The 72,089-nt window shown below is 46.7% G+C and overlaps 1 protein-coding gene and 1 long non-coding RNA gene across 2 annotated transcripts; one reads left to right on the top strand and one right to left on the bottom strand.

Annotated features, from left to right (window-relative positions):
* Positions 1-22,470: 22,470 nt before the first annotated feature.
* On the bottom strand, positions 22,471-44,557 carry LOC141097032 (uncharacterized). The gene is made up of 3 exons (XR_012233833.1): positions 44,445-44,557; positions 22,765-22,860; positions 22,471-22,687 (listed from the first exon to the last, which is right to left on the bottom strand). It is a non-coding gene; the product is annotated as an uncharacterized lncRNA (long non-coding RNA).
* Positions 30,394-38,935, top strand: LOC141097031 (exosome complex component RRP41-like). The gene is made up of 3 exons (XM_073583998.1): positions 30,394-30,556; positions 31,048-31,254; positions 38,425-38,935. Exons 1-3 carry the CDS (start codon positions 30,470-30,472, stop codon positions 38,797-38,799), a joined length of 669 nt encoding a protein of 222 aa, XP_073440099.1. The 5' UTR covers positions 30,394-30,469; the 3' UTR covers positions 38,800-38,935.
* Positions 44,558-72,089: the final 27,532 nt, after the last annotated feature.

A 72,089-nucleotide genomic window follows, 5' to 3' on the forward strand; every position in this document is an offset into this window, starting at 1 on the left:
GTGATATGCTCCACGGCTTGCCCGGAGTTCGATAATTGGATGCCTCCAAAACCGACGCCGCTGCCGTCTCTGCTGTCTCTCCCTCTCCCTTTCTTGCTGGCAACAAAAGGCATACGCCTGAGACAGCGCGATGTCAAGATCCAACTTGAAGCGGAAATTATCCAGACGCAGGTCCATCTTGACACCAGAAACAGCAGCAAAATCTGATGAATTCAGCAGTACAGGGTCTATAAAACATTCCAATGACACACGCCCACTGGTGACCCATTGGTGTTCAAGGATTTTTCTATTGTGAAATGTCACACCTAAAAACGCATGCGCATAAAAAACGCAAACGCATGCAAAAACGCATGTAAAACGCAAGTAACGCTGCGTTTTTTTGACGCATCAGCGCGCGCATGACGTAAAAAAACCGCACGTTTGTTTTGCGTTTTTCTTTGCGTTTTTTATGCGCCCGATGCACTGCGCAAAAAAATGCTAATGTGAAACTAGCCTAATAAAGAAGTCACATTAAAAAATTTGACCTTATCAGTTATTTTTCAAGCATCCAATCAGACTATTGACCCCGTTTGTTCAGCACTTGGTCTCAAAAGACTCAAAGATTTATACGATGGTGCTCTTTGTACACCTTATAACAAACTCAAGAATATATTTCAATCTACTACTCCTGTTTTCTTACAATATGTCATCCTTAAAGACAAACTCCATGAGTTCCTTGCTATTTCACCAAGAATTTCTGAACCAGCAGTTAATCTTATTTGTAATATAGACCATAATATTTTCTGGAGTTTTGAGTATACTTACAAGTGGTGTAATAATAGCTTTGCAGTGGTCAAGACTCAAAATATTATCAAATGGGAAAACAAATTACATACAATAATTGACCCTCCTGACCTTCAACAGGCATGCTCCCTCTCGTACGCCTCTACCATTTCCTTATCACTACAAGAGACCTACTTCAAACTTTTAACGAGATGGTATTATACCCTTGTAAAGGTACTGTCACACTTAGCGAAGTACCAGTGATCCCGACCAGCGATATGACACGGTCAGGATCGCTGGTACATCGCTAAGTGGTCGCTAGTGAGCTGCCACACAGGCAGATCTCACCAGCGACATCGCTGGGGACGGGGGTCGCTACTTACCTGTCACATTAGGCGATCCTGCGTCCTCCCGCCCGGCTCCACGCTCGTCGCTCGTCTCTCCACAGGAAGCGCCGCAGGAAGCTGACGACGAGAAGCGGTCCTGAACGTTCTCGCGCGATCAGCGATAACCAGCGAAGGAGCGGGTCGTAGGTAAGTATCAGACACAGCGATATCGCTAGCAATATCGCTATAACGTCACAAGTTATAGCGATATTGCTAGCAATATCGCTTAGTGTGACAGTACCTTAAGACTCCATAGAATCAACCCTGACAATTCTCCGCTCTGTTGGAGGGGTTGTGGAAGGCCAGGAAATATTTTGCATATATTTTGGCAATGTCCCAAAATTGTTCCCTTTTGGAGAAAGGTTTCAAATCTTATCGATTTTATCTTAGGAACGCGACTTATTTTGTCTCATCGTCTGGCCCTTCTTTCTCTAGACGCTGACAAAATTGACCCTACTAACAGGCTGTTGATTATGCACATTTTACTAGTTTCCAAACACAATATCGCTTTCCTTTGGAAAAATCCAAAACCTCCACAAATTAACGATATTATAGACAAAATTAGCCGTCATCATTCCTTTGAACTGAAATTTGCACATATTCATGATCAATTTGCCAAACATGCTAGGAAATGGTCTAGATGGCTGGAGCTGTTCTCTTAAGGTCTTCAACCAGAGTGCGCCTGCCTAGGCCCCTTTGGGGTTAGGTCTTTGGCTTGGAACAAATTTAATATATTATATGCTTAAATACTTACCTTTGTAATAGTTCATTGTATAATATGCTTCTGCATTAACAAGTTACATTTTATGTATTCTTTACATTTGGACATTGTTGTCCTTCCTCTTTTCCTTCTTTTCATCTTTCCTTCCCTCCCCTACACCTCTTCCCCATTTGTTAAAACTCCAATAAAACGGTTGGAAAACAAAACGTGAGACGAAATACGTGGTTGGGGTACAAGCTGGGGGGTCAGAAGCCAGAGAGGGAACATAACAGCAGAGACGAATACCAAGAGACGGGGTCAAAGATCAGTCCGGGTCATACACGTGAATTTCAGTCAAAGGCAGGAGGATCACCAAGGTACAAGGGTCAGAGGCTCTAAACTGGAAGCTTGAGCTATCACTAACACTGGTCAGCAGGCTGTGAGAGACTGAAATAGCCCAGCTAGCTCCAGAATGAGGCTGAGGAGATTAACCCCCGCATGACCAGTCCGGAGTCAAGACAGCAGAAGATAAACTCCGGACTGGACCATGACTCTAAACCTTTTTTTTCCTTTCAGGCCGGGGAGCTTAATATGAGTTTTTGCCCGGGGTGGTCACAGGCGTTATTATAGGTCTGATAGGTTTCTTTGCTTTACTTTTGCCCCCGATGGTCACTGGGGTTATTACATGTTTTTGTTTCCCTGCTGATGTGACCATTCCCTTTCCCTATATAAGGTCACATGGTATATCAGCAGATGTTGGTAATAGCAGGTCCTTTTTCGATTCCAACCACGGTGAAGTGAGCAGCTGGCTCTGAGGTGTGAAGCCACTGCTGACACCTGGTGAAGGAGCAGCTGGCTCTGAGGTGTCGAGCCACTGCTGAAACTGGTGCTGAACTCTGCCTGCCCAGTGTCCACAGCAGAGATAGATGGTGAAGGTAGCAGCTGGCTCTGAGGTGCTGAGCCACTGCTGAAAGTTAATCCGGTGATGAACCCTGGTGACTGCAGCCGAGAAATATGGTGAATGTAGCAGCTGGCTCTGAGGTGTCGAGCCACTGCTGAAAGCTGATCTGGTGCTGCACTCTGCTGCCTGGTGACTGCAGCAGAGAAAGATAAGTTTCTTGGTGTTTTCCCCTTTTTCCTTCGTGTGTATTAGTGCAGCGGTGGGATCAGTGTCTGCACTATCCAGTTCTCTAGCAGGGGATAGGTGCAGGGATAGTGAGGGATTCAGGTATCCTGCTCGGCGACAGGTGAAGAGCCTGTATAGGGAACGATAGGAGTATTCAAGGACACTGCCTCAGGGGAGTGCAGGAGGTCTCCACATCCCCATTCCCTATTGCAGGGCCCACCGTTGTAACTGTTTTGCCAGTGTTCCCCTTTTGTCTTGTTTTAGTTACCGACCTGCGGGTCATGTCACACAGGACAGGTACACGTGACAGTTTGTAACCAACCATACATTTTCTATGGTGAGCCATGGGCCAAGTACAGACCTGCGATCAATTGCTTCTGGTCCTGAGGAGAGTGAGGAGCTGCATGGTGTGTTGGAGCAGCAGCCGCAGTTATCAGGGTCTGGGGCCTCCCCTCTGGCTCAACCAGAACCCTAATTTGCAGCTTTGGCAAATTTGCCCACTGTAGTCCCTGCTGGTGAGCGGGACGTGCTCATATACGCGGACGCACCCATGCAGGTGGGAGGATGTTGTGAGTTCATTTTCTGGTCCACCAGTTGTGAGCTCTCCTTCCAGGCTCCCTCTGGTGGTAACAGGAGGTAGTGAGGCTGATTTAATCAGTAGAGATCTGCCACCTGATAATGAGGATGACGATTGGACCTCAGGAATCTCAGACTGGATTTAAGACAGCCGACGCCCTATTCTGGTGCTGGTGATTCCTTCTGGCTTGTCAGGTCTTGGTTTTCAGCTCTGTTCCAGTCATCTAAAGCTAAGTTTTTCTGCTAATGTTCACACTTGATTTTGTTGGTTTAGTCAGTTTTTTGTGTGGTCAGCCAGCCCCGGCTGGGGCTGCTCTAAATTTCCACTCTTATTTATCTGTATTTGTCAATTTGCTTTTTGTCCCTTATTAGATTGGCCTCTTTTTGCTCTGTTTCAGAATATTTTAGAGTGCTGATATAGTGGGAGAAGTCTAGTGACTTCAGGGTTAATTTTGCTATCAGAAGTGTTGGACTTTATTTTTGTAGGGTTTTTTGCAGATTGCAGACAGTGTCTTTCCTTTCCTATCCTTTCTAGTTACTTTGGGCCCCATTGTTTGCTCAGCCTATTTTCCTGCCTGTGTTTGTGCTTTCATCTTGTTTCACCGTCAATACATGTGTGGGGGCTGTCTTTCCTTTGGGGTCTGCTCTGGGGCAGTGTTGTGAGTTCATTTTCCCCTTCATCTTTGATGTCTGATGAACTCCCTCTGCTGGTGAAGAGAGGTAGTGAAATTGATTGGGATGGGAAGAACCTGTTATCTGAACAGGCGGAGTGTGATTGGACATCTGGAATTTCTGAGTGGATATAAGGCAGCCGACGCCCTGCAGGGTTTGCTGGTGATCCTTTCTGCTCTGAACTCTTGCATCCAGCTTAGTTCCTGTCTACTAAAAGCTAAGTTTTTCCCTGCTATTATTCCATGATATTTTGTCTGGCTTCCTTAGTGTTTGTATTTAGCCAGTCCTGGTTGGGACTGGCTGAATTCCATTTTTGTCTCTGATCAGTTGATCTCTTTGCTCTGTTTTCAGAATATACCTGAGTGCTGATATAGTGATTTTGAAGTCTAGCGACTTCAGGGTCTTTTTTCCTATCAGACGGTTGGGACATTTTTGTAGGGTTTTTTGCGGATTGCAGCCAGGATCTTTTCTGTCCTGTCCTATCTAGTTAGTTGGGCCCCATCGTTTGCTCAGCCTGTCTTTCTGTCTGTGTTTGTATTTTCATCTGTTTTTCACCGACAATACATGTTGGGGGCTGTCTATTGCTTTGGGGTCTGCTCTGGGGCAGTTTAGATTTCCCCTTTCCTTCTTTAGGCTTATGTAGTTCTCTGGCTGTGACGAGGGGTCTAGGGCACTGTAGGAAACCCCACGGCTACTGTTAGTTGTGGTGAATAGGATCAGGGGTCTGCAATCCGATAGCTACCAACCTCTCCGGTTTTCTGGACTTAGCTTGTATTTTTGTTTTCTCCTCCGGTGACTCATTCATAACAGGGCAGTTAGTTTTCCCCTTTTCTTGCTTCAGGCTTATTTAGCCCTCCGGCTGTGATGAAGTGTCTAGGACCATCGTAGGTACGCTCCACGGCTGCTGCTAGTTGTGTGGTTAGGATCAGCGATCTGCAATCTGCATAGTTACCATCCTCTCTGGTTTTCTGTGACTTAGCTTGTTTTGTTTTTTTCTCCTCGGTGACCCATTCATAACAGGAGGAGTTGGTGTCCCTGTGGTGCTGCCTGATGTTCCCTGTGGTGAGGGGGCACATCCCTGTAGTGAGCAGTCTGATAATTTGGTCCACGGGGCTCACGCCGAAACTTCTACACTATCGAAGAAGCAGCCCCCTCCTGGTCGTGTGGAGGAAGACGACCAGGGAGAGTATATTTCCTTCTTCCTTCCCTTCACAATTGCGGCTCTGGCAAATATGCCCCCTGTAGTCTCTGCTGGGGAGCAGGACTTGCTCATGTGCACGGACGCAACCAGGCATGTGGGAGGAGTTGGTGTCCCCGTGGTGCTGCCTGATGTTCCCCGAGGTGTGGGGGTGCATCCCTGCGGTGAGCAGACTGATGATTTGGTCCATGGGGCTCACGCCGAAACTTCTATACCATCTAAGAAGCCGCCCCCTCCTGGTCGTGTGGAGGAAGACAACAAGGGAGTGTATATTTCCTCCATATCCCCGTCCCCTTCTCCTCCAGTAGTGGCAGCAGGGGTGCTGCCAGGGAGTAGGGGCAAGTCGCAACCCTCACCACAAGCTGCCCCTCAGAGTCGGAGTCCTCATAGGAGGAGGGGGCAGAGAGGAATGGTTACGGCTGAGCCTTGTGGGGGTGTGAGTGCTATGACACAGGGGGATGCCTCTGTTGTTGGTTCTGTTAGTTCACCATCTAGTGGCAAGAGCGTGAATGACAATAAATGTGCAGGTCCGGACCTGGGTTTGTATGTGTTTGCATGGGTGCCTGCCATTCTCGCACCAGCGAGTTATCAACTGGAGTTACCCTTTGTTATACCCAAGCCTAGCTCATTCCCCAGGTCGGCGCTCTGGAGATTTGTGGTACCTCGGGAGTATACGTCATCATCACCATCTGCCCTCTCTTGCCATGAACCGGAGTGTCAGGTGATTGCTGAAGTGAACTCTGATGGAACAGGACATCCTGACTGTAGGTGGTCTCCAGTGTGGTACGGTGTTGAGGGTCCGGAGGCCCCTCATTGAGGGAGGGGTACTGTCACAGTCCAATTCTTGGATCTGTGTCAGATTCGGGATTCCCTCATCTAAACCTCATTTTTTCCTTTCAGGCCTGGGAGCTTAACCCCTTAGTGACGGGGCCAATTTTTTAAATTCTATCCAATGTCACTTTATGTGGTGATAACTCTGGAACACTTCGACAAATCCCAGTGATTTTGAGACTGTTTTTTCGTGACACATTATAATTTATTATAATGGTAAATTTAGGTTGATATGTTTTTTGTTTATTTATAAAAAATATCAGAAACTTGACAAAAATGTAAAAAAATTGCAATTTTCAAACTTTGAATGAATATCCCTTTAATCCTGATAATCATACCACAGAAAAACATTAATAAATAACATTTCCCACATGTCTGCCTTATATCAGCACCATTTCTAAAACACTAATTTATTTTGATAGCCTTTTCGGAGGTTTAACCCCTTAACGACCGCCGATACGCCTTTTAACGGTGGTAATTAAGGCCACTTAAACCACAGCGCCGTGAATTCACGGCGCTGTGGAGAAAGTAAATAGCACCCCCCAGTGTCGGATTTTTTCCGGGGTCTCGGCTGCCGGAGGTAGCCGAGACCCCAGAGAACATGAATCAGGTCAGTTTTTACCGACCCCACTTTTGCGATCGCCGTTATTAACCCTATAACGGCAATCGCAAAAAAAGCTGCGATTTTGCATTTAATTTCTCTTTCCTCTGATGTGATCGCACATCAGAGGAGAGAGAAATAGGGTCCCCGATCCCACCCTGTATCACCCTGTGGTCCTGGATTCCCTCCCAGTGGTCCTCCATCCCGCCGGCATCCTCCAGTGGGCGCCGCCATCTTGGATCCGGAAGATCCAAGATGATAAACTATCATAGTGATCAAAATAAAAAAATAATAAATAACCCTCCTGTTTATCACCCCCTTAGTTAGGCCAACATAATGAAATAAAGAAAATAATTTTTTTTTCATTTTTTCATTAGGGTTAGGGCTAGGGTCTGGGCTAGGGTTAGGGTTGGAATTAGGGTTAGGGCTAGAATTAGGGTTAGGGTTGGAATTAGGGTTATGGTTGGAATTAGGGTTAGGGCTAGGGTTAGGGTTAGAATTAGGGTTAGGGCGAATTAGGATTAGGGTTAGAATTAGGGATTAGGGTTGGGATTAGGGTTAGGGGTGTGTTGGGATTAGGGTTGGAGCAAGAATTGAAGGGTTTCCACTATTTACCAACATTGGGGTCTAATTTCTCCTGTTACCCTTGGGAAAATAAAAAAATTGGGGGCTAAAATCACTTTTGTGGAAAACAAAGACTTTTTTATTTTCATAGCTCTGCGTTATAAACTTCTGTGAAGCACTTGGGGGTTCAAAGTGCTCACCACACATCTAGATAAGCTCCTTGGGGGGTCTAGTTTCCAAAATGGGGTCACTTGTGGGGGTTTATACTGTTTAGGCACATCAGGGGTTCTGAAAACGCAACATGATGCCCGCAGACCATTCCATCAAAGTCTGCATTCCAAAATGGCACTCCTTCTCTTCCGAGCTCTCCCATGCGCCCAAACAGCGGTTCCCCCCACAAATGGGGTATCAGCGTACTCAGGACAAATTTCACAACAACTTTGGGGGCCCAATTTCTCTTGTTACCCTTTGGAAAATAAAAAAAGAGTGGGCTAAAACATCATTTTTGAGGAAAAAAATGATTTTTTATTTTCACGGCTCTGTGTTTATAAACTTCTGTGAAGCATTTGGGGGTTCAAAGTGCTCACCACATATCTAGATAAGTTCCTTCGGGGGTTTAGTTTCCAAGATGGGGTCACTTGTGGGGGGTTTACACTGTTTAGGCACATCAAGGGCTCTGCAAACGCAACATGACGCCCGCAGACCATTCCATCAAAGTCTGCATTCCAAAATGGCGCTCCTTCCCTTCCGAGCTCTCCCATGCAAGATAAGTTTCTTGGTGTTTTCCCCTTTTTCCTTCGTGTGTATTAGTGCAGCGGTGGGACCAGTGTCCGTACTATCCAGTTCCCTAGTAAGGGATAGGTGCAGGGATAGTGAGGGATTCAGGTATCCTGCTCGGCGACAGGTGAAGAGCCTGTAAAGGGAACGTTAGGAGTGTTCAGGGACACTGCCTCCGGGGAGTGCAGGAGGTCTCCATGTCCCTGTTCCCTATTGCAGGGCCCACCGTTGTAACTGTTTCCCTGGTGTTCCCCTTTTTTCTTGTTGTTTTAGTTACCGACCTGCGGGTCGCGTCACACAGGTCAGGTACACGTGACAATAGGAATACATAATATACATAACATACATTTTCTGCACTAATATCTAACCAAGGGAGCTAACTAAACAGGCTAATATGAGATAGAAATTAGATATAGAAAGCGTGATTACCTACCAGCAATGCTGACAAAAGGGGAGTAGAGGAATGAGATGTTCCCAGGAAGCAGGCTTGAGAGAAAATGGAGGACTGGAGGGAAAAATGGGGGCTGGACTAAAACATAATCCTTTGCAAACTTACAAGGGTGCTGTGCAAGCTTTCCCAGAATACATTGTGAATGGAGGGAAAGATTTAGGAAGCAAACACACAATAACACTGCGGTTATGACTCTGGCCACTAGAAGCCAGAAACAATGAAAACATTAAATCTATGGCTGAAACTGAACATTATGGATATTCTCAGCAAATCACTGTGCATATATATATATATAAACAAGCAGACAGTCAAAGATCATGAATTATGTCGGAGACAGAACAGTATGACAGCAGCCGAACATAAAAACCCAATATAAATTTGGTATTGCCGTAATCGCACCGACTCGAATAATAAAGTCATCTAATCCCAAAAATTGCAGTAAGGCTCGGCGCACATTTACCCTATGCTCCAAGCTGTGTGCTTACACAGGGGTTTCTGTGTAAATTTCTGAAATATGTGATTCAGATGGAACCCCTGGCCGAAGATTCCCTATAATGAGGTAGAAGGGGGCACTGTGGACACTGTCTGGCCTCTATGATCTGGCGGGTCCATCTTTTTAGGCATGCTTGCAAGTGCAGTCGGCCACGGTTTTGTGCACTTCTGAAAAGAAGAACATTGCTGAACTGAGGCCAGACTGAGCTCAGAGTAACTCTGCTGTCTCATTATAGTGAATGGATACCTCAGGAGTTAGATTGAAACCCCAATGTAAGTGCTCGGTGTAGAGTGGAGGATAAATGTGATCCCAAACGTTAGGTAAAATATTCCAAATAAAAGCTTTAACTCAATCCACAAAAAAAGCAAGTCCCCAGTCAGGTCTGTCATCTGTCAATGAAAATATAGGGGACTTCCAAGTAACTGGTAGTACAAAGGCTCTGGAAAAGTGAAATCCTCACCCTCCAAAACAAATTCAGCAAATTCTGTGCTCCCAAATCCAAATGCCCCCCTCACTTCTGAGCCCCAGTGTGCCTAAACCACATATAGCGTCCACATATTTGGCATTTCTGTAGCGATTATAACCCGCCTAATTTACGGGTGCGTATCTTCAGAAGCATGAGCTGGGCATAACACACTGGTCACTAGTGATGAGCGAGTATACTCGTTGCTCGGGTTTTTCCGAGCATGCTCGGGTGTCCTCCGAGTATTTTGGCGTGCTCGGAGATTTAGTTTTCGTCGTCTCATCTGCATGATTTGCAACTGGCCTTGGACTCAGCTGAGCATGTATGGACGATAGGACTTTTTCTGAGCCCCGCTTGGCCAGCGGGTGAGATGGCTCGGATCCCAGCTGGTAGTGGACTAGGTTGCTCAACCCTGCGCTTGGTAAGCGGTTAGGATTTCTGGAGCAATGAACTCTGCTGCTTGTGAACTGGGACTTACCGCCTATCCCAAGAAAAGTTTCTGTGTATTTTTTTTTGGGGGACTTCAGAAGAGGGGGCTTTAGGAGGGGATAATGTCACGCCGTTCTGTCATTGTCTGCTTGTCAGCGTGACAATGCATGTTTTTTTGCTTTAACGCTTTGCTCCTTTCCCCCTAATTGAGCTGGGATACTGCTGGCTTTTACCTGTATGGAGCCTGCTCAGCTGCGTAGCTGCTCATGTGTTGTTAGGTCTTTGCTCTGCTGCTTGACCATCCGCATGTGCGGTCCCTGGTTGCCGCTGTGGAAGCTGTCCGCCGGTTGCGAGGTCATTTGCAGCTGGTGCATGACTTTCCACATGTCTTGGCTGGCAGCCATTACCAGGTGCTCTAGGCTGCAGTTCCTGCACTGACTGTGCTGTAAGGTTTTCTGTGTGTGCTTAGGGCGTGCGCAGCCACAGCTTCCCTGCTTTTATCAGGGTTAGTGAGTGTACTTGAAATGCTGTCCCCAGCCAATTGCTGAGGGGCAGCTCCTTTATAAACGTACCCTGCCCTATGGGCGGGGCCATAACTACTCACAACTCACAAAGCTCCTAGACTTTGCCATGTGTGTCTCATGTCTACGGACCTCGTCTTTCTCAATTATGGTACCAAATTCCCTGCCTTGATTCCTGCTTTGTCCTGTTCCCTCGCCCTGCCCCGGAGGCGGTATATCCGGGCCTGAATCCATGATCCTGTACCTGTCCTGTACCTGACCCTGTCTAAATTTGCCCTGCCCTGGAGGCGGTGTATCCAGGCTTGAAACCTTGATTCTGTACCTGACCATGTCTGAACTGTCTGCTGTGTTATGTTCCTGGAATCCCTCTGTGTTTTGAGCCCCGCACCCAGTGACTCTGAGACTCTTGTAACCGGTGTTCCTGCTGAGCATCTACTATGCTGTGCTCTGACTACCATGCGGTGCTAGCTCCATGCAGGCACAGCAAACCTGCGTTGTTAGCACCATCACGGTTGAGTTCTTTCCTAGGTCCGATGCACGGAGCCTGACGACCGCAGCCTGGAACCTGATGACCGCTGCCTGGAGCCTAGAGCTGGGTGACTGCAGTGGTGCCTGTAGGTTGTGTTGGATGTCCGGAACCAAACGACTTCCGTCTGATGTCTGCCGGTGACTCTGATGTCCTGATGACCTCGTGTACCCTGATATCCTGCCTGTGTCTTGATGACCTCGTGTTGACCTCGTGTATCCTGATGTCCTGATGACCTCGTGTGTCCTGATGTCCTCGTGTATCCTGATTTCCTCGTGTGTCCTGATGACCTCGTGTGTCCTGACATCCTGCCTGTGTCCCGATGTCCCGCTTATTAGTGCCTCGGTGATCCGATGGTGCCTTGGAGTCCACTGGGTGGTACCCTTCTGTGAGGTGTGGAATCGGGAGCCTGGTTTAGCCCTGCTGTACTGTGACGTTACTTTAAGTAAACTTTACTTTATTTATACCTGAAGTTGTGCGGTGTCATCAAGTCCTACGTGTCCGTGATTCACTTCCTGGCGCCGCTGGAGTGGCAGCCTGTTACAGTAGCTCCTTCTTTGCTCTCCTTTTTACTCTATTTTCTCTATTTTTCCTTTCTCTCTTTTATTGCTACTCCAAAGGACATTGCACTATGGAAAACCATAAGAGGACCTGGACCTTCGATGGACTTTTTACCTTGTTTTTACTTGGATCTATTGTGTTGGGAAATCCAGGAACTGAAAAAGACCCTATTGTCTACTCCAGAGAAGCTATACTGCTGCTTAGGGATACAGCAAGGCAGCATGCTGCTAATAGACCAGAGGACATTCTACCAGAAATAAGGAGGACTAAGAGAAGAGGTTGCAGAGCTGGAGCCCTCAGGAAAGCTAGAAGGCGCTATAGACCTGCTCTTCCCTCCGTCATTATGGGCAATGTGAGGTCACTCGGGAATAAGATAGACGAACTGTCGGCACTGACCAGACATCATCGGGAATTAAGGGAGTGCAGTATGTTGCTGTTTACAGAGACCTGGCTCACCGAAGGTACTCCGGACACTGTTGTCTAGTTGGATGGCTTTAAACTCATTCGCGCGGACAGGACAAAGGAGAGCGGTAAGAGGAAAGGCGGAGGGCTGGCGATATTTGTGAATGATAGATGGTGTGACTCTAGGCATATCGTGGTCAAAGAGCAAACATGCTGTAAGGACATTGAGCTATTAGCTGTGGGCATGAGACCTTTTTATTTACCGAGGGAACTATCGCATGTAATCATGATAGCTGCATATGTCCCCCCTTCTGCGAAAGCTGATGCTGCCACTGAGATCCTACAATCCACAGTGAGCATGATGCAGTCCCTTCACCCCCAAGCACTCCTTCTGGTTTCGGGAGACTTGTGTCTCCAGCATCCATACTACCCGGTTGCACACAGTATGTTACCTGCCTCACTAGAGACTACAAAATATTGGACTTGTTCTTTGCCAATGTGAGAGGGGCATATGCCTCGTCAGCCCTACCGCCCCTTGGAAGATCGGATCACAACCTAGTGCACCTCCAACCCATATACAAGCCACTTGTACAGAGAGAACCTGCTGTCACTCGTACAGTGAGGATATGGACTGAGGAGAGTGATGATGTTCTGAGAGACTGCTTTGAAACAACCACTTGGGATGTGCTGCAAGATTCCTATGGTGATGACATGGATGGTCTCACACACTGTATAACGGACTACATTAATTTCTGTGTAGACAACACGGTACCCACAAAAGTAGTGAGGTGCTTCTCTAACAATAAACCATGGATCAGCCCCGGAATAAAGTCTCTTCTCGAAGAGAAGTTGGCCTTCATATCAGGTGACAAGGGCAGGCTGAGAGAGGTGCAGAAAGATCTGAAGAATCTAATCAGGCAGGGAAAGGCTAATTATAAGAGAAAGAACTGAAATTGTCACAGAAAAGGATTCATGAAGTCTGGGAGGGTCTAAAGTCTATATCTGGGCATAGACAGACTGTCTCCAGGATGGTTGTAGATAAAGAGGGGCTTAATGAACTTAATCTATTCTTTAACAGATTTAATCACACACTGGCTGCTCCTGCTCCTGCATACCATTCACACCTCTCTGCTACAATAACCTCACCCCCTGCTGCAACTTGTCAACTGAGCCAGGGTCCCTTCTTCACAAGTACCCATGTTGCAAAAGAACTGGAGAAGATCAAAGTTTTGAAGGCTGCATGTCCTGATGGCATCAGTGCAAGGCTAATCAAAACCTGCAGGCACCAGCTGAGTGAGATCATTACATATCTGTTCAATATGAGCCTGAGAATAGGTATAGTACCACAACTGTGGAAATTATCGTGTGTGGTACCAGTTCCGAAGAAACCTTATCCGAAAGACCTTAATGACTATAGACCTGTAGCATTGACATCACACCTGATGAAGGTACTAGAGAGATTGGTTCTCACACGTCTCCGTCCTCTAGTGAGCTCGGATATGGACCCTCTCCAGTTTGCCTACAGGCCAGGCATTGGTGTGGATGATGCCTTTATCCACCTTCTAGATAGGACTCTCTCTCACCTGGAGAAACCTGGGAACTCTGTGAGAATAATGTTCTTCGATTTCTCTAGTGCTTTTAATACCATACAGCCAGGTCTACTGAGAGACAAGCTGGGCCTTGTTGGCGTGGACCTCCAACTCTCCACCTGGATCCTTAACTACCTCACAAACCGACCTCAGTTTGTAAAGGTTCGGGACAGTGTGTCAGACACGGTGATCTGCAATACAGGGGCACCTCAAGGTACAGTTCTTGCCCCTTTTCTCTTCACACTGTACACTGCGGATTTTAAGTGCAACTCATCTAGCTGCTACTTGCAGAAGTATTCTGATGACTCTGCAATAGTAGGCCTCATCACAGGAGGTGAAAAAAGAAGAAATATGCAGCACTCACCGATAGGTGGACCCGTAGAAGCGAGTAATCGTGAAACGGCCGTTGTCCGGCACCTCCCTCCCCTAGCATTCCTCTAATGTCCTGCATGTCCACACATCCATTGATGGAATTTATGTGAATTAAAGACGCACAGTTTTTCAGCTATATCGGTGAGTGCTGCATATTTCTTCTTTTTTCGCTTCACATTGAAATATTCATGTTTTTTCATGCAAGCACCTCCATTTTTTGATTGAATTATATGCTGCAATACTTCAGATAAATAGCTCCGTCTGGTAATGTGGCGATTTGTGTGCCCTAGTATGCCGTTCATCTGTTTGCTCTTTGCTGGGCTCATCACAGGAGGAGATGAAAGAGAGTACAGAGATACTAACCAAGCTTTTGTGGAGTGGTGTCAGAGGAACCACCTTAGGATTAATTCTGGGAAGACCAAGGAATTGGTGGTGGACTTTTGCAAGGGAAAAAATCCACCAGTAGTGGTGAACATTCAGGGAAATGACATTGAGATAGTCGACACCTATAAGTACCTTGGTGTGATCCTCAATAATAAGCTTGACTGGGCCCATTACTTGGATGCAGTGTACAGGAAGGGCCACAGTAGGCTTTATCTGCTCAGAAGGCTGAGAGCCTTCGGAGTTAGGGGGGCACTCCTTGCATCCTTCTTCAACTCTGTTGTGGCATCAGTGATCTTCTTTGGTGTGGCGTGCCGGGGTAGTGGCATATCAACCAGGGACAGGAATAGGCTGGACAAACTGATTAGAAGGGCCAGCTCTGTCCTGGGATGCCCCCTTGATCCAGTTCAGGAAGTAGCCGACAGGAGGATACTGGCCAAGGTGAGCTACATGGTGCAGAATGATTCCCATCCCACGCATGAGACCGTGACAAAGATGTGCAGTACTGTCAGTGACCGGCTACTCCATCCTAAATGTGAGAGGGAGCGCTATCGAAAGTCCTTCCTTCCTGCTGCAGTTAGGCTGTATAAGCAGCACTGTCCAAAACGGAGAACGACCCAAACAGTGAACTGATAGATCCAAAGTTGTGATAGTCCGGTTATATCTTTTTTTTTCGTATATGTACCTACCTACTGTCAATGTAAAGCCTTTATGCATCTGTATCTGTACTTGTTCCTGCCTTGCTGCTGTATTGCTCTGACTTTCCCCATGGTGGGACGATTAAAGGATTATCTTATCTTGTCCACATGCTCAGCTGCCACAGTATCCCAGTCGCTGCCGTTCCCTAGTTCGGGTAGGCCCGGGTCCCCCTCTGTGGTATAGAGGGTCCATATTGCATCCCCGGGGGATGCCCGCCCCCTCGCCCTCGGCGTGGAGGCACCTGCTGGGCCGCGTCTGCAGCCGCAGTCGTGACAGTGAGGTGTTAAAAAAACCTGCCGTTACGAGATGTTCAATCGCTTCTTGGTAAGCTGAATTTTGCTTGCCGCATGATCCTGATGGGCAGAGTTTTTTCACGGAGGTTAGCTAGCGCCACAAGTGGGGGGCGGGCTCCGCATCATTTTGTTCATTTGTCTGGTGAGCACAAGGCTGATTTGGAAGTTTGGGATCGGTTTTTGGCGGATTACAATGGCTGTTCTTTGCTCATGGAGGAGGTGGTTGGTAATGTGCATTTGGAATTGTTACGGACGCTTCTGGTGGTATCGGTTTGGGGGTCCTTTTAAAGGTCAGTGGTGTGTGACTAGGTGGACTGAGGAATGGTTTGCACTGGGTTTGGTCAGGAATGTAACGTTATTGGAGATTTTTCCCATTCTGATGACTGTGCATCTGTGGAAAGCTGATTTTCAAAACAGGAGGGTCCGCATCATTTGTGACAATATGGGTGTGGTGTGCGCGATCAATAGTTTGATGGCGTCTTCACCTCAGGTAATACGGGTGCTTCGGCAATTGGTGTTGTCTTGCTTGTCAATAAATTTGTACGTTACCGCTTCACATGTGCCAGGTGTTAAGAATTCCATTGCTGATTCCTTGTCTCGTTTGCCGTGGGAGCGTTTCCGGTTGCTCGCCCCGGATGCAGAGGAACAGGATTTGGAGTTCCCGGTGGAACTTTGGAGCATGGTCTCTGGGAGTCAGAACCTTTGATACGTGTGTCTTTGGCTCCCAGCACATGTGAGTTGGGGGACTTGTTGTTTCTTTGTTATAAGATTTGTTGGTAAGATGTTTATATTTTGCTGTAGGTTTCAATCCTCTTTTGGTCTGGATCTTGGGCCAGTCCTATGTCCACTGGGGTGTGCGGCGTGCGGATGTGCGTCGTGAAGGAAGGCAACTTGGCTCTCCTAGGGGTGTAGCAGTTGTTTGCTGGTTGGGTTTCTGCACATTGGTGGAAACGACTTAGGGGTTTGCATTTTTCGTGAATCAGTAATGACATTAAACACGATTTGCTACTGTTATGTTTATCGTTTTGTGGTATGATGGTAGTATGGTCGGATATTGTTCCAAGAAAATGCTGGCGTCATGCTAGATCTGTTGAAAGGATCAATAAGGCGAGAATTAAGGTGAATCGGGCGGTGTCCAGTTTTGTCCTCAGTAATGGAGGTGTGGCTGTGCAGCATTTTGAGTTGGAGGAAGGGGGTGAGGAATTTTAGTTGGGAGATGGGGTGCATTTGAATGCTGTGGGCATCGATCTGTGGGCACTCGGCTTGCAGAGCGGTATTGAGAGGGCCATAGCAGTCAGGTGTGGGGGGTCTCGGGGATTTGAGGTAGTCAAATACCCTCGTTGTGGTGGTTGGGGGAGTCCTTGAAGTTGGTGCTAAATTGGTCTGCGGGTCCGTGGGTATATGGATTCCTCGGTGTTATATTTTGATTATCTGGTCTTGTGATTTTGGGGGGATTTTGGCTATGCTTGGCCGGATCCTCGGGGTTAAGTGGACATTGGTACCCTTCAGGGTTTACCGTATTTGGTGCTCCCGAGCCAGTGGGGTAACAGCTGGGAGTTAGTTATGGTCTGCTTTTGCCAGTTTTTCAGTATGGTTAATCACCAGATTTTTGAGCTTCAGAGACCCATCCCAGGTTATTTACTGTTATTTATTTAATGTTAATATTTGTTTGTTTTATAATAAAGGCTGCTGTGGCCAATATTATCCAATATTTGGTGATAGTGTCTTTATTTGGAAAGGGGGGGGCACTGGGGTTTTAGGAGATGGATCGTGCATGGAGGGTTATGAAGTATGTAAGATGCCCCACCTGAACATTGACAATACCAATGTCATGACTGAGCGCTGCAAGTCTCCCTGTAGCCTGATGTATCGGAGACTTTCTATTTGCAGAGGACCAACAACACAGCTGCTGACTGGCTGTTATCGTTAGTGGCACTGCACCTTTCATTCTCTCCTGCCTGTACTAGAATATATTTCATAGTCCTACAATTACTATGGCCCATTTTCTAAATATAGATGGATACTGTACATTTTTTCCACTGAAATCAGTGAAGCAGCTAATGGAATGTTAAAATGCTTCATTGAAGAGAAACCATGCTCAATGCACTGAAATGCCTCTTAAAATGAATTTTCAAAGACTGGAGTATTGATGAGCTATCCTTGTTATCATATCAGTGTGGGCCCCGATTCTCAACAAACAGTTGACTGAAGGGACCACCTCATTACTTTTGGTAATGACATTGCTTTCTACTGTGGCTCAGTCCTGATGAAGTGATGATCAGACACAGCTCTAAAAACAATACAGAATTGGGCATGTTAAACAATGAACGTGAAGGTCACTCATTGGAGTGACATCTCATCTGTAATCAGCTGATCAGAAGGGGCATCATGGATCAGACCCTAAGGAAAGGTCATGAACGCTGTAGTCCCAGAAAACTGCTTTAATAGTTACCACTGAAAAGTTTTTCCATTTTTATGTCATAAATAGCATTTTTATAGATGTATGAAAAAAGTTCTTCAATCTCTAACTGTTTTGATCATTTTCTACAATGGATCAGTGTAGAAAAAATTTATAATTCTGGAGTCCACAGCATTATGGTATTCTGTATGGGTTTTTAGACTTTGATTCATAAGAATGGTTTTAGACTTTGATAATAGTGTCTACAGCTGAGTCTGACAAGACGCATATATCATGTGCTATTTATTATTTTATGTTAAATGGAATGGGCACTAGGTATTACTGTGTTTGTTATTTTTAAATAAAATAAAATGATGTGTCTTTATTTCTAATAAAGGACTTTATTATGTTTGTTTATATACTGTATATATGATTATAGGATTAGTGATATGGCCAATAGCAGTGGCCCCTTACCAGCCTGAGAATACCAGCCCACAGCTGCCTGCTTTAAAATTATTTAAATAATTAAAAAAAAAAAGGCTTTGGGATCTCTCTGTTCTTGATAACCAGCTGTGATAAAGCTGACAGCTGAGGGTTGCAGCCTGCAGCTGTCAGTTTTGCCTGGCTGGTTATCAAAAATACAGGGGAAGCCATATCATTTTTTAAATTTATTAATAGCGCTGGTGCCGGTTGATAAATATACCCATCAGGCGGCGCCTGATCTTGCTGTTATTATAGGCAGCAGGCATCGACTGATCGGAGCAGTAGTTACATCAGCCAACGTCTGTGACCAGAGGTACTTTGGGTCACATATGTGGGCTCACACTGTCATCTGACAGCGTGGGAACCGCGGCTCTCTGTCCAGCGGTAATGATCTTACCGTCAATCAGAGGCAGTGTTTGCCATGCAGTCATGCAGATGATAGCGTGGCAAACAATGGATGTTTGGGCCACCATTCATGTGAATAGGGTTTGGGTTCTGGTACAGTTCTGGTGGCCAAACTTTTTTTTTTAACTGTTTTCGGCCAAACTCACCGGACCCGAACATCCACGAGTTTGCCTGTCACTACTATTTTTCAGCGCAAGTCAAGTCAATGGGGTTACAATGAAGCTCTAAGGATTTGCCGATTCTGAGCCAGAAATTACATTTATGTATGCTACCAGTGGACACTTGTATTGAGCGAGACTGCGCCCGCTAGACCACTGCGCCCCCTGGAGGACCGTGTCACTAGATGGGGCACCACCTCGCTCTATTCAAGTGTTTGGAACGAGGCTGGGTCCACTAGTCGGATTCTCGCTAGGAGTATGCATAATGCATACATCACCACCAATCCCGGCTCAGAAACTTTGCAGCACTGGGGGGATTCATAAGTCTGCAGTCCCAGAGAGTGACTGCAGACATCATTTTAGACCAAATAACCCCTTTAATTTTCGGTAACACTACCTTTATTTTTTGAGTGAGGGAGTGTAAATTAGTGTAGTCAGTATAAAAGTGCAGGGTCCAAAAAAAGGACGTGTTTTCTATCATATAAACAGGGAACATGTTAAAAAAAATGAATCCCACCTTTGTGTTTTATTATTACGCTGGACTCACATTAGTGTATAGCATCGGATATGATATGCTAATACTCCTCGGCTCCTTCTCTGCTGTGAGTAAGATCCAAGTGTCAGTCCTCTGTGCTCCAGTACTCTTTCATTAGAGAATTGGAACACGGGTGAGGAGGAGACGGAGAAAGTAATTTCTCCATCTCCTCTGTTGCCAGCGCCTGCAGTAATCACACTGCAGTCGGATGACATGAGTGCCGTCCGATGTTTTACCCACACCCTTAGACTTATACCAGTGAGTGATGTCCTATATTAGCTGCAAATCGCAGCATCCAGCAAATTTTTTTCACCTGAAGACTCTGCATTTGAGAATAAATCTAGTCTGCACTGTTCCATAGTATGACATTGCTCCATATGAAACGTGATAGCATTCGACCAAGTTATACAATGGCTGTACGCCAGTCTAAAGGAGCCCTTAGAGTCAGAAAAGCAGGAGGAGGTTTCTCCTACGTTCTTGACAGACATCAAAGACGCTAAAGATGCCAGGTTCTCCTTCAATAGCTGTCAGCTGAATGCTCGTTCAGCTGACAGCTATTCCACTCCATCCCCCAGTGCACATGCAAGCTCATTTTGGCTGAATGTGCATGTATTTTCAAAGGGCAGAGGGAATAATAAGCGGCTGCCATACACATGTGGTGTCAGTTTATCTTCACTATGAACAAAATGACTGGGCATTGTACTTTAACATACCAGGCTTTTCCCGACAACATGTTCTGGAGGAGAGTCACAATAACCCCCTACACACAAGATCAAAATCATAAGGTTTGCTGTGATGTCTACGGACACCTTTTTACCTAACCGATCATTCCAGTCTAAACTCATTAGAGGGAAGAAGGGAATATGAGCTCATCAATGAGAATGTGTTTTCTAGTTTTATCACAAGTCGTAAAAATACAACATAAATGTGAGTGCATATATGTTATTATCACTGAAGCTTATAAATGCTTTATATCATGTAAAAGCAGTTATCCCAGGACATATAGATCATTATTAACATATAGAAGAAATGGTATCATTCGACTGATGTCATCTAGAGTTAATCTATGGCCAACTGCAAATTACATTATGGTGACAGGCAAAGCAGAATAAAGAATGAACACTAAACAGATCACGGATGACTCAGAGCAGATATCGCTCTTTGTTACTATTTCTGTGAGGACAGAGTCAGAGAGAAAGGTAAAGGTCTCTGCAAGAATAAGGCTATGTGCCCATGTTGCTTTTTTTTAGCGTTTTCGCAGCGTTTTTCCGCTGTGGAAACGCTAACAAAACGCATCCCATTAGTTTTACATGCATTCCGCAATTGCTGTGCTAATGCTGCATATTTTTCCGCAGCGGAATCGCATCGCGGTAAAATACGCAGTATGTTCACTATTTGAGTGGAATTGCGGTGATTCCGCAGCCATAGACTTGTATTGGAACGCTTGAAATCCGCAAATATTAAAAATATTTTTTTCAGAACCATGGCTTTTTTTTGGATTAGCTAAACAATAAAATGTTGTCAAAAACTTGGTGTGATTATTTCATTAAAAGATTTTTTAAAATTAATGTTTTTTTTAACCCTTTACTATTCTAGGGTTAATAATGGATAGGTGTCTTATTGATGCCTCTCCATTATTAACCCAGCTTAATGTCACCTTTCATTAGCAAGTTGACATTAATCCCTTATTACCCCATATCCCACCGCTACACTGGAGTGGGAAGAGAGGGGCTAAGTGCCAGAAAAGGCACATCTTATAGATGCGCCTTTTCTGGGGTGGCTTGGGGCAGATTTTTTTTAGCCGGGGGGGGGCCAAAAACAATGGTCCCTCTCTAGGCTATTAATATCTGCCCTCACTCACTGGCTTTCCATCTCTGGCGGAGAAAATTGCGTGTGAGCCCACAAAATTTTTTCCTGCGATTATAGCCTTAAATTTAACCCCTAGAGTTCCAAATTTTTCCGAACACAAGCTACTGAATTTATTAAACTCTGACATTAAAAAATTGTTTCGATATGACATGGTTTACTGTATGTGTACCATGTGTTATATCATGTCAGGTTCTGTAATGATTTTTGCGCTAGGGTTAGGGCTAGTGCTAGGGTTGGGGCTAGGGTTAGGATTAGGTGTGTGTTGTGGTTAGGATTGGAGTTAGAATTGGGGGGTTTCCACTGTTCAGGCACATCAGGGGCTCTGCAAACGTGACCTGCCATCTGATCTCAATTCCAGCCAATTCTGCGTTGAAAAAGTCAAACGGTGCTCCTTCCCTTCCAAGCTCTGACATACGAACAAACCTTGTTTTACTCCCTTATATGGGGTATCAGCGTACTCAGGACAATTGCACAACAACTTTTGGGGTCCAATTTCTCCTGTTACCCATGGGAAATGCCAAAATTGGGGACAAAAATATAATTTCTTAACGGACAAAAAAAAAGTTGCTTTGTGCGTCGTGTCCGGCCGTTATGTGTTGCTTATGTGTTTACCAGTTTCTCCGGTATGTGTCGAAAATATCATCATGATTCGTGGCGGAGATTCTGTTGAAAGAGCCGTGTAGGGGGGGTTATGTGTGTGCACGTGTACATGGATTCATACATATCTACACTGCTTTTGCGTGTGTGCTTCAGAGTGGATATATATATATATGTGTGCAAATGTATATATAGCTATATTTTGATTTTTGAATCCAAATTTTTGGAATAAATTTATTGACTTGTAATCTTAAACATTGTAGATCGAGAAACATCCGGAGGTCTGGGACCACGCCAGTAAAGAATATAAGGGCTCTTATACCAAACGCGATGCCTGGCCGGCCATTGTGACGGAACTTTATCCCCAGTGGCCTCAGCTACCTAAAGCGAGACAAAAACAGATTTGTAAGTATTTATTAATTTGAATTTGTGTACTTTTTGGAAATCCTGATTTTTTTTATTGTTTCATTTCAGTGGAGGACGTAAAGAAGAGGTCGCGATCTGGATCAACAGGCTGATCAAGTCCCTAAGGACACAAAGCGGCAGCTCTCCATCAAAGACGAGGGTGCCGTACGCAGACCAGCTGCAGTTCATTTTGACAAGCAGGAATTTTCGGAGGTAAATTATACATATATTTTTTTTTGATCTCCAGTGTTTCAAATAGTCTTTTATTAACATGGCTTTTTTATTCCTACTACAGAACTGAAGGCAATATAAGGGCCCAAACACCACCGGCCCATGAAGGCAACAGCACGGAGCACGGTCTTGGAGAGGAGGTAAAGGAGATGGAAGTGGCCCTTGTCCGCCCGCTCCTGAACAATCGGGTGCACCCACATTCATTTCAGTGCTCTCCTCCTCTGAGAGTGCTCCTATGGGAAAATATAGTCTTTAGTACAAAATACATCCAAATATTAAACAGATAAAAAATCTAGTGACAGTATGTTACCTGCTCGCTGTGGTGGTGCAGCAGAATCAGTAATGTAAGCAGCAAAATATGCATATTTTCTTGGCTGAGACGCCGCTGGGGCTGCACTTGTGGCATCTTGAATACAACAAGAAAACAAAATGGAGAAGAGGGGTTGGACTAGGAAATGACCTCATAGAAGCCTCTTTTTTTTAACCCAACTTTATTTGTGCTCAAAAACGCTTAAAAAAACGCATGAAAAACGCGTCAAAAAGCGCATCAAATCCGCATGCGTTTTTCCTGGCAAGAGTGTGCGGTTTTGATCAGGAAAAATCTTCTTCTATTCTGCAATGTGGGCACATAGCCTTACTGTTTCTATTATTCATTCTCGTCTGGACTATTGTAACTCTCTACTAATCGATCTCCCTCTCACTAAGCCCTCCCCTCTCCAATCTGTCCTGAATGCTGCAGCTAGGATCATATTCCTCACCAATTGTTATACCGATGCCTCTACCTTGTGCCAGTCCTTACACTGGTTACCCATCCACTCCAGAATCCAGTACAAACTTATTACCCTCACCCATAAAGCACTCCATGGCTCAGCACCACCCTACATCTCCTTCCTTGTCTCAGCATACAACCCTACCCGTGCCCTCCGTTCTGCTAATGACCTGAGGTTAGCATCCTCAATAATCAGAACCTCTCACTCCCGGCTCCAAGACTTTTCACGTGCTGCACCAATTCTTTGGAATGCACTACCCAGGTTAATACGATTAATCTCCAATCCCCACAGTTTTAAGCGTGCCCTAAAAACGCATTTGTTCAGACTGGCCTATCGCCTCAACGCATTAACCTAAATATCCCTGTGTGGCTCATTCAAAATTTTTTTACCATAACTAGGTTCCTCGCATCATGTTCTCACATGCTTTATGCATTTATTTGCCCTCTGTATCTGTACTGTTACATATTTAGACTGTTAACTGGTTCATGCAGCAACACCCGATTCTTACATTATGGCTGGTCCGAACAATAAAAGCAATTGTTACCATCCACCTTTCGTGTCTCCCCTTTTTCCTTAACGATTGTAAGCTTGCGAGCAGGGTCCTCATTCCTCTTGGTATGTTTTGATCTATGGGTTTATTGGTATGCTGTAATGTCTATTGTCTGTAGAAGTCCCTCTATAATGTTATGTGCTGCGGAACATGTTGGTGCTATAGAAATTATTATTATCAGGCTGGCGTTTTGGGCTCTGAAATACATTTTTAACCAGAGACTCCAGACCATGGGATTTTCCCACCCTTTATTTAGTCCCTTTCAGTCAGTTACCCCTATGTGTCAAATCGAGTTTCTGTGCCTTTTTCAACACCCAGTCCAGGCCCAGTTCCCCCATTTCACATTATAGTTTTTTTTTCCTTTTTCCTTTTTTTGTTGTTATAATTCATCATTAGGTTTTGGTGTATGAAAATAATATGCCTATTTTTTGTTCTTGGCATACAAATCTATAATATGATTTTTTAAAAAAGGCCTCATCTCATTTGGTTTATTTGTTGTTCTAATCAGTAAATCACACACACAACACTAAAAAGCATCAGCGGGAAAGTGTACAACTGTGGGCTGAAGATTATAGTCTGTGAAACGTGTAATACACATGGAGTTTCACAGACTATTAATACCACAAGGTTGTATCTTTACACTTTACTAGTTATTCAAATGGGGGACCTCAGAAAGAAAAAAATTCTGCATCATTTCTGTATTTTTTGGCTGGAAAGAGGCAGCTGCAAAAATGCGTGATTTTGGTTCATTTTTGCCTGATTTGAGTGAAGTCAATGGTGAAAACGTAGGGCAAAACCGCAGATAATTGGCATGCAGATTATTTTCTGCACCAAAACTGCAAAAATACTCAAAATGTGAATGACACTTCAGGTTTCTCATTCACTTTGCTGGCATCAGGTTCTGTCACATATTTGGGCAGAAAAAATGCGGCAAAAGCGCATCAAATCTGCAACATGTGCACACAGCCCTATAAGGACGAACGATATCTGCAAAAAATATGGATACACTGGTACGAGAAAAACCATAGTATGAACGAGGCCTAAGGTGTAAGTAGTAATGCCTAATAATAAACATACTGGGTAAATATACAGGACGTATACACATGGACTGCTGCTGTACTATTTGCTGCAGGTTTCTGGAGGATTTGCCTTGTGACATAAGTGCGCTTTACAGGTACTTTTATTATTTATGTTTAATTTCTTCCCTAATATTCTGTAATGTTTTTAGTTCTTAGTTTCTTGGAGAAGGCAGAGAGGACATCAGAATAAATTTAGTTTTCTTTTTGTGTTTTAAAATGTGAATTTTTTCCTCCTTTTCCTGTCATCAGTATTACGTTGTTTTACTTAGTTTTGTATTACGGCGCTATAAGATCATTTTTCTTTCTCATCTGTTTCTTAATTCGATCTTATTTATACTGAATGTGATTTTCAGATCCTTTATGGAGTTCTGCGTGGTGTTTTCTTTAGCATCCCTGTTATTTTTGTTATTTCTAAACTTATGATTGAGGTTTAAAATTTTTCGTGCTTTATTTTAGTATTTTGTTTTGATGAAATTTACACATAATGTGCTGACTTTTGCCTATTTTCTATCTTTTGCACTGTTATTTTCTCTCATCGCCTCCTTTGCTCTTGGACAATCTCTGTATTATTTACTCATTATTCCAATGTTGTCACTTTCATGCCGTCATTTGATGTCGACATTGATCACTTTTTGTCCTTTGAGGCATTTCCCTCCCTCATCTGCACTGCTTCCTGATTTGACCCCTTAGTGACGGGGCCAATTTTTAAAATTCTGTCCATTGTCAGTTTATGTGGTGATAACTCTGGAACGCTTCAACAAATCGCATTGATTTTGAGATTGTTTTTTCGTAGCACATTATAATTTATGATAACAGTAAATTTAGGTTGATATGTTTTGTGTTTATTTATAAAAAATATCAGAAATTTGACAAAAATGTAAAAAAAAATTGCAATTTTCAAACTTTGAATGATTATCCCTTTAATCCAGATAGTCATTCCACATAAAAACATTAAAAAAAAATACGGTAACATTTCACACATGTCTGCCTTACATCCGCACCATTTTTAAAAAGCTAATTTATTTTGTTAGCCTTTTAGGAGGTTTAAAAATGTAGCAGTAATTTTTCATTTTTTCAAGGAAATTTACGAAATGTATTTTTTTGAGGGACCTATCAATGTTTGAAGTGACTTTTGGGGTGCTATATATTGGGAAACCCCAAACATGATACCATTTTAAAAACGGCACCCCCTGACACATTGAAAACTGCTCTCAGGTAGTTTATTAACCCTTGAGGTGATTTTCAGGAATTAATGCAAAGTGGTGTAGCAGGAATGAAAAAGTGTTTGTTTACCACCTAAATGTCGCCAACTTCTGAACTGACCGCTATATCCAGGAGACTCTAAGGCCGCTATTTAGCCATGAACGACTATGGCAAACATCAGGACCACACAATCATGATCTCAGTGTATCAATTAGATTAAAGCGGAAGCCCCCACAACCTATTAACCATATATTTGATGTAGTCACTTTTGACAGCAGCAACTAAAGGTACTGTCACACCTAGCGATGTACCAGCGATCCCGACCAGCGATATGACGCGGTCAGGATCGCTGGTACATCGCTAAGTGGTCGCTAGTGAGCTGCCTCACAAGCAGATCTCACCAGCGACATCGCTGGGGACGGGGGTCGCTACTAACCTGTCAGACGAGGCTATCCTGCATCCTCCCGCCCGGCTCCACGCGTCGCTCGTCTCTCCACAGGAAGCACCGCAGGAAGCTGACGACGAGAAACGGTCCTGGACGTTCTCGCGCGATCAGCTATAACCAGCGGAGGAGCGGTTGTAGGTAAGTATCAGACACAGCGATATCACTAGCAATATCGCTATAACGTCACAAGTTATAGCGATATCGCTTAGTGTGACAGGCCCTTAAGGGGTTAAACAGATATGGAGAGTGCCAACACTGATCATGGCTGATGCAGCAAGTTGTCAGCTATAGTGTACAGCCGACAGCTGCTTGATTGTCACCTGTATGGGGATGCTATCCTCTTATATCTCAGGTCAGGTATTGGCTGTCATTAAGGGGTTAAAACTGCACATTTCTTGATATTTTTCAGGGGAAACCTTTGAAAATTCAGATTCTGTGCTTTTCTGCTATTGTGGAGTTCTTAACTAACACTACAGACTTTCTGCCATGCTTAGTCTGTATATAGCACTCAGACACTGCTCTCACTGACTTTCTTCACAGGAACCATCTTTTGAGAGGTAATTTTACCTCATGGCATCACTAAGACCCTAGACCATATTCCCACTAAGGCTGGAGTCACACACAGCGAATAAAAAATAGGTCCCATTTTAACAGTACGAAATCGCACAAAGAATTCTTGGCCAGATATCCGTCTGTCATCCCATTTTCCGGCGTGGAACCGATTTTATTCGCATCTAAGCATCAAATTGACATCCAATGCCAATGCCTGATGCTCTTTGCTGTTGACCTAGAGAAGTCTTGCGATTTAATCGCAAGTCACACGTGTGGTGCGTTTTCAATGCAATTTTTAATTGCACCCATAGACTTGCATTGTCGAATCTGATCCAAAAATCGGTGACAATCGCAGCATGCTGCGATTGTCTCGGTCCGACGATCGGATGCGATAAAAAAATCGCATGATGGGAGCAGCACCATAGAATAACATTGGGACGAATGCAATGCAATTTTTTATCGCATTGCATTCGTCCGTTTTAATCGCCAGTGTGACTCCGGCCTAACACCATTTAACGCGAGGAGTGCTGTCTGCTGTCTAGCCTGGCTTTGCTGTGCAGTGCGTAATGGCGTCACAAACAGGTTTCCTGTCGTCACACAGCTCATCTATACTCCTCTTGAGTCCTCACTAGATCGCACCTGTGATCAAAATGGTTCCGCGTCTGGCTGCCGTCGCCTTCACATCACTCCTTGATAAAGCTTCACTGCATATTCAGGAACACCTAGTGGTGGGAAGACGAATTGGAAGATAATATTACACCGTGTACTACACTGGACCTTCCATGACGTCATGCCCATGTGACTAGGCTCTTAGGTGGCTGCTGTACCTGGCGCTATAGGACCTTCCATGACGTCATGTCCATGTGAGTATAGTACGCATGCGCTCCTCTTCCTAGCGTGAGGGCTCCTTCCCCCGCTGCTGTGAAGTCTTGTGTGCAGAAACATTCTGTAAATAAAGTTGTGTGAGCGCTGAAGCTGGAAGTCACAGTGTGTGTGTGGATGCACAGAGCTAAGTTTGCTGTTGGCAAATGTGACAGAGATGTTGTAGCAGAGCTGCGTTTGCCATGCCGCAGAGCGGAGTTTGCCATGCCGCAGAGCTGCGTTTGCCGTGCCGCAGAGCTGAGTTTGCCGTACCGCAGGGCTGCGTTTGCCGTGCCGCAGGGCTGAGTTTGCCGTGCCGCAGGGCTGAGTTTGCCGTGCCGCAGGACTGCGTTTGCCGTGCCGCAGAGCTGCGTTTGCCGTGCCGCAGGGCTGCGTTTGCCGTGCCGCAGGGCTGAGTTTGCCGTACCGCAGGGCTGAGTTTGCCGTGCCGCAGGGCTGAGTTTGCCGTGCCGCAGGGCTGTTTGCCGTGCCGCAGAGCTGCGTTTGCCGTGCCGCAGGGCTGCGTTTGCCCTGCCGCAGAGCTGCGTTTGCCGTGCCGCAGGGCTGAGTTTGCCGTGCCGCAGGGCTGAGTTTGCCGTGCCGCAGAGCTGAGTTTGCCGTACCGCAGGGCTGCGTTTGCCGTGCCGCAGGGCTGAGTTTGCCGTGCCGCAGGGCTGAGTTTGCCGTGCCGCACGACTGCGTTTGCCGTGCCGCAGAGCTGCGTTTGCCGTGCCGCAGGGCTGCGTTTGCCGTGCCGCAGGGCTGAGTTTGCCGTACCGCAGGGCTGAGTTTGCCGTGCCGCAGGGCTGAGTTTGCCGTGCCGCAGGGCTGTTTGCCGTGCCGCAGAGCTGCGTTTGCCGTGCCGCAGGGCTGCGTTTGCCCTGCCGCAGAGCTGCGTTTGCCGTGCCGCAGGGCTGAGTTTGCCGTGCCGCAGGGCTGAGTTTGCCTTGCCGCAGGGCTGTTTGCCGTGCGGCAAAGCTGAGTTTGCCGTGCGGCAGAGCTGCGTTTGCCTTGCCGCAGGGCTGCGTTTGCCTTGCCGCAGAGCTGAGTTTGCCATGCAGCGGTCACATGTTGATTAGACTTATGAGGCTGCGGAGGATAATAAAGCCTTTTACAATGGGGAAATTTTTTTAATTTTTTTTAATGATTCCCCCCGGTCCGTCCGAGAGCGCAGACACCAAACATGTCTACTGTTTATTTTAGTTAAGTAGGAAAATAAAATTTCAACAAAAAATTTCTACAGTTTCCGACACCATTTTTTGTGCCCTGAGCTGATGCTTTCATTGATATCATGTTGGGGTAGATACGATGCCTTGATCGCCAGTTATTGCATTTTATTTCAATGTTGCGGCGACCAAAAAAGAAGGAATTCTGGCTTTTTGATTTTTTTTCTCATTACGCCGTTTACCGATTGGGTTAATTAATTTTATATTTTGATCGCTCTTTTACAAAGGAAACAATAACAAATAGGTTTTTTTTATTATTTTTAATTTGGCAAAAGGAAAAATTTAAACTTTTTTATTTTTTTTTTTACTTTTCACTGCACTTAATAGTCCCCTTTAGGGACTGGACCTTGATGATCGTCTGATCCCTTGTTCTATACACAGCAGCGCTATTAGTTTTTTACATAATTCAATAAAAAAATTCATGCCGCCGTTCATAAAATCACTTCTGGGGGAAACTGGAATACATTCGCTCCAAAATGTTGCAACTTGTTAAAAAAAAAAGTCACAACTGAATCAAATAAAAACATCTGAAAAACCCCCAAACCCCGACCACAAAAGAAACAAAAACAGGAGAAGACGTGAAAGAGACGGTAAAAAAGGCAAAAATTAAAGAGACCAAGCAAAGAACGCCGAACAGTAGACAGAGAAACATGTCCGTGTAATGTAGAACTTAACCCCTTCCTGTCAAGGGCAGTTTTCGGTTTTATGCCAGTTTATTTTTTTTTACCGTTGGCCTCAGAAGCCAAATATTCGCGGTCTTATTTCTATATGAGGTCCTGTTGTGTTTATTCTTTTGGTAGGCGTGGACTGTGGTGGGGGTGATGATTTGTGTTTGTCAGCGACATTGTTTTGGGGAACCAAAAAACCTATTAACAAACTTATTAACTCTTTATAGGCAGGAATGTCAGTATTGGGTATTTGGGTATCTTTCTCCATGTTAAAATGTGTTTGTTTTTGTGTCGCCATTTTCTGAAAGACACAAATTTCACATTTTCCTTAAAGACTTTCACTTTTTGCACTATTTTTGGATAGGTACGACTTTTTGATCACTTTTTATTTCAGCTTCTCCCTCTCCCCTCCCACACGTGACTGGTCACATGGTCATGACATCATCAAAGGTCCTTTAGTTCTTCCAGCAGTACACCCTAGAGCCTGACTCCACCCACATGTGATTGGTCACATGAAAACAACATCATCATCACTGCTACTTTAGCTTCCTGCACTGCCTGCAGCAGAGGGAGCAGCATGGCCGGTCTGGAGCTGCTGTCGGATCAGGGCTACCGTGTGGACGGGAGGAAGGACGGGGAGCTGTGAAAGGTCCAGGCCCAGATGGGGGTGTTCGCACAGGCTGACGGCTCTGCGTACCTGGAGCAGGGGAACACCAAGGCGCTGTCGGTGGTGTACGGACCCCACGAGGTGACGCCTACTGCACCAGATCATACACTTTGGACTGATTCATTTTTGCATTTGTGCCTTTTTTCTTTGTTTTCATTTTGGTGTTTTTTTTACCTGTTTTTGATTTGCGCTTTTTCATGTTGATTTTTACTTTTCCAGATTTTTGCATGTGAGAAATCAATTGCAACTTTTTATAACGTTTCCTAATTTTTGTGCAGATTTACTCCGATCCCACCTCCCCTCGCCCCTCACCTCCCTTACCATTGAAGTCACTTTATAAGCGCCTGACATTATTTTACTCAAATTTTTCAACCATAAAACAGGTGAAAAACAAAAAACGCATTGTTTTTATTCTCAAATCCGCGTGCGTCATTAATGCCAAAAGAAAACAAATAATGAATCCTCCCAAGTTCTGTTGAAAATTTATTTCACTTTTTATTTTACCACAATCAAGCTTTATTGACATCGTACAGCACTGACTCTGTCTCAGTCCTTTTTGTTTCTTCTCTTAGATCCGTGGCTCTCGGGCTAAAACCCTCCATGACCCCGCGGTGGTGAACTGTCAATACAGCATGGCCACCTTCAGCACTGGGGAAAGGAAGCGCCGGCCGCATGGAGACCGTACGTCCACCGAGATGACCCTACACCTGAAGCAGACATTTGAGGCCGCCATCCTCACCCAGCTCTACCCGCGCTCTCAGATCGATATATACGTACAGGTGAGAAGGGGCGATGCACGCTGTATCGGAGCAGCATGACCTCCTGTATTGTGCCACCAGGTGTGTATAGTGCGAGCAATCCAAGCGCTGCAGGTTCAAGGCGCTTAAAGTAAACTTGTCAGCAGTTTTGGCCCATAAGAGATACAGCCATCACCTTTCGGGGCTTATACACAGCATTCCACAATGCTGTATATCTGCCTCCAACCCGACCTGGAAGAACTGAAAAATAACTTTTATTATACTCACCTGTGGGGCGGTCCAGTCCTATGGGTGTCACTGGTCTTAGTTCGGCTCCGCGCTCCTGCTTGCTTCTTGTGGATGATGCGACCTTGCATAATCCACACAGGCTACTCGGCATCGAGCTCCTGCGCAGGCATACGTCTTTGTCTTGTTCAGGGCAGAGCAAAGTACTGCAGTGTGCAGGCACTGGACCTCTCTGAACTTTTCCGGTGCCTGCGCACTGCAGTACTTTGGACTGCCCTCAACAGGGCAGAGAAGTACGCCTGCACAGAATCGCGATTCCGAGGAACCTGTGTGGATGATGCAAGGTCGCGTCATCCACAAGAGGCAAGCAGAAGGACGGCATCGCAAGAAGATGGGAGACCAGTGACACCCATTGGACCGGGCTGCCCCACAGGTGAGTATAATAAAACTTATTTTTCCAGGTCGGGTTGGGAGCAGATATACAGCATTATAGAATTCGGTGTATCAGCCCTGAAAGGTGATGACCGTATCTTATATCGGCCAAAACTGCTGACAGGTTCACTTTAAAAGCAATAAAAAAAAAAGTAATTTTAAAATTAGAAGTTATTTTTATTCCCCAATACAAAAATAAAGATTACAACAAAATAAACCTGTACGTTATCGCCATCCAAAAAAGTTTAGTTTATCAAAATATGAAGTTATTTACCCGTATAGTAAACACAGTGGAAGTAAGAAAATAAAGTCGAAATGCTCCAATCTCCAGTAAAAAAAATAAAATAAAAAAGAATAAGAAGTGATTGAAACGTCTCATGTTGGCCAACCTGATAGTGATAAAAACTGCGGGTCGACACTCGACAGATCCATCAACAGGAATAAAAAATACAGAGCATATTTCAGAAAAAGAATATATATTATAGGAACAATTTTTTTTTTTTTTCATATAAAGTTCTGAAATATATATTTTTTTAACCACTAAACTATAAATAAAAGCTCCACAAGTTGGTTCAGACAGGCCACAGTCGCACTGACATGTAGTCACATTTCCAGCTCATTTTTACTGCACAATGAACGATAATAATAAATAATAATCTTCATTTATATAGCGCCAACATATTCTGAGCGCTTTACAGTTTAACAGTTTCAAACACAACAGTCTTAAGGAACAACGTTAGCAATACAATAATTAAAGCATAATCAGACAACCCTGCTGGTGAGAGCTTACAATCTACAATGATGTGGGGGGATACAAAGTACAGGTGTGTATTTACAATGATGGTCCAGCCCTCTTGAGGGAGTGGGGATAGATGGGGATAGTGAATGGGCTACACACACACTTACACATAAAATGACTCTGAACAAATGTGTTTTGAGGGAGTGCCTAAAACTGTGCAAGTTGTAGATGGTCCTAATTTCTTGGGGTAGAGCATTCCAGAGGATTGGCGCAGCACAGGAGAAGTCTTGGAGTCTGGAGTGCGAGGTACAGATTAGTGCAGAGGTCAGTTGAAAGTCGTTTGCAGAGCGCAGCGGTTGGTTAGGCCGATAGACAAAAATGATGGAGATGTAATGGGGTGCCGCACTGTGGAGAGCTTTGTGGGTGAGAACAAGTACTTTGATTTGGATCCTGTAGTGAATGGGCAGCCAGTGTAAGGACTGGTGAAGAGCAGACACGTCCGAGTTCAGATTAGCCAGGTGGATGACCCTGGCTGCTGCATTAAGTATTGACTGGAGAGGGGAAAGTCGAGTAACGGGGAGACCAATTAATAGAGCGTTGCAGTAATCCAGGCGAGAGTGGATCAAGGCGACAGTGAGGGTTTTTGTTGTTTTCATGTTGAGAAAAGGGTGGATTCTAGAGATGTTCTTTAGGTGTAAGCGGCAAGAGCTGGCAAGAGATTGTATATGGGATGTGAAGGAGAGACTGGTGTCAAAAATAACACCCAGACAGCGCGCCTGCTTCCGGGGTGTTATTATGGTGCCACCCACGGAGAGGGAAATGTCAGTTTAGGGAGGTTAGTAGACGGCAGGAGCAGAAGAAGTTCAGTTTTTGAGAGGTTGAGTTTCAGAGAGCGGACATGATGTTGGAGACTGCGGACAGACAGTCACTGGCATTCTGTAGTACAGCGGGGGTAAGGTCGGGGGATGACGTGTATAGTTGTGTGTCATCAGCATACAGATGGTACTGAAAACCAAATCTCCTGATGGTCTGTCCAATTGAGGCCGTGTAGAGAGAGAAGAGAAGGGGGCCAAGGACTGAGCCCTGAGGTACCCCAACAGTGAGAGGAAGAGGAGATGAAATGGAGCCAGCGAACAAGATACTGAAGAAATGGTCAGAAAGATAGGAAAAGAAACAGGAGAGAGCAGTGTCCTTAATGCCTAGTGACAGGAGCATAGAGAGTAGGAGATGGTGGTCAACAGTGTCGAAAGCTGCAAAAAGCTTGAGAAGAATGAGCATAGTTCACCATTACATTTTGCTGTCAGAAGGTCTTTGGTCACTTTGAGTGCAGTTTCTGTCGAATGTAGGGGCGGAAACCGGATTGTGAAGGGTCTAGGAGGGAGTGAGTAGAGAGGTAATGGGTAAGGTGGGAGTAGACTAGGCGCTCCAAAAGTTTAGAGATGAAGGGAAGATTGGAGACTGGTCTGTAGTTGTTTGTGCAGGATGGGTCGAGAGCTGGTTTCTTTAATAATGGAGTAACAATAGTGTTTGAAAAAGGAGGGGAAAATAGCCAAGGAGAGGGAGAAATTAAAGATTGCAGTTAGGTGAGTTGTGACGACTGGAGAGAGACTGGAGGAGATGTGAGGAAATGGGGTCAGTAGTGCATGTAGTCGGATGAGAAGAGTGGAGCCTGGAGACTACTTCTTTTCTGATGGGATCAAACCTGGAGAGTGAGACAGGGGAAATGCAGGGAGGGATGGGAGTCACAGCACTTGGTGGCTGGGAGCGGATTTCCTGACGGATATTGTCTATTTTCTCTATAAAGTGGGAGGCCAGGTCATCAGTACAAATGTCTGTGATAGGGGATTGTGCTTTTGGATTGATGAAGGAGTGAAAGGTGTCAAAAAGTTTCTTGGGGTTGTTGGATAGTGAGGAGATCAGGGTGGTGAAGTAGGTCTGTTTGGCGAGGTGAAGGGCAGAACTATAGGTTCTTAACATAAATTTGAAGTGGATGAAGTCTTCTGGTGTGCAAGTTTTCCTCGATAAGCGTTCAGCACTCCTAGAGCATCGCTGGAGTAGTCGAGTTTGCAATGTGAGCCAGGGCTGTTTTTCCTCTGTGTTTGGAGGTTCTGAGAGTGAGGGGAGCTACTTGGTCAAGGGTGCTTCTAAGAGTGTCATTGTAGTACAGCCAGATCAGGACAGGAAAAAGAGGAGATTGGGGACAGTGATGAGTGTAGGGAGTCTGAAAGTGTATGAGGGTTAATGGCTTGTAGATTTCTGAATGTGTGGTAGGTAGGCGTGTGCTGGGGTGGGAGAGGATTTGTAAGTGTGAAGGAGAGAATGTTGTGGTCAGAGAGGGGAAGTGGTGAGTTATCTAGGTTGGAGATTGAACAAAGCCGGACAAAGACCAGGTCAAGGGTGTTACTGTCTTTGTGTGTCTCAGAGGTTGAACGCTGTGAGAGGCCAAGAGAAGTGGTCAGTGATAGAAGCTGGGATGCAGATGTGGAAGTGGGGCTGTTAATGGGGGATGTTGAAGTCTCCCATGATAAGGGCTGGTAGTTCTGAGAACATGAAATGCGGCAGCCGGACTGAAAAATGGTCAATGAATTGGGTGGGTGAGCCTGGGGACCGATATATGACCTCTATGGAGAGGGAACGGAAGAGCCTGATGGTGTGGCCCTCAAGAGAAGGGAATATGAGTGATGGAACTGGGGGGATGACCTGGAAAGTGCTTTGTGGGGACAGGAGTATGCTGACTCCACCACCAAGTCTGTTTGTGGGTCTCGGGGAATGGGAAAATTGTAAGCCACCATGGGAAATGGCAGCAGGGGAGACAGTGTCAGAATCCTGGATCCAGTGATGGATAACAGATTAATAGAGTTGGTCATAAAGTAGTTGTGCAGGAAAGCAAGTTTGTTACATACAGACCGTGGATTCCAGAGGGCACAATAAAAAGGAGAGGAAGGCGTGCAACTAATATTAATAAGGTTAGTAGGGTTTTTATGTGAGGTTGGGTAGGGGTTGAAGTTGGGGGATGGTGGACCGGGGTTGGGAGAGATGTCCCCTGAGATCAGTAGGAGTGGGAAGAAAAAGCGCAAATAGCTATTGGAATTGTCAGAAGTTTTTTTTCTGCGATAGGTTTTGGCAAGATGGGCTGAGGTTTTTCAGGAAGGTGCGAAGTGCATGGGAAAGGGAAGTATAGAGGGGCTGATGTGTATGCGTCGTGATGGAGGGGGGATGGGGCAGTGAATGTGGATGGCAAGGAAACACAGGAGGATAGAAATAAAGAACGTGGATAAAAGGGAGAGCAAAGTGTGGGTTACCTTTCTTCTGCCCAGACTAACTGCCATGGATTAACTGCTTTTTCTAGATGCTTTGCTGAAGGGATGCGTGCCACCACACTGCGTGCACCCCTTAGAATGTTTCTAAATTTATAGGCCACACTACAGGGTCAGCAGAGAGGGATTGTGGGAGCTGGTTTGGGATAAATTGGCAGCAGCTGCTCTACACATCCTGGTGTGGAAATATGATCAAAGTCACTAGTCCTGGCTCCATCTCTATACTATAACACCTTTCCCAAGATAATATCTACATTGACTCCCCTAACATGGATATACAGCAGTGAGTACAATGGAATAGATAAATTATAGCAAATATTCAGCAAGCAGAGTTCATTAAAATACGTATTGGAGGTGATATGCAGCAGATGAGACAGCAGGCAAAGATGTGTAGTTGTACCATTAAAATATAATGCAGGTGATGTTAATGATATAAAAACAAAATGAGAACATCAATGGTGGGACTTTTATATTTTTATTTACCCCATTTGGATTCTTTCCTCCTTTATCAGTATGTTATATAGTATAATAAATGATGCCATTCAACAGTACAACTTGCCCCGAAAAAAACACGTTCTGGTACGGTGATGTGGTTGGAAAAATTAGAAAGTTGTGGCTGTTGAAAGAAGGGGAGGAAAAACAAAGCTTAAAAATTGGCCAAAAAGGGTTAAATGTGATGCAGAAAGTGCCACTTGCCCCTTCTATCTGCCCCCATTGTGGAGGAACCCTAGACCAATGGGTTGAATAGGAGGGGGCTACTGATATTTGTGGATCTGATTATAATGGAAACCATTCGCATTAAATGACTGTTTGCCAAAACCATGCTCCGTCTCTCACTCTGCCGACAGCCGCCTCTCCAATCCATGAGAGAATTTCCTCTGCCGGCTGCCTCTCCCAGGCAGGGGAGCGCTTCCTCTGCCGACGGCCGCCTCTCCCAGGCAGGGGAGCGCTTCCTCTGCCGACGGCCGCCTCTCGCAGGCAGGGGAGCGCTTCCTCTGCCGACGGCCGCCTCTCCCAGGCAGGGGAGCGCTTCCTCTGCCGACGGCCGCCTCTCCCAGGCAGGGGAGCGCTTCCTCTGCCGACGGCCGCCTCTCCCAGGCAGGGGAGCGCTTCCTCTGCCGACGGCCGCCTCTCCCAGGCAGGGGAGCGCTTCCTCTGCCGACGGCCGCCTCTCCCAGGCAGGGGAGCGCTTCCTCTGCCGTCGGCCGCCTCTCCCAGGCAGGGGAGCGCTTCCTCTGCCGACGGCCGCCTCTCTCAGGCAGGGGAGCGCTTCCTCTGCCGACGGTCGCCTCTCTCAGGCAGGGGAGCGCTTCCTCTGCCGACGGTCGCCTCTCTCAGGCAGGGGAGCGCTTCCTCTGCCGACGGCCGCCTCTCCCAGGCAGGGGAGCGCTTCCTCTGCCGACGGCCGCCTCTCTCAGGCAGGGGAGCGCTTCCTCTGCCGACGGCCGCCTCTCTCAGGCAGGGGAGCGCTTCCTCTGCCGACGGCCGCCTCTCTCAGGCAGGGGAGCGCTTCCTCTGCCGACGGTCGCCTCTCTCAGGCAGGGGAGCGCTTCCTCTGCCGACGGCCGCCTCTCCCAGGCAGGGGAGCGCTTCCTCTGCCGACGGCCGCCTCTCCCAGGCAGGGGAGCGCTTCCTCTGCCGACGGCCGCCTCTCCCAGGCAGGGGAGCGCTTCCTCTGCCGACGGCCGCCTCTCTCAGGCAGGGGAGCGCTTCCTCTGCCGACGGCCGCCTCTCTCAGGCAGGGGAGCGCTTCCTCTGCCGACGGCCGCCTCTCTCAGGCAGGGGAGCGCTTCCTCTGCCGACGGCCGCCTCTCTCAGGCAGGGGAGCGCTTCCTCTGCCGACGGCCGCCTCTCTCAGGCAGGGGAGCGCTTCCTCTGCCGACGGCCGCCTCTCTCAGGCAGGGGAGCGCTTCCTCTGCCGACGGCCGCCTCTCTCAGGCAGGGGAGCGCTTCCTCTGCCGACGGTCGCCTCTCTCAGGCAGGGGAGCGCTTCCTCTGCCGACGGTCGCCTCTCTCAGGCAGGGGAGCGCTTCCTCTGCCGACGGTCGCCTCTCCCAGGCAGGGGAGTTCCCTCCTGTATTCTCTGTGAGAAAGGCACTGACTTTTCTCATGGAGAGAAATTTGATCAGTAGTCAGAAATCTGACATGTCTACTTGACATCTCTCCGACCATCAGTCGGACAGCGCCCCCCTACAGATTAGAACGGTGGCCAAAACTGTCGATATCACCGGGACATCAGTCTAATATGTACAGAGCCTTATTTGTGTGGTGTCCAAAGCCCGGAGTCTTCTCCTACTTCTGTTTGCTGTACTACTATTTTGCTCTATTTTCAGCCAAACAGAATGAATTTCTTCTTGTATCAGGCCAGGAGTACCCGGCTGTCATCTATTGCTCTCTGTTGTCAACCTTCTGTGACTGGGGATGGGCCGTGTAGCAGAATTTCATGTTACAATATGATTGAAACTTTCCCCCTTTTAGATCCTGCAGGCTGATGGCGGCAATTACTGCACGTGTGTGAACGCAGCCACCCTTGCGGTGATCGACGCCGGCATCCCCATGCGGGACTATGTGTGCGCCAGCTCAGCCGGCTTCATCGAGGACACACCGCTGGCGGATCTCAGCTACGTGGAGGAGTCGGCAGGGGGACCCCACTTGTCTTTGGCGCTGTTACCCAAGTCTGGGCAGATCGCACTGCTGGAGATGAATTCGTGGCTGCACGAGGATCACCTGGAGCGAGTGATGGATGCGGCCAGCAAGGCGTGTAAGGATGTGTACGTGGTGCTGGAGCAGGTGGTGCGCGACCACTTACAGGAGGTGTCGGCGCTGGTCGGAGATTGGGGGCAGCATAGATGAGACTCTGGATCAGTGTGTGGAGAGAGGAGCCATAAAGGCCGGATCTCCGCACAGATTGAGGTGAAGGAGCCACGGACGCCAGGGACAGATTCTTCTATGTTTTGGTTTAATAAATATGAAAAGTTTTTGTTTTTCATATCATTGCTCAAGTTTTTTGTTTAAGAAAACCTTTTCTTAAAATGGAATTTTTGGTTAATAATGAAAGCTATTTTTTCTGCAGTATTTTTTTTTCTGCTTGCTGTCAGTGAATGGAAATGATCTGATTTATATTCAATGGCGGTGAAGCTGTCCAGGTCTTCTCCTGCCCATAGAGCTGAGGGTTAGTGACAGTGTGTCAGTCCGTGATGTACCTGAGTTCATCAGCATTTCTTCTTCTTTTCTGGCCTCCAGACTATACGGATTCCTGTAAGAAACTCTGTCATGTAAGAAGAAAGGTGAACGGGAATATTTTCATTCTCTGACTGATAGCAAAGGTTTGGAAATGGTGAGAAATCGAAGAGTGATGTACAGAATGTAGGAAGTGGCAGAAAGGTATCGTGTGAAAAAATCACATTCATTGAAATTCGGAGATAAAAGAAAAGTTGGGATGTTGCCCAGTACAGCCGCCTTTCACTCTCCCATTGTTGGGGCCGTCTCACGGTTCGGTCGCCTTTCCCTCTCTCGTCGGGGGGGGGTCGCTACCCGGTATGGTCACCTTTCCCACTTCTGTCGGGGGGGGATCATTGTCTTGTCTTTCCTATTGTGGTCATCACCCGGTACGGACGCCTTTCGCTCTCTTATTGCCTGGTTTGACCATCTTTCCCTCTTCCGGCGGGGGGAGGGGTCACTGTCTGGTATCACCGCCTTTCCTATTGTGGTGATGACCCGGAAAGGCCACATTTCCTTCTGTCGGGGGGTCATCGCCCGGAAAGGCCACATTTCCTTCTCCTGTTGGGGGTCATCGCCCGGAAAGGCCACATTTTCTTCTCCTGTCGGGGGATCAACTATCTTTGACAGACTCCAGATTGGCCTAATTACATAGTGTTTGTGCCATGTGAGATGAGATGATGTGAGACCATAGATGGGGCAAGTAAGTTCTGTGTTAAATATTAATCTTAAACTTTTTTTGTGCTGGTTTTCTTTTTTCTTTCATTTTTATTTTAAAGTTCTATGGTGCAGGCCAAGTAAAGAAAAAAATCACTAAAAGGGTAAGTGCACAGAACGTATTTTTTCTTAAAGGAAGACAACTTTTTTTTTTTTTCTTTTTTATTTATGTAAAACTTCTTGTCTGCTCTTTTGGAGTGTTTTTTTTTTTCTACGTCTGGTGAGGTTTTTCAGTGTTTTAGCTTTTTGTCGACATCTTCTGAGAATCCCCCCAGCTGCGTTATAAGAGAGTGCAGCAATCCTCACAAGCAGCAGAACTGTCAGTACTTCATCTCCAGGGCTGCGTCCAGAACAGCTGCAATTAGACCTGATGGTCATTATGGAAGGAGTGGCTCCCGCTCTTGGGCTCTCTGTAATGATTCAATGACCTAAATTTGAAGAGGCAGAAAGATTTCCTACAGCTCCCAGATCTGAGCTGCCATGTTCCTTTATTGTGTCCCCTGTTGTGCTCGGCATAACGGCTCCTTTGCTGCTTTATATAGAGAAAAGAGCCGCACTCAGCACTACAGGATAATGATGGACAACCACTCCCGTCATCCGCTCGCCCTCCCTCCCGTCATCCGCTCGCCCTCCCTCCCGTCATCCGCTCGCCCTCCCTCCCGTCATCCGCTCGCCCTCCCTCCCGTCATCCGCTCGCCCTCCCTCCCGTCATCCGCTCGCCCTCCCTCCCGTCATCCGCTCGCCTTCCCTCCCGTCATCCGCTCACCCTCCCTCCAGTCATCCACTCACACTCTCAGACATCCCCCTCACCCTCCCATCCTCCTCCTGTGCAGGATGCGGCCAGGCACAGTAGTGTTGGGGATATTGGGGTGTTTGTCCTTGTGGGGTCACTTACACAGTGCTGGTCTAATAGCCTGGATGTCACTAACAGGCTGTGGTGCAGGATGCGGGTCTGTGTGACTGGCGCCTTATCTATGTGCATCTGTAATACTATGGGAGAGTGAGCAGATGATGGGAGTTGTCCACCTGCGCCACCTCTGCCATCTCTCAGGGTCCTGCAGTGCGGCTGAGCTCCCAGCTGCATTTTTTCTGCAGTTATAGGTACCAAAATCCGTTGTCTGTTCTGATTATTGCTGGATTTTTTTGTTTCCCTTTTCTTGATGCGTTTGTGCGGCAGATTTGAACCTGTCACCCCCGCGATTTACGTCCAGATGTAGGGTTGATCTGCAGGTGTGAAGCATGTAAGCCATGTCTGGATGCCGCAGCGGCTGCAGGGAGAAAGTGAGGCTCTCCCGGTCAATGGGGAGGAACATGGGGTGTACAGTCACTGATCACTACACAGTGAGTGCAGCTGTAATCCCTGTCAGACACTAACAGTCTGCGCTGGACACAAACACTCACACGCGCTACACACTGCACACATTCTGCACACACGCTGCAGATCAGTGATTACAGCTGCGCTTTCTGTATAGTGATCGGTGACAGAAGAAGCATCGCAGGTGAAAAAAATGCAAAGAAAAACACTGCATCATGTGAATGAGATTTTAGAAATGTGAGCGGTAATGTACAGTATAGGGCAGGATAAAATGAGCAGTAGAGGACAAGATCTATTTTAGAGAATAGGACGTGAGATAGGTAGGACCACTCAGACAACACAGGGTGAGGGTAACACAGTGCTGTAATAATTTATTGACCCACAAATCAGGCAAATAACACGTATAACAGTCTCAGCAAAATACCCAAGATGGTGCACATTACAGGGTCTCACACTTCCACTCTCTGGGATTAGAGCAGCTGCGACTTCAGAGATTAGACGGCCGACTACACCCACCAGTGGCTCCCTGTTTTTTGGTGGGCACCAACAGAGAGGAGGTAACGAGAAGCTTAGGAACCCTACAGTCATGGCCAGTTTTAGGCAAAGTGGGGCCCTAGGCAAAGTTTAAAATGGGGCCCCAAATGCTAACATATTGCACATCACACAGAAGCATTTCGATTGTAGTTACATGCGCTGAGTTCAGGCTGCTAAATGAGTGTGATCGACAATACTGAAGAAGTCGTTCAATACTTGTTTCCTGGCCTCTTTCCACCATCTGAGAAAGAATGATGGGAACAGAACGATCACTAATGGATCACTAAGGGTGTGTGCACACGTTGCGGTTTTTGCTTCGGATCCGCAGCGGATTTGGTCCTGGGGATCCGCAGCAGTTTCCATGTGGTTTACAGTACCATGTAATCCTATGGAAAACCAAATCCGCCGTGCACATGCTGCAGAAAATTCCGCGCAGATTTGCTGCGGTTTATTTTCCGCAGCATGTTACTTCTTTTTTGCGGAACCGCAGCTGCAGTGTACGTTCCGGGACATAAAAATCAATCAATCTCTCTCATCCGCACTGCCAAACCTCACTAGAACCTGCATCAAATCCGCTGTACACATGCTAGGAATCCACAGGAAAAATGCATGTGTTTTACCCTGCGGTTTCTGCCAAGAGATATGGATTCTCTGCAGAAAAAGCGGCAGACTAATCCGCAACGTGTGCACACACCCTAACAGATCACCATACAGTATCATGTTATCAGCAGCACATCTACAGTTTACTCCCCATAGTCCTCCATATAGTATAAAACACTCCTTAGTCCTCCATATAGTATAATACACTCCCCATAGTCCTCCATATAGTATAATACACTCCTCAGTCCTACATATAGTATAATACACTCCTCATAGCCCTCCATATATTAAAATACACTGCTCAGTCCTCCATATAGTATAATACACTCCTCATGGTTCTCCATATAGTATAATGCACCCCCATAGTCACCCATGTAGTACAATTCACTTCCCATAGCATAATGCACCCCATAGTTCTTCATATAATGTATCCCCCATAGTCCTCGATACAGTATATGCAGCCCACATAGAGTATAATGCAGCCACCTAATAGCGCATAATGCAGCCACCCCACAGAGTATAATGCAGCCCCGCCATACAATATAATGCAACCCCCATAGAATATAATGTAGCCACCCCTTAGAGAATAATGCAGCTACCCCAGAGTATAATGCAGCCACTCCACAGAATATAATGTAACCCCCCATAGAATATAATGCAGCCCCACCCCCCCATCCTCTTTTTGAGGTTTTCATGTTAGAGTAGGACTGGCAAGTGTAAGGAACTTTGACGCAGTTTGCCAGCTTCCGTATTAAGGCCTTAATATCAACCAATACCTTACATATATTGATATGTTTTTTGTGCACTTTTTATATTTCTTTCAGGGTGCAGTTGGGCCCAAATGGTTCTGCAAACTTGTGGCCTCTGTTCACACGGGATGCATTCTAGTTGGCACTGGGCAGCCCCCCTATATGGTGTTACTAAGAGGTTGTGAACCAGAAGCCCTGCATTCCCTGTGTGAACACTGCCCCATGCGGATTATTTCTTCTGCACTGGTGTACCACTTGGCGAATCCCTGATTGTAGGCTGGCTGTTTCATTTGGTATTTATGCACCTGTGCAGCTGCCATTTTACTTGGGTCCGCTGCACCCTGTATTAGTGCAGATGCATTTAGGCCTGTCTGGTTTGTATCTGAATTTTTTGGAGGATTTTTTCCTCTTTTTGAGGTTTTCATATAATACAGCCCACCATGGTATGCAGGCTGTATACCATGCTGGGCTGTATAATACAGCCCACCATGGTATTCAGCCCACCATAGTATAATACAGCCCAGCATGGTCTAATACAGCCCAGCATGGTATATAGCCCCCACAGAATCGTATAATACAGCCCAGCATGGTATATAGCCCCCCCAGAATGGTATAATACAGCCAAGCATGGTATATAGCCCCCCAGAATGGAATAATGAAGCCCAGCATGGTATAATACAGCCCAGCATGGTATATAGCCCCCCAGAATGGTATAATACAGCCCAACATGGTATAATACAGCCCAGCATGGTATATAGCCCCCCCAGAATGGTATAATATAGCCCAGCAAGGTATAATACAGCCCAGCATGGTATATAGCCCCCCCAGAATGGTATAATACAGCCCAGCATGGTATATAGCCCCCCCAGAATGGTGTAATACAGCCCATCATGGTATAATACAGCCCAGCATGGTATACAGCCCCCCAGAATGGTATAGTACAGCCCAGCACGGTATAATACAGCCCAGCATAGCCCCCCCCAGAATGGTATAATACAGCCCAGCATGGTATATAGCCCCCCCAGAATGGTATAATATAGCCCAGCATGGTATATAGCCCCCCCCAGAATGGTATAATACAGCCCAGCATGGTATATAGTCCCCCCAGAATGGTATAATACAGCACAACACGGTATAATACAGCCCAGCATGGTATATAGCCCCCCTAGAATGGTGTAATACAGCCCAGCATGGTATATGGCCCCCCAGAATGGTATAATACGGCCCAGCATGGTATATAGCCCCCCCAGCATGGTATATAGCCCCCCAGCATGATATGATACAGCCGAGCATGGTATATAGTCCCCCCAGAGTGGCCCCACAGTCCAGTACTCACACTGATTTAAAAAAGAAACACTCCTCACCTTCTCCTCATGCCCGAGCTGCTGGCTGTTCCTGTCTCCTTCTGCTCTGTCTGGCACACAGTGAGAGCGTGATGACGTCATCGCGCCCCCGCTGTGTCAGAGGCAGAGCGGGGAATGATGGGAGAGGGAGTGTCAGCTGATGCTCTCTCCTCCATCACTGCCTCCTTCAGTGCGGCGGCGGGAGTTGACGCTTGGGGCAGGCTTGCCCCCCTGCCTCACAGGGGCCCCATAGCAGCTGGGTGATGTGCCGCTGGCTGGGGGCCCCTGGAGGAACGGGGGCCCGAGGCAGCTGCCTGGTCTGCCTGCCCATAACGCCGGCCCTGCCTACAGTCCATTGAGGTAAGTGGCCAGGTGACCTGATTGTCCCAGCTTGGATTCTCCGAACGTCTCCATGGGTTCAGTGATGGGCAATGGAGCAGATCTGTTTTTCTACAGCTGGGTCCATGGTTCCAAACCCTGACCTCCTGTAGAACACAAATTGAGAGCGGTAATATTCTGTATAAACATGAGGGTACTGAACATTGAGATGTTCTAAAATAAGTGTTTGCTATATTCCTGACCACCTATAAGTCACATGGTTTAACCCCTTATTGACAGAGCCAATTTGCAGCTTAATGACCAGATCAATTTTTACTATTCTGACGACTGTCACTTTATGAGGTTATAACTCTGGAACGCTTTAACTGATCCTGCTGATTCTGAGATTGTTTTTTTCGTGACATATTGTACTTCATGAGTAAATAGAGGAAGGAACTCTGATGAAGAAGCACGTTTTGCTTTGAGACGCATAGGTTTTTGGCCCCAGCTAGGCTCCATAGCCTTAGCCTGTGACGTCACACGCTGTCGGTGCAGGACAGTGTCGGCCCCCTTCAGCCGTGCATCCAGTACTCTACCGGCTGGAGCTATCTTGGCTCTGCCCGGCTCTATTCACTACTTGCACTCCATTCAGCTGAGCTCATTCACTTCATCCTCCCAGCTTGTCACATACTTATCCAGCAACTCTGTGTATCATTCACTGTGATCGGCACAGCACCTTCATTCAGCAGAGTTAAGGGGGTTTTACACATAGCGATATCGCTAGCACGTCACCGATTTTGTGACATTATAGCGATATCACTATGTGTGATACTTACCTCCGAGCGGTTCCCCCTCTGTCTGTTGTTGATCGCGCGAGAATGTCCGGCTCCATTTCTCGTCGTCAGCTTCATGCTGGGCTTCCTGCTGTGACGACGAGCGACGCGTGGAGGCGGGCGGGAGGACGTCAGGATCGCTGTGTGTGAAAGGTGAGTATCGCGCGCTGCGTCGCTGCTGCATCGCTGTGAGTTCTGCCTGTGTGACAGCTCACTAGCGATCATTTAGCGATGCACCAGTGATCCTGACCGGGTCGGATCGTTGTTGGGATCGCTGGTGCATCGCTAAATGTAAAAGGGCCTTTAGGGTAAGTCTGCATAAGTTCTGTCACCGCTCATTAGTGTATCTTGCTGGCGTGGTAGATCTGTATCTCCTGTAAGCTCTGAGTATCAGGTTTATATGTGAAAGTCAGGACGTTTACTTTCACTTTTATCATTACTGAATCCTGTGAGCACATACCTTCCTCTATTTACTCATTTAACCCTTTCTTGGCAGAAAAAGCACAGCTTCTGTCTAGGCACCAGCAGCTCTTTCTTTCTATTGGCAGCGCCAGTGTATATCTGTATATTGTATGTCATGTTAGTGGTAAAATTTGTTCTATATGACTTGCGTTTATTTATGAAAACAAAAATATGGCAACATTTTTTTAAAATTTTGCAATTATCAAAATTTTAATTTTTATTCCCTTACATCGGAGATACGTCACACAAAATACTTAATAAATAACATTTCCCACATGCTGAATTTACATGAGCACAATTTTGTACACAATTTTTTTTTTTAAAGAAGTTATAGGATTAAAAGTTGACCAGCGATTTCTCAACAAACTTTAACAAACCATCACATTTAAAGTGACTTTGAGGGGTCTATATGAAAAAAAATACCCACAAGTGACACCATTCAAAAACTGCATCCTTCAAGGTGCTCAACACCACTTTCAAGAAGTTTATTAACCCTTTACATGCTTCACAGGAACTTAAGTAATGTGGAAGGAAAATATTTTACATTTATTTTTTTTTAAAAAACTAAATTTTACATCAGAACCAGTTATTTTCACAAGTGTTAAAAAGAGAAAATGAATCACAAAATTTGTTGTGAAATTTCTCCTGAATGCGCCGATACCCCATATGTGGGGGTAAACCACAGAGCTCAGAAGGGAGTGCGCACCGTTTGACTTTTTAAACGCAAAATTGGCCATGTTGCGTTTGGAGACCCCCTGGTGTACATAAACAGTGAAAAACCCCAATTCTAACTCCAACCCTAACTACAACACACCCCTAACCCAAAACCTAACCCCAACACACCCCTAAACTTAAACCCAAACCTAACCCTAATGCCAACCCTAAACCAAACCTTAACCCTAAAAGTTTAGCCCAACCCTATTTCTTTATCCTCTGCTGTGCGTTCACATCAGAGAGAAATTGAATCGCACATCGGCCTTTTTTTTACGGTCGGTAAAAAAATGACCAGAATCATGTTATCTTGGATCTTTGCTACCCACAGCAGCAGAGACACCAGAGAAAATCCGAATATAGGGGAGCTATACACTTTTTCCACAGCGCTGTGGTTTAAGTCCCCTTACCGCCGTTAAAAGGTGTAACAGCGGTCGTTAAGGGGTTAATAGTTCCTCTGGGAACAACCACATTTAGAATAATGGATGTATTGGCTCAATATTTGACATGTAACTACATACACTTATTTAGTAATGACAATTTTCCAAAATATCTGCCATATGAGGGCATGTGTTTTGAAATTTTTTTTTTAATTTTGAATTACACTCTAATGCAGTGCATTTATAAAAAATATATATATCAAAGTAAGCACTTGTCCCATATCTTCTTTTTTTGGGAGGGGATTTTGTCAATGGTGGCTTGTTTCTTTGTCAATGAGCTTGGTTGGATGGAAAATTGTAGATTTCATTGATACCATTAAGATGTACATGGATGCGATTACTTTTTATTGCACTTTGGTGATTAGGGCGTAGGGGGAAGGGGAGTAGAACATGTTGAAGAAAATAAGTGCTGTGAAGAAAAAAAATCAGAAGTCATAGCTTTTGTTATTCCTTAATTTCAGTGCATCCTTCAAGTTACTTTTTGTCTGCTATATTTGTATGTAAAACTTCTATAGATAGATAGATGATAAATTATCCATGTTGAAAAAGGAAAAACAACCCCCAAAAACGCAAAAAATGGACTTTATTGACCAATGGCATGGTGACGTTTCGGATACAAAATCTTCTCTCAAGCCTTGAGAAAGGATTTTGTATACAAAACGCCGCCACGCTATTAGGAAATATGGTCCATTTCTAGAATTTATTTGTGCTGTTTCTGCTTTTTTAAGATTATTACAAGGAGCCATTTGAATGCTGGCTGGGGATGCTAGCACATTATTGAGGTATTTGATGGTGCTGTTCCAAATTATATTATAAGATATATATATATATATATATATATATATACACACACACGTAATTTGCAATTGTTAAAAGGTTTCGTATTTGAAATTGTGTTAATCTTGTGTAAATATATTATTGTGTTAATATAGTTTCAAAAAATTACTCATTTCTTTTTATTTTTCTAAGTCACCCTGGCAGACATGAAGCTGCAATCACGTGTCCACTTTATTTTAGGCATTCTAAAAATAAAAACACATGGAAATGGCCTTCAGTTGGCCAATGACTTGAATTGCAAAACATCAGTTCACAAAATCACGTGGCTAGGAAAAAGTAGAATTAATATGCTTTCTGTAGGATATTTTGTGGTATTAAAATATCCGCCAGGTTTTGAAAAAAACGGATCCTCAATTTTCTTTTGAGGATCCGTTTTTTTTTCCCCATTGACTTCCATTATTGGCGGATTGTGACGGATTGCCGTCCGTTGCATCCGTTTTTTTTGAGGATTCGCCAAAAGTTGCTGTCCGTCACCATCCTCAAAGATTTCAAAACTGAGTTTGCAACGTTTTTTCCTCTGGCGGATCCTCCAGACACTCATTTAACCCAAAATTCTTTCTGGGTGCCGGCCAAAAAAAAAAAAACACTCTCTCTCTCTCTCTCTCTCTCTCTCTCTCTCTCTCTCTCTCTCTCTCTCTCTCTCTCTCTCTCTCTCTCTCTCTCTCTCTCTCTTTCTCTTTCTCTTTCTCTTTCTCTCTCTCTCTCTCTTTCTCTTTCTCTTTCTCTTTCTCTCTCTCTTTCTCTCTCTCTCTCTCTTTTTCTCTCTCTTTCTCTCTCTCTCTCTCTCTTTTTTTTTCTCTCTCTCTCTCTCTCTCTCTCTCTCTCTCTCTTTTTTTTTCTCTCTCTCTCTCTCTCTCTCTCTCTCTCTCTTTTTTTTCTCTCTCTCTCTCTTTTTTTTTCTCTCTCTCTCTCTTTTTTTTTCTCTCTCTCTCTTTTTTTTTTCTCTCTCTCTCTCTTTTTTTTTTCTTTCTCTCTCTTTTTTTCTCTCTCTTTTTTCTCTCTCTCTCTCTTTTTTCTCTCTCTCTCTCTCTCTCTCTTTTTTTCTCTCTCTCTCTTTTTTTCTCTCTCTCTCTCTTTTTTTCTCTCTCTCTTTTTTTTTTCTCTCTCTCTTTTTCTCTCTCTCTCTCTCTCTCTTTTTCTCTCTCTCTCTCTCTTCTCGCCCCCCCCAGCGGTTCCTTTAAATTTCCTCATTTTCAGGATCCGTCTGAAAACGGATCCTGTGCCATCCGTTCACATCAGTTGAGAACGGATCCGCTTGTCTGCCTTTTTGGCGGATTTCAACTGATGCAAAAAACTGAAGTGTGAAAGAGGCCTAAGGCCTCTTTCACACATCAGGTTTTCGCCGTCAGGCGCGATCCGGCGCTTTTGACAAAAACTGGATCCGGCGAAATGCAATGCCGGATCCGGTTCCCCCCCATTGACTTGCATTAGAGCCGGATCGAGCCGGATGGCCATGTGTTTCATCCGATTTTCGCCGGATCCGGCAATGTGACGCGATCCAGCGTCTGGAAAAAACGGCTACTGTAACGTTTTTTGTCTCCGGCGAAAAAGCCGGACACGCCGGATCCGGCGTGTCCGGCTTTTTCATACAATGAAAGCCTATGAGCGCCGCAATGCGCCTGATCCGGCGACAGCCGGATCCAGTGGCCGGATCCGGTTTTTTGGTCTGAGCATGCTCAGTAGCTCTGCCCACAAGACATATATAAAAGCAAGACAGTGGGACCCTCAGCCACACCCAACATGACACCCAAGCCAAGAACCAGGAGCAGGAGTAGGCAGCAGACATCTGCAGCAGCACCATCAGCACCACCCCAAATGGAGCAGCATGCTGAACAACGGGAGGGGAGTCCAGCAGCAGATGAGAGACGGTAATTATCAAATCCCCCATTCCTCCAAACTAGGGCTATGGAATATCAAGATATTCATTGGCCCTTTGTTTCTCTTTATTCAACAGCCGCCCAATAGATGCAGCAGCAGCAGCAGCAATGGCGGCAGCAGCAGGAACACCACCCACAGCCATGGAGTCTGGCCATGAGGAAGACAGCACATCTTCTTCTGGGAGCCCTCCCTCGCATCGTCAGCGTTTGACGGTAAGTTTTTATTTCCAAAATCCATCATCTCTGTAATATATGTCTATTCATTGCCTTTTATTTCAAAACAGGAATCACAAGATGAAGAGGAGCTCCCAGAAGAAGAAGGAAGGGGTGGACAGACACTTGGAGTGGGCTCACAATTGGTAAGTTTTTTGCATCAAACGCAGAAACACAACATCACACTACACACAACACATAGAAAACAATGTTCTGCAGACCACACACAGCAAACAAATGCCTACATCCAAAGACATAACATTTTTTGTTTTCTTCTCTAGTCTTCCCAATCTGGTGCTCGGCCAAGAGGTCCTCGCAGTGCCTCCCGGGGTCGTCGGCGACAGCAACGCGGCGGTCACCAGCGTGTAAGTATAAATATTTTTGCTTTGTTTTTTTTGCACTTTTTATTTCATTTCTTTTGTGGAGGCTAATTATGTTATTTTTGTCTTTTTCTTTAACAGCCTTCACAGCGTGCTCCCGACTCTGACGGTGAGGATGGAGGGATTGATGTGGACCACCTCATCGATCTCGTCAGAGAAAGGGAGCCGCTCTGGAATATGGATGACCGCCGCCACGCTGACCTTATCGTTACCCGACGACTCTGGGAGGAAATCTGTTCGCTCCTTGTGGACCGCTGGGAGGACCTCGAAGCTCGGGCCCAGATTAAAGAGCGTAAGTATATACAGTACCGGTTGCTTGATTTAAACCAGTGTTTCCCGAACTCCAGTCCTCGTGGTCCCCACGGATCATGTGTTCAGGATTTCTATTTACTTTGGAAATCCTGAAAACATGACCCCTGGGGACCATGAGGACTGGAGTTTGGGAAACACTGATGTTGTATACTAACCACTTTGTCCTTTCTCGTTTCAGGGGAGAGAATTGTGAAGCGGTGGCGGTCTGTGAGGGATCGTTTCAAGAAGGAGTTCAATAAAGAGATGCGGGCCCCGAGTGGATCTGGAGGACGCAGGAGCAAGTACAAGTACGCACGAGCCCTGTCGTTCCTCCGGGAGACAATGCTCACCAGAAGGTAAATATTACACACCACATGTGACAAAAAAATGTTTAGATGTAACTTTTTTTTTTCAGCCAGGGCCATACCATGTCACTATTTTAATTGTTTTTTTTTCTCTTTATTCCACAGCACGGTGAGCAGCACTCGGGAGCCTGCACGATTGGACCCTTCTGAGGCGATCCCTGAGGAGACCGGCACCGAGGGACACTTCGACCGCCCCGGTACATCTGCACCTTCCCAGCCTTCCCACACATTCGACCCATCTGTCCCATCCACCAGCACAGGAGCATCGTGGCCGCCTACATTACATGAAGCTGCTGGTGAGGAGATCTCTTTCCCTTTACCCCACCCTTCTGCCCCTGCCACCTCTAGTACACCTGCGGGTACTGGGCGGCAGCGGCAGAGGGGTCAGGAAAAGAGTTATGCGCCAGAGTTCTTGCATCTGAATGCATCTTTCCAGAACTGCCTAAAAGTCTTGTCAGAGCAAATCTCCGCAGGCTTTCAGCAGATCAACTCCAGCATTCTGGAGGTGAAGACACTTCTGCAAACCATGCATTCAGAAGCAAGATCTTCGCCAAACCACACCTTTTTCAGGTCTGTTGTGGAGCGCATGGCAACACTATCTCCTACCCAGCAGATGCATGTAATGCATTCGTGCCACGGTGCTCTACAGCAGGTTACCTCTCAACCTCCACCTCCCACCACTGTAGTTCCTCCACCTGCACCCCCTCCAGCCACTTTCCATCCTCCCCCTCCTATTACATCTGCACCCCCTCCAGCCACTTTCCATCCTCCCCCTCCTATTACATACCAGCAACCTCCCCAGTACCAGCAACCTCCCCAGTACCAGACATCTCCCCACTTCCAGCAACCAGCCCCGTACCAAACTCCTTCCCCATACCAAACTCCTTCCCCATACAACTTTCCATCAACATCATCTGCTCCTACAGTCCCTGCCCAACCCTCCACTCCACCGCCCACCACCTCTTCTGCCTCCCACATGTCCACCCATTCTGTAGCTTATTCCACACCATCACCTCTAACTGTTCCTTCCCCACCACGATCCCAGTCCTCTCTCCACACTCCCATTGTCGAAGTGTCCCGCAGCCCCTCCAGCAGTATTTCCACCCCACACTACACAGATTTATGATGTGTTTTGTAATAAAAATGCCCTGTTGGTTTCAAACCTTTATTAAAAAAGTTTTTTTAACTTTAAAAACAGGTTACAAAAAAAAAATATTTTAAATAAAAGTTAAATTATTGTTTACACTGGTTGTCTGTCATTTCTTTCTGTGGCGAAATATGTTTAAAAAAAAGGTTAAATACAGGGTATTTAAAAGGTAAAAAGGTATTCAAAACCAGGTATATAACTGTGGGTAAATTTTAGCTTTTTCCCACAGTTGTGTTCCTGGTTGTGTTTGAAGGAAAGTATTTCACCTAAAAAGTTGTGTTTATTGTTGGTGATTTCCTAACAATGTACACAACTTTTGTTAAAAGGTGAAATACTTTGCATAAAACACAACCAGGTACACACCTGTGGCCTAAAGCTAAAAATAGAGACCATGACAAGATAGCCAACTTTGGTTGGCAAAGGTATATACTGTTGGTACAGAAGGTACACAAGTTTGGTTAGGGCACAAATCTTTCACACTCTGTCATCCTGCCAGTGTACTCTGCCTTGAGGTGACATAAAGTATAGTGCAAAATTGTCCCTCATTACTGAAACCGTCACAGAACTTCTAGTGGTAATGTCATGGTAATCTTGCAAGGTGGTTTCTTCAGAGGTGTCCTCAATGGAAATGGGTTCCTTGCAGATAACAAAATTGTGGAGTACCACGCAAGCTTTGATCACCTCGTCAACAGTTTCTGTCTTGAGGTTGATCACAGTCAATAGGACCCGCCATTTGGCTGTCAGAATACCAAAGGTACATTCAACCATTCTTCTTGCTCTTGTGAGGCGGTAATTAAAAATGCGTTTTGGTCTTGTCAATCCTCTGCTAGAGTACGGTTTCAAAAGGTGTTCTGACAGCTGGAAGGCTTCATCCCCTACACAGACAAATGGCATAGGTGGACCAGATGTTTGCGGTAGCGGTCTAGGTGGTGGGAACTGGAAGGTGTTTCCATACAGTTTACGCCCCATGGCAGACAGTTTGAAAACTTGAGAGTCATTGGAGCGGCCATAGGCCCCAATATCAACAGCAATAAATTTGTATTCCGCGTCAGCGATGGCCATGAGGACAATTGAAAAATATTTCTTGTAATTGAAATATTCCGATCCCAATCCGGCTGGCTTTACAATGCGGATATGTTTCCCGTCCACAGCGCCCAAGCAGTTGGGAAACTGACATATCTGTTGAAACTTGTCAGCAATTTCAATCCACCTCTCTGTTGTGGGCTCTGGTAAAAACTCTTCAGCTAAGGAGTCCCACAGTGCACGGCATGTGTACTTCACTATTCCAGATATGGTGGAAATCCAGAGTCTGTACTGGAAATGAAGTGACGAAAGGGATTCTCCAGTTGCAAGAAATCTGTGGGGAATTAAAAAACAATCAATTAGTTTTAAATCACAGCATTACATACCAAAACTCAGCTATAACACTTGGAGATACAAACTACCACCAACAAGATTGCAGTGAAAGTGTGCTCTGATGCGAGCACATCCAATAAATGTGGCTTACCTTAAAGTCACCATCAGACGCTCTGCGGGTGAAACAGAGAAGCGGCAATAGGTGTCCGCTTTTCTTATGAGGTGTGCAATGCGCTCCACCAAGTAATCATAATTCTCCATTTTCATCCGAACATATCCAAAAAATTTATCCGGGTTTCGTCGAAGGTCCATGCAGAGTGTGGAATAGACCCCACGCGTCATTCTCTTGGCTGTGATGGGGTGGATCCACAAACGTCGTCTACGATGCCTGATGCGCTGCTGTCTCGCTCTCTCCTTCTCCAGAACAATCACCCTCAAACGATTCGCCTCCGCTATAAAATCCGCCAAATTCTTCAAAATATTTCCAATCACAACATCCATCTTCGCCAGTAACTTGCTCTTCTCTCCAACCTGCACTTTCTCCTTTACAACCTGTCAAAGAAGGGCTGTAGGAACACGCTATATATAGTTTTCCAGTAGCCAATCCCGTTCGGAAGGCCACAAGGGTCAATTTTAAAAACCGGATCCGGCGTAATCCGTCGAAAAACGGATAGAAAAACGGATGAACCGGATGAGACGGATCCGGTTTTGTCTGTCAAGAACAAGACGGATCCGGCAGAAAACCGGATCCGGCACATCAGGTTTTACAAAACATTTGCCGGATCCGGCGTTCCGGCACGACGCCGGATCGCGCCTGACGCCGAAAACCTGATGTGTGAAAGTAGCCTTAGAGTCAAAAGTTTACAGCTGGGAGCCCTGTTTGGACGACGTAAATGCCTAATGGAATGAAAACAAACACAGAACAGCATTAAGTATATTAGTGATAAATCTATGATAAAATACATTTGAGTGATAGAAATATGGAGAACATGCACAGCTGTCATGTGTCAAAAACTACTGTACCACATCCGATGAATTCACAGTAGATTATACTTCACATAGTAAGCCAAAATTCAAATCCATTTGTGCCATTGTATATTCTACAAAAAATAAAAATACAGCAATTTATAGTCTTCAACTAAATGAGATAAAAACAAACAACCTTTAAATACATATAAGTTGAAAATACATACATATACACATATATATATACGCACACACACACAGCTCTGGCAAAAATTAGGAGACCACTGCCAAATTTACAGTTTGATTTTTCTCTTTATAGGTATATTTTTGAGTTAAATATAAATTGCTTTTATTCTATAAATTACTGACATGTTTCCGAATTTCCAAGCAATATATATTTAATTTATTTTCTGAAAAATAAAAATGGTCAAAATAAGAAAAAAATACTGTTCTTGCAGATCTCAAATGCAAATAAACCAAGTTCATAATCATTTATAAACAACAATACTAATGTTTTAACAGAGGAAGAGTTCACAAATCAATATTTTGTGGAAAAACCATGATTTTTAATCACAGTTTTCATGCGTCTTGGCATGCTTTCCACCAGTCTTTCACACTGCTTTTAAATAACCTTATGCCACTCCTGGTACAAAAATGTAAGCCGTTCTTTGTTTGATGGCTTGTGACTATCCAATTTTCTCTGGATTACATTCCATGGGGTTCAGGTCTGGAGATTGGGCTGGCCATGACAGGGATTTGATGTGGTGGTCCTTCAACAACACATTGACCTAGCTTTGTGGCATGGTGCATTATCCTGCTGGAAAAACCAGTCCTCAGAGTTGGGGAACATTGCCTGAACAGAAGGAATCAACTGTTTTTCAAGGATAACCTTGTATGCGGCTTGATTCATCCATCCTTCGCAAAGATTAACCTGCACAATTCCAGCATTGCAGAAGCATCCCAAGATCATCCACGATCCTCCACCAAATTTCACAGTGGGTGCAAGACACTGTGGCTTGTACGCCTCTCCAAGTCTCCGACTAACCATTAGACGACAAGGTGTTGGGCAAAGCTGAAAATTAGAATCATCAGAGAAGATTACCTTAATCCAGTCCTCTATGGTCCAATCCTTATGGTCTTTGGCAAACTTCAGCCTGGCTCTCCTTTGCTTCTCATTGATGAAAGGCTTTTTTCTACCTTTACATGACTTGAGCCCTGGCTCTAGGAACCTGTTACGAACTGTTCTTGCTGTGCACTTCACCCCAGCTGCCATTTGCCATTCCTTTTGTAAGTCACTTGACGTCATCCTGCGGTTGCTGAATGACATTCGAATAAGATGACGGTCATCACGATCAGTGTAGAGTCATTTTCGCCCTCTGGCGGTCTGTAGCTTTATTGTCCCCAATGTCTGCTTGCTTGACCTTGGGGACAAGGACTGCCATCTTAGAAATTGTAAAGATTGAGGCAACATGACGCTCACTGTATCCTTTTGCTAGTAAAGCCAGAATTGAACCCTTTTTTTTCCCCTCAAGACTTTTCAACTCCTTTGGCATGGATAAAAGTTATTTTTTCATTCCTATTACTTTTGGGATGTTGCTAACTTGTTTTGCCATCCAGTTTGTCCTATTGCAAGAGGATTGTGAACCCCACAGCAGAGTTTTTTATACTTTCGTTAAATAAGATTTGGTTCAGGTGATCACCTAATCAGAAGCACATTAAGTAGAATGATGTGTACTCTGGTTGGAATTCAACTGACGTTGGAATGGAATGCACCACCATATAGAAAAAAAACATTAAATTTGTTAAACTGTATTTCTTATTCAATAATCTAGATACATAAACACAAATACAATAGCTAACAACACCTCAAACAAGGTAGGTTTTGAAAAAGGTGAACACAGTCTCACCACATATAAAGATAATGTATTTCCCACTCTCTTACTAAATAGATAATTAAAATAGTCCTTTTATTTACTCATATAGACACATAAAAAAGGTCCTTTATAGACAAAGGGCTACAGACAAGAACATAGTGGAAAAATGCCTTACAAAACCAACCCAAACCACAAACACCTGACACACATATACAATGCTGAGTAGCCAATAACAAATTATATTGCTTTTAGGGAGAAAGCCAGAACTAAAAAATGTTCCTATGGTGAGTCAGAATATTGCTTTAGTGAACTACGGTCACCACTTCTGACATGCGCACTAGAGGGCCTGCCGCTCGTGTCATATCGGAACTAGCGTGCTCCTGGAGCACCAATGTACCCTGGACCCAATACTATTATGCGCTGTCACTAGAGCGCATATGCAGCTTCAACGCTATATGTGCCGCTCACTTCATACCCAGAGTTCCGGGCACCTAGAGTGAAATTGCGCACTCCCTGACTCCCAAACAGGGATGCACACATAACGGCTCACTTGTTATAACGCCAATACGTCCAGGTAATGGACCCCAAGAATAGAGGTCACTATTCACTGCCTCCCAATAAGACGATCAAAGGGTGGCAGATATCTAGTGCTCAAAAAATATCTCACATGGCACACACTGTATCCCAATATAAATTATTTAAGGTCATCAGTTGTGATCTTTTTCTGTCATAGCAAAGTGATGAATACCACTATTAAGGACATTATCATTTAATCCAAAGAAGACCCACCCCAAATACTGATACTTTGTTACTTATCTGAGTGGGTGTAGGATACTTCTTTTGGGGAGGGTCTTCTTTGGATTAAATGATAATGTCCTTAATAGTGGTATTCATCACTTTGCTATGACAGAAAAAGATCACAACTGATGACCTTAAACAATGATATGGATATGACTTTGGCGTGCGCTCCACAGAAAGGAACATCAATTAAGGACCGTATTATCTCTAATATATGCGCCTCCTTGCATTATATACTATGGAAAGGTTTTGACTAAATTCAAAGGCGTTCTTAGGGTCATTATGGCAGTCTCCCTATAAATAAACGCTATATCCTGTTTCTTCACCCACATTCAAAACTATGCCATTATGGCTTGCTCCTATCTGTGGTCCACTGATGAGCCCTTATACTAGGAGGGGGCGAAATCTGTAGGGACGATACTACTGGGACAACATCCAGATAAGTGACCTATTATGGTTTTCTTTAGGCATGCTTCTGGCTGTGATTTGGGATTATTTGTTTTTCTCTATATGAAACTGCGGCATTGACAGTGCTTCCGTACATGACCGGGACTATGGGCTGTCTAGCATGCCTTTGTATATGTTTACGCTGAGTAGATATGTGATTTATCCAGTCTATGAGGACAATTCAGTGGCTGCACTTTATTATAAGAGCACCTTATTGATTATTTGAGGGAAAGCTTTTAGACTAGGCATGTGTTAATCAACATGGTAGTGGAATTTTTGGCCATCTAGTATTTTATATGGCCCAGTGTACAGGATAACTGGTTGGCTTAAGAAAACCTTTTGTTTGAGGGTCAGTTCAAATGTTTATATTTTGATATTAGAAGCCAATGTCCTCACAAAAGGGTATGGGAGTTATACCATAGTTCACTAAAGCAATATTCTGACTCACCATAGGAACATTTTTTAGTTCTGGCTTTCTCCCTAAAAGCAATATAATTTGTTATTGGCTATTCAGCATTGTATATGTGTGTCAGGTGTTTGTGGTTTGAGTTGGTTTTGTAAGGCATTTTTCCACTATGTGTCCATGCGTCGCTCGTCGGCGCCACAGGAAGCCCAGCAGGAAGCGCCTGACGAGAAATGATCCAGGACCTTCTCGCGCGACCAGCGATGAACAGCGGGGGAGCCGGTCGGAGGTAAGTATCAGACATAGCGATATCGCTGCTACGTCACAAAATCGGTGACGTTACAGCGATATCGCTATGTGTAACGAGGGCTTAAGACTAGAAAGCTGACTGATCCATGAAGAACATAGTACCGGCTACCACTGTCCAATGTATGGTGACCTTCTAGATGTCACAGCTGCAGACCTTTACATGGGGAGATCTGCATAGCAATGTAAAAAGACATTCGGCCACTGATGCTTCAGCAGTGAGGGAAGTGGTGCAGGGTTTGAGTGGAATCTCAAAGTGTAATAAAGCGCATGAACACGTAATTTTAATGAAATTCAACTAGAAATGGATCTTCCACAGATGTCATGTGTAAAAAGCAGAACTGTTGTAAGAAATTCCCCATTTACACATGAAAAAAATGCTATATCTTATAACAATGCTGCAGCTTACATTTTTTTTTGCGTTGGAAGCACACCTCCACCCACATCTGACAGACAAGTTTACAGACATCAAATATATGGGGGAAGTTTAGGGGCACCTAGAAAGCCGTTATCAGCATTAAACCCCCCTCCCAAATCGAAAGTCCCCCATCATCAACCCCATCATTCAACGTGCCCACCACACAGAAGTGCTCCTTTGGAAGGTATTAACCTCTCAAAGCCCACCAGAGGTCCCCAACAGCCAGAACAAGGTCACCCTCCCCAAAATCCCCCCACATGATGGGGTACCCTCACAGCCAGCACAGGGTTGACTCCCCCAAATCACACCAAGCAGGGGGGTCCCTATGCAGTCAACACAAGGTCGAACCCCCAACCTCACAGTGGTTCCCATTAGCCAGCACCATGTCACCCCCAAAACCCTACCAACACTGGGATCTCCCTGCAGCCAACACCAGGTCCCCCCCAACCACCACCACAAGCAGCACAACCCCAAATCCCACCACAGGGGTCCCCCAGTAGCCAGCAGCAGGTTGCCCCATGCCATAAGCAGCAGGTCACCCCCAAACCCCACAAGCAGGTTACCCTCAAATCACACCACAGGGGTCCCCCCAATGGCCAGCAGCAGGTTGCTCCCCTACTAAAAGGATTCCACTCCTTATGCAGCAGGTCATCCCCAAACCCCACACCAGGAGTCCACCCAAATAGCCATCAGCAGGTGGCCATCCAAACCCCACCACAAGCAGGTCACCCCCAAATCCCACCACAGTGGTCCCCCAATAGCCAGCAGCAGTTCACCCAAAAACAGGGGTCCCCCCAATAGCCAGTGTGGCGCCCCTGAGGCTCAGTCGCCACAGAGGTACTGCACCTTCTCCTAAGGTGTAGTGCCCCACCTTCCAGGTAAGGTGGGAACTCCATTCCACACTCCAACACACGCACCCCACACAACAGGGTAGTCCTGCATAACCACATTGCGGCTCCTTGCTCAGAGGGTAGCACAGCACCTTTGGTGGTTCCCTGCTTGGAACACTGGACGTGCTGGGAAGTGGGTGGAGTTAAGATACATAAAAGAGTGGGACAGTGTAGGATGACAGAGTCAGTCTGACAGAAGGTCAGTCGGGTAGGAAGTCACTCAGACAGGAGTGAGGATCCCTGGAAGAAGGGATGGAGGAAGGAGTGCTGCAGCTGCCTCAGTGATCTGAGCCAGCTGGCACGGGAAAGGTAAAGAAGGAGAAAGACGTACAACTGAAACCTAAGCTTCCATAGGAAAGAAAGACAAGTACGGAACGAAGGAGTAGAGAGAACAGAGAGGATGTGGGTTAGAAGAGGAACCCTGCCTATAGGTTCTCAGCGCAAGACCGGGGCCCGGTCCCCGAGTTTGTATGAACACTTATGGTTCTGCAGCAGACATCGGTGGAGTAGTTGGCTGTAAATGAACTACTCCCATCTAAGACTTGGGGCACAACAGTAATTGGATAGAGAGCAGGGACTCAGGAGAAGGGAGTCCCCGAAGCAGGCTACAGCTGTCTGCCGTACAAGTAGAGTTTTTTGGAACATCAGTCAGGAGGAACTCCAGTGTAACTCAGTACTAGGAGATCTTCACACTTTAAAGCGCTATAGAGGAGTCGTTCAGAAAGGTACATGTTGGCGGAGTGTTGGAGAGGAGAATCCTAACTTGCCCGGAGGTTGATTGATAAGATAAGATAATCCTTTAATCGTCCCACCATGGGGAAATTCAGAATTGAGTCTCTGGCCCGGAGGCAGGCACCTGTGTGTGTACAACGAACTGTGAGTAAAGCTTTGGAACTACAAGCCCTGATGTCCTCCATTCATTTGTGCGCTAACACATTCAGCACTGCTACAGCTGGGTACCATTCTCCACACCGCCTGCACCTCTCCTCTTCCATTACATCTACACTGCCCTGGGACTACAGCTTCACCTGTGGGAAGCTTTCACATCTTGGCTGCACCATACCATCAGTCCCAGTGGATCTGCATGCAGCGTCGGCTTAACATCTCACTTGCCGAACACCATGGGTGGCGTCACAAACTATTCCATTAACTACATTCCACCATTTCAATTCCCCCATTACTTGGGCGCCCAGGGCCACAGTCCGGGTCACCGCTGCTGTGACACATCCCACTGACACCGGCCCGGTACCGAGTACCCTACAGCCCTGGGAGGGCGACCCACCAGCAGTAGGTCACCCTCAAATCCTACCACAGGGGTCCCTCCCGATTAGCCAGCAGCAGGTCGCCCCCCCAAAGCCCACCACATGCAGGTCACTCCCAAATCACACCTCAGGGATTCCCCAATAGTAGGTCATCCCCAAGTCCCACCACCGGGGTCCCCTCAAACTCCTCTCGGGGTCACCCCTAAACCCTCACCCCCAAATTCCACCACAGTGTCGCACATATTTCACTCTGAAATCAAAAGAGGGTCGCATGTTTTTACCTCACCCCCCCAAGAAAAAAATTTCACCACAGGGTCACACGCTTCTGCAGGTCAGCTCCCTCTCCCCCCACCACAGGGTCACACGTTGCACGTTTTTCCCCCAAATTCCACCACAGGGTCACACGTTTCTGTGGGTCAGCCCCCTCACCCTCCACCATGGTCGCACGTTGCACGTTTTCCCCCAAATTCCACGTTTTCCGCCAAATTATACCACAGGATCACCCACCTCCATGCGCAAGTTAATGACAGTAATGACGTGCTTCTATGTGCCTTGCTAAAATAGAACACGCCAACTCAGAATACGCCCACAACACGTCACGGCAATGATGTCACACCTGGAAGGAGCCCATACAGTCTAGCATTTACCACAGCTGCACACGGAGGAGGTGAGAGAGTGATGGGGGTGCCGGGTCTGTGTGATAATCTGACCCCTGTGTGATGACCCGACACTACAGTCACCCGGGAGCGTTGTATGATGTGTGCACGTTACACGGTGACCGAGACAGTGATGTCTGTGTGTCAGCGATTGCTGTGTAATGACATTAGTGATGGCTCAGATCACCTGTACATTATAGTGTCTCCCCTTAGGCCCCTGTACATTATAGTGTCTCCCCTCAGCCCCCTGTACATTATAGTGTCTCCCCCTTAGGCCCCTGTACATTAGTGTCTCCCCCTTAGTCCCTGTACATTATAGTGTCTCCCCCTCAGCCCCCTGTACATTATAGTGTCTCCCCCTTAGGCCCCTGTACATTATAGTGTCTCCCCCTTAGGCCCCTGTACATTATAGTGTCTCCCCCTTAGGCCCCTGTACATTATAGCATCTCCCCCTTAGGCCCCTGTACATTATAGCGTCTCCCCCTTAGTCCCTGTACATTATAGTGTCTCACCCTCAGCCCCCTATACATTATAGTGTCTCACCCTCAGCCCCCTTTACATTATAGTGTCTCCCCCTCAGCCCCCTGTATATTATAGTGTCTCCCCCTCAGCCCCATGTACATTATAGTGTCTTCCTCTCAGCCCCCTGTTGTTAGGTGTTAGGTTTCTGCGTCTGCTGTGCAGGAATCCAGAGCCTCACATTCTGCGGTCTCCTGCTGTCTTTCTACTGCAGAAGAGATTACTTTGCAGCAGACCGCTCCAGAGACTAAAGGTACTGTCACACTTAGCGATGCACCAGCGATCCCGACCAGCAATATGACGCTGTCAGGATAGCTGGTGCATCGCTAATTGGTCGCTAGTGAGCTGCCACACAGGCAGATCTCACTAGCGACATCGCTGGGGACGGGGGTCGCTACTTACCTGTCACACCAGGCGATCCTGCGTCCTCCCGCCCAGCTCCACGCGTCGCTCGTTGTCACAGCAGGAAGCGCCGCAGGAAGCTGACGACAAGAAACAGTCCAGGACGTTCTCGCGCGATCAGCGATAAGCAGCGGGGGAGCGGGTCGCTGGTAAGTATCACACACAGCGATATCGCTAGCAATATCGCTGCTACGTCACAAGTTATAGCGATATTGCTAGCGATATCGCTTAGTGTGACAGGCCCTTAAGAGTCTGCCATTACTCAGCAGCGGTTATTACACCTACTGCTCGGTGGACCCCGGGCGGCGAACGCACTTCCTATTATTTATATTTAGTGCGTTCTGCCGTCCCTAACATACTAGCGCCCTGGTTTGGCTAGTGATGGCAGATCAGCAGCAACTCCTTCAGTGCATTCGCCAGCTAGAGGGCCGGTTGGCTACTCTTGAGAGTGTTATCGCAGCGGCGAAGTCTTCGGAGGCTGCTGTACAGGCGATCGCAGAGGCGGTTTCTCGTATGTCCACGTCCTCCCACGCGCCGACAGTTACCTGCCTCCCGTTGCCCGATAAATTTTCTGGCAATGGCGCCTCCTGTAGGAGTTTCATCAGCCGGTGCTCTATCCAGCTGGAGTTACTGGCTGCGCGATTCCCTACGGAGCGGGCCAAGGTGGGGTTTATTGTTTCCCTTCTGTCGGGCTATGCCACTATGGGAGTGTGGTGACCCAGAGGTTCGGACCGCTGCTCAGTTTTTAACAGCTATTAAGCAGGTCTTCCTGGGACCACGGGTCACGCACGACACCTCTCTACAGCTACTGGCTTTGACTCAGGGATCCCTCTCGGTTAGTCAGTATGCCGTTCGTTTTCGGACACTGGCTTCCGAGCTGGAGTGGTCTGACAAAGCCCTCTTCCCTGTGTTTTGGAGAGGTTTAGCTGCGCTTGTTAAGGTTGCTCTTTCTACCAGAGAGGTTCCTGCAAGTCTGGTGGAGCTGATTGCCATTGCCACCTGTATTGATCTCCGTTTTTCGGAGCGCGGGCTGGAGCTTGCTCAATCCAGATGGAGGGTTACTCCGGCTCCCAACCTCTTTGAACCTCTGGTTCCCATGGAGGTGTCTCGCGCCAGTCTCGAGGCGCGTCCGACACTAAGTTCCACTTGTTCACCAGGATAACGGGGCCCCGCAAAGGCCAAACTCTGTGCCGCTGGGCAAGACCTTTGTCCCCCCTCGCCTTCGGCCGAAGGTCCTCTCGTGGGCACACGCGTCCAGGGCGGGTGGTCACTGTGGCTACATGCAGACCACAAAACTCCTGGCAGGGTCGTATTGGTGGCCACACAGGGCTCGGCACATTAATAAATATATTCAGGCATGCGCCTCGTGTGCTCGGGTAAGCTTCCTTACAGAGAGTGGAGACTTTCGCTGACACTCCGGCGTCCCACTTCAACTTATGCTCCGGGCGGTTTTGCGGCTCCCGTTGTCTCCCACGTGTCCCTTCTTAAACCTGGCGATCTTGCCGCCTCTGATACCTTCCATGTGTCTCGGTTTTCTGTGTCACCTACCGGGACACCAGACTTGCCTTCGGACGAGTCTGAGGCCTATGCCTCTGATGGGCACAGGGTGGTGGATTGCAAGGCTCAGAGAGGAGGGGGCCATAGGAGGGGGGGTAATGTTAGGCGTCAGGTTTCTGCGTCTGCTCTTCAGGAATCCAGAGCCTCACATTCTGCGGTCTCCTGCTGTCTTTCTACTGCAGAGGAGATTACTTTGCAGCAGACCGCTCCAGAGACTAAGTCCCTCTGTGCTCACGAGATGATCTCCCATTGGAGATCGGGAGTCATGTGCCCAGGTCCTGTTTCAGATCTCATTGGTCCATCTCGGAGATCTGGAATGTCCCGCACGGCTATAAAAAGTGCGCATGGCCGTTCCGCCATGTGCTAATATAGACTATACTGCTATGTGTGAATGGTGACGGATGTATGATTCTGGCGACTGACTTATTATGAAACCCCTTCCCTCTGATGGTTAGGGAATTAGTTCAGTAGTCTGCGCCAGTCTGTGGCAAGCCATAGGCCAATGTGCACACCGCACCTCTGCGCTAGCGTCCGACATAGCGCCTGCTTTGTAGCTGTGTCGTCCAGTGGCAGTTTCCTGCGCCGCGCTGCAGTTGCTAGATGCTATAATGTGCCATCTCCACTCCAGTGTATTATACTCCTATTATCACTCCTCGGCTGTAATCTCCAGCGTCTCCTGTCTCCAGCATGCTGGGGGCTATAATGTGCGGCCTCCACTCCGGTGTATTATACTCCTATTATCGCTCTCTGGCTGTAATATCCAGCGTCTCCTGACTCCAGCACGCTGGGTGTTATAGTGTGCGGCCTCCACTCCGGTGTATTATACTCCTATTATCCCTCCCTGGCTGTAATATCCGGCGTCTCCTGACTCCAGCATACTGGGTGTTATAATAGGAGTTTAACACACAGGTGTGTAGACTGCACATTATAGCACCCAGTGTCCTGGAGTCAGGATACACCGGATAATACAGCACACTGGGTGTTATAATGTGCGGCCTTCATAACGGGGGTGTATTATCCCTCCCAGCTAATATCCGGCGTCTCAGCAGCTCCGTTTTCGCCCTCTATCATGGGGTTTATGCTGTAGTTGCCTTTCCCGGCAGTGCTGACTGTTCTGATTGACAGAACGTGATGTAGTAAAATAGCAGTTATTGTGCCGGCGTTTATTACGGTTTATACGGCGAATGCCGATAATGCAGAGTTAGGCCGCGCTGCCAGCTGTGCTGTAAATAATAGGACTCTCTGATTGCAGGGTTATGGCTCACACCTGAGATGGCAAACCATTGTAATCATCACTTAGCAACCGCCATGGTCTTTCAGCCCGTGGAAGTGTGTTTCATCAACTAGAGGAATGTTAATGCATCTTTTATACATTAGCCTTGAAGATCAGGATTCTGTACACAGACGTCTGCCAGCAGCGTCAACGTTCAGCAGAATATTATTTTTCTTTCTTTTTTCTCAGCTATAATCGTTTCTAAATGCATCTACATTAGAACTAGTTGCAGGATCAATTCACGCCTGTATTTTTGCTTCCTTGGTGGTATATAGGTTGGGAATATGTCCCTGTGTGCAGTCAATCTGTAGCCATATACCAACCACTGACTCCACTCTTGTCTATGCACACAAAAATATTAATGTATACTTCCACATGGAGGGGAAAAGGGTACAATTTCTACCTCGTTTTAGTGCATTGAGCCCTATGGATACTTGTGTATGAACCAGGAGTTTTGTTTTTTCAGACTTATCCAGAAAATGTAAGGAAGAATTTCCTGATCGCCGAGTGTCCAACTGCTGGGACCTCCATGGATCCCAAGAATCAGGGCTCTAAAGAGCCATGTTGAATGAAGCGGAGGTCGATTATGAGTATTGTCAATCCATTCATTCCTATGGATGTTTTCACATTGCGTTCTGTGTCTCCCTCGGGGCATAGGTCCGAAATCCCCCTCAAAACGGGGTCTGGACGCCTGTGCCGACGTGTCCCACAGACTGTAATGATGACGGCAAAGGAAACGTGAGCTCTGCCGTGCACGGTTTTCATGAGTTTATGCCTATGGAAGGCAGACACTCAGACGCACTTTACTATGAGTACCTGCTGTAGGCGTATACTCCTGTAAATGATGCACGTCAGTGTGCACATTAGCTCTATCGTCACCATTATGGTCTAAGGTCCCGTCAGCGCATGCATCTGGACCCCGTTTTGCGAGGGTTTTGGGACATATGCCCCGAAGGGGGCACAGAGCGCAAAGTGAAAGCTCCTTTAGTAAATGCCAAAGACCAGCCAAGCGCACCAGCAGTCTCATGAGAATGAATGGAGCATCAGTGCTCATGATCATGACCTCCGCTCCATTCGCGCAGTTATAGGGATCAGTGTGAGACTGTGAGCCCTTGCGGGCAGGGTCCTCTCTCCTTCTGTACTTATGTGTGTCTTGTATTGCTCATGTTTATTGTACTTGTCTATATTTTCCCCTCTTCACATGTAAAGCGGCGCGCCATGGAATAAATGGCGCTTTAAAAATGTATAATAATAATCAGTGGAGGGCCCAACTATCAGACTGCCAGTGATCTGGAATATAGGTGTAGGGGATAACTCGAGGATACCTCTTTAACAGAGGTTACCTAATAATTGTAAACTAAAAGAATGTACAGTCAGAAAATAAAAACCTTTTTGGAAAAGAAATATATAGAAGCATCTTGCTATAATTATTAACACTGCTATAGGTGGTCAGAGTCTAGCGCTGTACTACATGTGGTACTAGCAGGTACGCAGTGACGAGGCGCGAGATGGTTTAGTGCTTTAGTAATAACGTTTATAGGCCTAGAGGTAACTGTCCTCAGTCGTAGCCTGACCAACCAAATGGGTAACAAGAGTTGCCCTCGCAGGGGCTCAATACAAGCAAACACAAACAGAGTAGAACACGACTACGTCTGACGAAAGCCGGTCACTATAGGGCCGCGGTATGGCCGACACGGGTCCTTAACTACAGTTGTGGCCAAAAGTATTGACACCCCTGCAATTCTGTCAGATAATACTCAGTTTCTTCCTGAAAATGATTGCAAACACAAATTCTTTGGTATTATTATCTTCATTTAATTTGTCTTAAATGAAAAAACACAAAAAGAATTGTCCTAAAGCCAAATTGGATATAATTCCACACCAAACATAAAAAAGAGGGTGGACAAAAGTATTGGCACTGTTCGAAAAATCATGTGATGCTTCTCTAATTTGTGTAATTAGCAGCACCTGTAACTTACCTGTGGCACCTAACAGGTGTTGGCAATAAGTAAATCACACTTGCAGCCAGTTGACATGGATTAAAGTTGACTCAACCTCTGTCCTGTGTCCTTGTGTGTACCACATTGAGCATGGAGAAAAGAAAGAAGACCAAAGAACTGTCTGAGGACTTGAGAAACCAAATTGTGAGGAAGCATGAGCAATCTCAAGGCTACAAGTCCATCTACAAAGACCTGAATGTTCCTGTGTCTACCGTGCACAGTGTCATCAAGAAGTTTAAAGCACATGGCACTGTGGCTAACCTCCCTAGATGTGGACGGAAAATGAAAATTGACAAGAGATTTCAACACAAGATTGTGCGGATGTTGGATAAAGAACCTCGACTAACATCCAAAAAGTTCAAGCTGCCCTGCAGTCCGAGGGTACAACAGTGTCAACCCGTACTATCCATCGGCGTCTGAATGAAAAGGGACTGTATGGTAGGAGACCCAGGAAGACCCCACTTCTTACCCCGAGACATAAAAAAGACAGGCTGGCGTTTGCCAAAACTTACCTGAAAAAGCCTAAAACGTTTTGGAAGAATATTCTCTGGTCAGATGAGACAGAAGTAGAGATTTTTGGGCAAAGGCATCAACATAGAGTTTACAGGAGAAAAAAAAGAGGCATTCAAAGAAAAAAACACGGTCCCTACAGTCAAACATGGCGGAGGTTCCCTGAAGTTTTTTTTGGGTTGTTTTGCTGCCTCTGGCACTGAACTGCTTGACCGTGTGCATGGCATTATGAAGTCTGAAGACTACCAACAAATTTTGCAGCATAATGTAGGGCCCAGTGTGAGAAAGCTGGGTCTCCCTCAGAGGTCATGGGTCTTCCAGCAGGACAATGACCCAAAACACACTTCAAAAAGCACTAGAAAATGGTTTGAGAGAAAGCACTGGAGACTTCTTAGGTGGCCAGCAATGAGTCCAGACCTCAATCCCATAGAACACCTGTGGAAAGATCTAAAAATGGCAGTTTAGAGAAGGCACCCTTCAAATATCAGGGACCTGGAGCAGTTTGCCAAAGAAGAATGGTCTAAAATTCCAGCAGAGCATTGTAAGAAACTCATTGATGGTTACCGGAAGCGGTTGGTCGCAGTTATTTTGGCTAAAGGTTGTGCAACCAAGTATTAGGCTGAGGGTGCCAATACTTTTGTCTTGCCCATTTTTGGAGTTTTGTGTGAAATGATCAATGTTTTGCTTTTTGCTTCATTCTCTTTTGTGTTTTTTTCATTTAAGACAAATTAAATGAAGATAATAATACCAAAGAATTTTTGTTTGTAATCATTTTCAGGAAGAAACTGAGTATTATCTGACAGAATTGCAGGGGTGTCAATACTTTTGGCCACAACTGTATATAGTCATCTTAGCCGTCCTGACGTCCCTCGGCGTTCTGGACGGTGGCTCTTCGGCGTAGCAGCTGCTGGGCCCAGCTGCTGAAGAGTTGACATAGTCTTCGAGCGTTCCGACGCTCCGGTGACACCGGGGCACCACAGGCCCCGGAGGAGTCCTAGGACGGATGGGCCGCAGCCCCCGGACTGGGGTAAGCGGCCGCGATGTGGGGTGGCGATTGGCAGGCCATCTGTGCAGCTAACAGCAGTGACGGGGAATCCGCGGCGAGCAACGGCCCAGCCCTTGCCACGGACCGGAGTGGGACAGTGGTGGCCGCCGACGGCACTGGACTTGCCGCGGCCACGGGTGGGAGCAGGGCGACTGAGGGTGGCGGGAGACAGGCCGCAGTCGCGGGCTGGAGCGAGGCGGCAACGGCCGTGAGCGACCGCCGGTAGGCCGCATCCGCGGGCTGGAGCGAGGCGCCAGCGGCCGCAGGTTGAAGCGGGGCAGCGGCTCTCGGACGGTCGTCTGGGTGCCGTCCCCCTGGTGTCCTAGGTGAACATCTCTCCTGGCTCTGGTAAGTCGCTTTGGCTCTCAGTCGCTCCCACGGTCTCCTGACGCTTCTGTCCTGGTCTGCTGACTCATCGTGACTAACGTTCCCCGCCCCTTTTATACTGGCTCCTCCCCCAGCCCATCTGTCCATCTCAACGGTCCGTCCCTGCACTCTGTCCCCCGGGAACAGTTTCCCCCAGAACCTAGGAGACGGTCCCCTTGGTTCCGGCCACTCGGTGGGAGCCCTTCTTCCCACACTCTCCCGCCCTGTAGGCTCGCCAGTCCTCGGGCGAGGGTTTTGATAGACTCAGGTTAGTCTTTCGAGACGACAGGCCTTGTCGCCATGCGAACTGGTCCTGTTCGTAACGTTCAGGGGGTTTGCCAGCTGTTGATCGCTCGGAGCGTCGAAGTTCAGGTATGGTGGAGTCTTCTGGGGTGGTGGATGGTCGTAGGATAGTCGATTCTGGTGGGATGCCCGGGTCCACTGTAGTGTCACTGCTTGGGTGACCCGCGGATGCAGTTGGGGAGTCCTCTTCATCATCCAGGTCCCAGACCGTGGGCGGGGGGTCAGGGACCTGAGGGATCGGTTCGGGTTGTATGGGATCAGTGGACGCACAAGGCCGTAACATGTTACGGTGCACAACACGAGTGAGAGGCGCGTTGTTTCCTTCGGATTGTATTTCATACACAGGCCCGTTGGGGCTTATCCGGTGCAACACTCGGTACCGGTTCTCCTCCCACCGTGGTTCTAACTTGTTTTGGGGGCGTTGTACGAGTACCCGATCTCCAGTCTGGAAGTCAATTGGTGGGGGCAGCGCTCCCCCCGGGTGTTCTAGATCCTGGAGCTTTGTATCGACGATTCGGTGGAGGGTCTGCAGCCTGTGCCAGTGGCTTCGGACCCACGAGGATACTCCGGTCCAGGGTTGGGGTTCCTCCGGGTTTAGCTCCACTTCCATGATCCCTTTGCCTTCCCGTCCAAACAGCAATGAGTAGGGGGTGTAACCCGTCACCTGGTACACCTGGTTATTATATACCCACACCAGCTCAGGGACGTATTCAGGCCAGCGGGCCTTTCAGTCGCTCTCCAGGGTACGCAGCATTTGTATTAGTGTCCGATTGAATCGTTCGCAGGCTCCGTTTCCCTGCGGGTGGTATGGTGTAGTCCGAGACTTATCGATACCGTAGAGATGATGTAGTTCTTCCATGACTTTTCCCAGGAAGCACTCCCCTTGGTCTGAATGTATTCGTTGCGGACAGCCGTACACTTGAATAAAGTTTTTACAAATCGCATAAGCAGCCGACTCCGCTGTCTGGTCTCGGGTGGGGGTGACCACGGCGAACTTGGTGAAATGATCCACCATAACGAGACAATGTTCGTACCCCTGGTAGGCAGGACCTATGGTCAGATAGTCCACCATGAGAAGCTCGAGGGGAGCTGATGTTACAATTGTCTGTACCGGGTCTCGTTGCGAGGGGGGTTTAGCGAGCTCGCACGGGCGGCAGGTTCGGCAAACTTCTTCCACAGCAGCGTGCAAGCATGGATGGTACACTATCTGCTGCAAACATTGTAAAGTCTTTTGAGCACCAAAGTGAGCCCCTTTTTTGTGGGCTTCTCGAGCCAGTTGGCTGAGATGGGTTCCGGGCACAATCACCTGCCATATTGTAGCAGACGTTGTGCGTGACATGGCTTTCCGATATAAAAGTCCCTTTTTGATGACTAGTTTCTCCCACTGGCGCAACATCAGCAACATATCCTGGGTCAAAGTCTGTCTCTGTGGGCCAGTGGGCAACTTGCCGGTGGCCACCCATCGGCGCAGGAGTCCAATTTCTCCATCTTCCTGTTGCTGATGGATCCACTTGTCGCGTGGCTGTTCCAGCATTCCCCCTAAGGGTCCCGAATGAGGCACTTCTTGTGCGTTGGCTGTAGGCGTGGCGGTGGTGAGGGCAAATGGCGTCTCTTCTTTTAATTCATCATCTCGATTCCTCCCTGGGGTGGTGTGTCGGATTCTGGAGAGTGCGTCAGCGTGCACGTTTTCAGCCCCTCTTTTGTAGATGATCTTGTAGTTAAACTTGGCCATCTGAGCCACCCACCGCTGCTCCAAGGCCCCCAGTTTGGCATTCTCCAAATGGGCTAGTGGGTTGTTGTCAGTCCGCACCACCACCTCGGAGCCCGCCAGGTACTCTGCGAGTCGCTCCGTCATTGCCCACACTACCGCGAGGAGCTCGAGCTTAAATGAGCTGCAATTGTCCGGGTTGCGTTCGGAGTCATGCAGCGACCGGCTACCATAGGCGATCACTTTCTCTCGGCCATCCTGCACCTGCGACAACACAGCTCCTAGTCCCTGGAGGCTCCCGTCGGTATGCAGGATGAATGATTGCGAGAAATCCGCATATGCCAATACCGGGGCTTCCGAGAGTGCAGCGTTGAGATCTTGAAATGCATCCTCTTGCGATCGCTGCCACTGGACCTTCCGTCCATTCGCCCCGGCTGGAGTCCCCTTCAGCAGGTCCTGCAGGGCTCGGGCTCGGCATGCAAAATTCTTCAGGAACCGACGGTAGTAGCCGGCCAGCCCCAGGAAGGCCCGCACGTCTTTCACCGTCTCGGGGGTAGGCCACCCCTGTGAGATTGGCAACATCCGGAGTGAACCCTCAGGACCGCGACGATGAACCTCCCTCGGGCGAGCTGACCAGGTGGACCACCCCCTATACAGGGAGCGTTAGGGGCAGACCAAAGGGAGACTATCGCCGCGGAAGCTGATACCCTGGGAACAGCCGGGAAAGTATGCA

Source organism: Dendrobates tinctorius, unplaced genomic scaffold (assembly GCF_039654945.1).
Source record: "Dendrobates tinctorius isolate UK_male_01 unplaced genomic scaffold, ASM3965494v1 ptg000082l, whole genome shotgun sequence".
Taxonomy (NCBI): Eukaryota; Metazoa; Chordata; class Amphibia; order Anura; family Dendrobatidae; genus Dendrobates; species Dendrobates tinctorius.

Coding starts and splice junctions, on each gene's coding strand:
- LOC141097031 (XM_073583998.1), top strand. CDS start 30,470: ATGGGGGTGTTCGCACAGGCTGACGGCTCTGCGTACCTGGAGCAGGGG. Junction 30,557..31,047: donor TGGTGTACGGACCCCACGAG/GTGACGCCTACT, acceptor TTCTTCTCTTAG/ATCCGTGGCTCTCGGGCTAA. Junction 31,255..38,424: donor AGATCGATATATACGTACAG/GTGAGAAGGGGC, acceptor TCCCCCTTTTAG/ATCCTGCAGGCTGATGGCGG.